This window comes from Hippocampus zosterae, chromosome 2, assembly GCF_025434085.1.
Source record: "Hippocampus zosterae strain Florida chromosome 2, ASM2543408v3, whole genome shotgun sequence".
Taxonomy (NCBI): domain Eukaryota; kingdom Metazoa; phylum Chordata; class Actinopteri; order Syngnathiformes; family Syngnathidae; genus Hippocampus; species Hippocampus zosterae.
The window spans coordinates 26,424,585-26,496,673 of NC_067452.1; positions in this window are offsets into that span (position 1 = coordinate 26,424,585).

Genomic DNA, 72,089 nt, shown 5'->3' on the forward strand with positions numbered 1-72,089 from the left:
CGCTGCTGCTCCCCACCCACTCCTCTTAATGACTTCCTGATAAAAGCAAGTTTATTTTCCTGTATTTTTATGCATTCTGTTCAATTCCAATTTCTCATCATGTGAGATGAATTTGTGTGTATGAACATGTGCCTGTCGTGATCTTTAAGGACGACGAGCATCGCCTCCTGGTTTTGCATACATTTTCAAAATTAGGAGACGTGACCGTTAGGCTCCGTGCAAAGTTCTGACTTTAAAAAAAAAAAGGTTCAATATCTTAACACTTCGATCTTCTTTTCAAATCTACCTTGTGTCACTCACAAAGTTCATCAAAGAATTAAACATATGTATCCGATGTGTAACATACACTCCTGTTCGCAGCAGTTCAATGTGGTGGTGTTGGTTTTTTAAACCTTTTTGGGGTATTTCAATAAAATCTCATTGAGTCTCATCTGCAGTGGAAATTAGGAATTTCACACCCTGTGCGGCCTCAAGCAGCCATGTGTCATCTATCGATGGATGTATTTAGGTGTGTGTGTGTGTGTGTGTGTCCGCGCGTGTGTGTGTGCGTATGTGTGCACGTGTGTGTGTGCGTTTATTGTGGGAGGGCTTTGGGCTTGTGTGTTTGCAAGCATAAAGCTTCATCCAATGCCACAGGCGTGACCCAAATATGGCTGAAAGACAACATGTGACCTGCTTAGTGCCTCCCCCCACCACCACCGCCCACCCCCGGCACCACTGCTCCAGGGTGTGTTGGTGGTCAAGCATGTGTGTGCGTGTGTGTGTGTGTACACGTGTATGTGTGTGCAGCTGGCCAAAATATAGACAATATAGACACCAACAGATGCCCATAATATTGTCTGCAATCATCACACTACCCGCTTGACCAATCGATGAAGTATATTAATTTAAGAAAGCAAACTGTTTGGTAGACAATGTTTTTTTAAGGAATATCTTTTACTTATGGAGAACACAAATCAAGGTGTGCTGATGTACGCTAACCAGAAAGGATGAAGAGAGAAATGGTCACATTTACCAATATTTCTACATGTTGACAAAAACAGCAAAAATAAGTAGTGAGTTCCCAACCATTTAGGCTGTACATGTGTGCAAAAATATCCATGCATCCATTCATTTTCTGAACCACTTTGTCCTCACAAGGGTCGCGGGGGGGGAGGTGTGTGCTAGAGCCTATCCCAGCTGTCTTCGAGCAGTAGGCGAGGGACATCCAGAACCAGTTTCCAGCCAATCGCAGGGCACACAGAGACAAACAACCATCCACGCCCACACTCACACTTTGGGACAATTTTAGAGTGTTCAATCAGCCTTCCACGTATGTTTTTGTAATATGAGAGGAAACCGGAGTACCCGGAGAAAACTCACGCAGGCCCGGGGGGAGAACATGCAAACTCGAACCCGGAATCGAGCCCCTTGACCTCTGCACTGTGAGGTTGACGCGCAAACCACTGGACCAGCGGGCCACTGTTAAAAAATATATACATTAATAATAGAATAAGAACAATATATATTTTCTAAATTATAATAAGAATAGTTTTTGGTCAACTTTTCTTCCTGTTGTTATTGTTATTTTGCTCTCTTTTTACCATCAAGTGACATCTTGAACATTTTGGTAGATGCTCAGCTTTGCAATAAACCTACCCAAAGGAAGTCTAAAATTGTTAGGTTGGGAAAAGATTTTCAAGCTTTCAGCTCACCGCAATAAGTTGAGCAACTTTACATCACTTCATGGCAGTCATACTGCCCCACTTTAGCAAATTAGCCGTAGATCATTCTCAGTTGTTGTCTTATGTAATTTGCATGGCTTTCAAATTGATGTGTCTGAAATAACTGCATTCGTTACAATACAATGATAAATCCCACATTGAATATAATCAACCCTGGTCAGCAGACCTTATTTGGGCCTCAAGATGCCGTGAATCAGCATGGACACAAAAACATAATGTAACAGACCAATTCATTCAACAAAGAGGAGAATTGAAAAACAAAACAAAAAACACGATGGAGATCAATTTTGGTTCATTCCTTTGGGCATTTGGCTGTTTAATTCAGGGAGTGGACCACATTTATTTGAGGAAAAACTAATGTCGGTATGATATCAATCAGTCATTCTGCTAACCTTAAAAAAATAATAATAATAATCAGGCACTGTGCCCCACCTAATCCAAACTGCATTACTTGGTGGAAAAAAAGCCCTATTTGAGGAAATGACAGTTCATTTTCTGTTTACTTTGGCTTTAAATAAGACTTAAACAGTAATGATTTAATGTACAAGAATATGGGTTATTTTGAAAAAAAAAAATTGCCATAAAATATTTGATCCTCCTCCATGCTAAAGCTTCAATTCATCCGCACTCATGAAACTGTCACCGCTCTCCTCAAACAAGCATCCATGCAAATGTGACTGTTGGCTATGAAAAAGCTGTCTGTACTCATTTGTAGCGTCCGGCCTGGGGACACGTGGGAGATGCCTTCCCGCACCCGCCTCTCATTTGCCAACTCAAGGCTCTTGGCCACGCGAGGGCCCAGGTAGTGCCGGAAGGTTCCTCATCCCGTCGGCAGGCTGCAAACGTTGCTTTGGATGGGGCATCGTATCCCCCAAACCTCGATTTGCCAAGCAAGCAGACAGCAAAGGCAGGTCAACTCTGGCTGTTATTTGTCAGGCAAGTATTTGTATTGTTTATGCTCTACCACAGGTTGTCACCGACATTTATTAACCAAACGCATTTGTATGCATTCTGAATGGACCTGCAACAGTCCGCAGACATTGACGTAAACAAGGTTGATGCTTGCCGCCACGCAGTCGTCAGGCAGTTCAAAGCAGCTCCGCATTACAGGCGGAACAAGCCCGTGGCCCAACCACAGATGAATATACATTAACTGGAGCAAACACCCCCTCCCGATCCCCCTCTTTTTGACATGCCAGAATTCATTTGCCAATAATGGGAATGACAGTAACTCACAATGGACACCGGAGCGGCCTCACAAAACAACTTCTTCATATGATCACTTGTACTGATTTTCTGAATGATAATGATTCATCAAACAATGTTGTATGGCCACAAAAGGCCTCCTGTCATTAATAAAAGAATAGAGTCAAAGCACCTTGGGGATCGTCCTCCCATCTTCCCTCCGCCAGCGTCCAGACCGCCTTATCATTAAAGCGGCTGCTACATCTCAATGAAGTCTCATTGTTGCACTTCAACATGTGACTAAGACTCACTTTTCATATTAGGCCCTATTAGCATCACTGAGAGTTGTAAGATTCGGGTGACCTTTATGTCCCAGACAACTGCATCTTAGAAGTTTGCCGCCCTTTGAAGAGAAGGTCTTTCCTCTTTTAGTGGCTTTCATGCAGGACAGCGACAAAGTCTGTGTCTCCCCTTCCTGACGTTTGTCCTCAGAGGGTCAGTGTGTCGCCAGAACGCAGCCTTTGGCCAGCCATCCATCCATCCATCCATCCTGGTTCTGGGCCGTGGATATTTTAAATTGTTACGGTAATTTTCAGACTGCACTTTACACCAGATTAAAAGCCACAACAGCTACACATTTTCATTTCAATGGTTGGTTTGGATTTCAATGAACCCCGTCACGTTAAAAACCGAAGGGTTCAAAGGGTGGGAAAATAGTTGCATCTTATGGTTCGGAAATTCCGGTATTTCGATTTTACATGAAGCTGCTGACTATTTTACAGTGAAGCTCAGTCTTTGGTCTCTCATCCCCTATAATAATAATAATAATACATTTTATTTGTGGGCGCCTTTCTAGAAACTCAAGGACACCTTACAACAAGCAGTTAAAATCACAAGTACAATGTTAAAAACAACATCAAATAAGAAAAAATAAATACAACAAAAATAAATAAATAAATAAATAAAATAATGGCTTTATGGTCTGAGTGAATAGGCTTGTCGAAACAGATGTGTTTTGAGGCTGGATTTGAGATGTGTTAGTGAGTCTGAATTACGAAGGTCAGCTGGGAGTGAGTTCCAAAGCTGGGGAGCAGAGCGACTGAAGGCTCTATTTCCCATGGTGACGAGGCGAGCAGGGGGGACAGAGAGGAGGACAGAGGAGGAGGAACGAAGAGAGCGGACAGGCGTAGGAATATGGATGAGGTCAGATAGGTATGGAGGGGCTAGGTTATGAATGGATTTGAATGTGAGGAGCAGGATTTTATATTGAATGCGGTGTAAAATGGGGAGCCAGTGGAGATGTTGGAGGACAGGTGTAATATGGTTTATGTATGGTGTGAGTGTAATAATGCGGGCGGCTGAATTTTGGACCAGTTGAAGCTTATGGAGGGTTTTTTGGGGGAGACCAAACAGAAGGGAATTACAGTAATCGAGTCATGAGGTGACGAGGGTGTGTACAAGTATAGCAGTGGACTGAGGAGTGAGAGAAGAGCGAAGCCGGTGGATGTTTCGAAGATGATAATATGCAGAACGAGTGATGTGGTTGATATGTGTAAACCTAAAGTAACACAGACAACATATTTTTTCTCAATTCCTAATTTATTAAGAAGGAAAATATGCCCTTTTGAAGAAAATTGCAAAGTACAAGGGTAGCATTCACTGCACAAGGTGTGTTCCCACTAATTCTACATCCTGAATTGTTTATTATCATCACAGCCGTCACTCTATTTTGTATGTGTGTTTAAGGTTATGAATCACAACTCATAACTTCCATGCAGTATCGCCTGTCTATGACAAACTAATGTCGAAAGGCATGCGCCTTCCTCAGTAACATGTCCAACAAAATAAAACACTGATGTTTCCAGATGTCATCAAATCCCCACATTGCACGGTATGCATCAACCAGACTCATGCTTTGTTCAAAACATTGTGTTTGTCATCTAACATTATCAACACTTTCCTCTTTAGCAGACCCAAGAAACATTCTATTTCATAATAGTTTTTGGACCGTAGCGACATCTCATTCTCCAGGTTCCACTGAAATAAAGATTTTCACTGCAGATTTGTCATACTTGTAAATGAAGTTTAGGCTGACCCAATGGAACTCCTCTTCGACAGACATCAAGCAGAAGCAGAAATGAATCTACGTTATTTATTTTTTTATTTGTTTTGGGGTATAAATGCTCATGGTTGAATGCATTGCAGGAAGAAATTAAGAAGCAGAAAACGATGGGCGGGGGTGACAGTGCTGGGGAGGTTTCTAGGTCGGATCAATACACAGCACATCGATTTCCCTACTGCATCATTTACCCCCCTACGCACACACACACGCACACACACACACACACACACACACACACACACACACACACACACACACACACATACATACTGTACATCCCGGTTTATGATACTCTTTGTTAAGATACTCCATTGTGTGGAAACGGTACCCTCCTCATGACGTAGTCCTTCCTCGCATCTTCTGTCACATACTAGGCGTGGTGCATTTGAGGTGATGCAGAAGCTGGTAATCACAAACTGCAAAGCCTAAATTCTCACTATGAAACAACACATTGTGGCCATTATTAGTGGCTGGAAATTACAAAATCAAAGCATCATCACTGAGACAAATGCTCCGAAAGACTCTGACAGAAAATAGCTTTGTTTTGCTGTCGTAAAGTCCTGAGATTTTTTTTCCTCTGTGTTTTCATCCTCAAGTGTGTTTAATCCATTTGAACTTTAGCTGGCCGTTTTTTTCCTGTGTGTTCATTTCATCCCACAGGAATATGAAACGAGTGGTTGGTGAGGCGAGTGGCATTCCCGAGCATGCGGGCAGTGCTTCTCATCTGAAACCCGTCATTAAAAATATTCAGTAGGCGTTACTTTGTTGCTACCCTTTTTTCCTCTGTCTCCGACACCTTGAAATGGTTAAGGATGCTATGGTCAAAAGGTGAAACGAGTGTGTTTACTGTAGATGCGCTACCAGAAGCAATTCTTAATGATTAACATGAGAGTCATCGATTGGCTTTGAACAATGATCAAAACAAAATGGCTGATGTAGCAGGGGGAAATGCAACAGCAGTAGAAATTGCTTGACAGACTGAAAAAAAAGGCAAATGATTATACCCGAAAAGGCGAAATGGCATTTGATTACGTTGGAACCCACAGAGGTTCCGTGTTATACCCATGAGACTTGATTTTTACAGCTTGGGAACATATGAGGACAGTTTTGGCCCCAATACATTAGGCTCTAAACACAGTACGAAAAGTTCATACCATCAAAGAAATAGACCCCTCGAGATGGTGCAGTCGGGGGATGGATAGATAGATAGATAGATAGATAGATAGATAGATAGATAGATAGATAGATAGATAGATAGATAGATAGATAGATAGATAGATAGATAGATAGATAGATAGATAGATAGATAGAACAAATTATTCTTTTCACCATGTTGATTAGAAAATATTAATTCAAATACGCAGCTTGCCAGACATTTAGGCAGTGCTTCTCAATGCCGTAAAATCCATTTTGGTTGTTTTGTCGGTTACAAGCTGGCTTATTTACTCACTGCTTTATTTTTTAATGAGCTGAGTATTCACTCGGGTCTGCCTCCAATGAAACTTTAAAACGTGTACAGTTGCAAAGAGAGGAAAATATTTACATTGAGGTCGGCCACATTCTCCGAAGATGTTTCGATGTAGGTTAGAACTGCTGAGTCGATATGCAAATAGAATCTTGGGGTAATAGCCATCAACTTGATTGATTCAATTTGGTTCTTTTATCTTCCAAATGCCTAATTAAAAGATCACTCACACAAAAGACCAACTTTGTGTCTTGCAACGTGAAAGTGTATCCTACTTTTCTGAGATTCTTTGGTACAACGGCTGCCGTTTCAGTTGCCCACCATTTTCAGAACAGGTTTAACTGCCTAATCTCAGAAACAAAGCCAAACGATTGCCTGACCACACTGATTGACAACTACACTCCAGTACAGAGCCTGTTTACAGGACAAGTCATCGGTCATCATATTTTTCTTGTCATATATTACAATCTTATTCCCATCAAATAAGATGATTCATACCAGGGCATATAGCAGTCATTGGCTTCTTCCTGATTTGCACCGAAAGACCAAACAAAACATGTCGAAATGGTCATTGAAGTCTAAAATAAAATGTATCTTGAAAATCAGGCCGCGCCGCCTGTGCCTATGTCAAAATACTAACCTTGGTCACGTGATTATGGTAAATAGTCGGCTGTTTTTTGGATTCTGTCAAGGCTATCTACGGATAAAAAGATACAACATTAGGCAGTTTTGGTTTGCAGCTACGGCAGGCTTGAATCACACATGCACACTTGCAGAATTTGGCTTTCTGCACCCTCCCGATCCATTTGAGCCGTATCAGACCGCAGTAGAACGCAACACAATGCACATATCTCTTCGGGTGAGTAAACAAACCATCACACACCAGGCTGCAACACGAATGAACGTGACGGAATGGTTATCATACACCTTTGCTTGGTTTGAGAACCGCTACAAAAGGAGCAGTAAATGCACAGCAAACTTGGCGGAACGTGAAAAAACTTGAAAGCATCCTGAGATCCTAGGGAAATACATATGCTTCCAAGACCACCTCCAAGTTTTGTCATGCCCGATTACGTTTTGTTGCATTCGTCCCATTTTATCATGGCCAGCTTTCACATCTGCACCGTGGTTGTTTAAAAGTCTGGCCCTGCATCCACGGCAATCACTGCTTGTCACATTTGCCCATTGTTGTCTCACGTCAAAGCCATTTTGTCCACAATGGCATGAAACATGATTGTCGTGACTGACGGCTACATGGTGTAAACGTAGCATCGTTGTGTGGCTGGTACAGGTGGACAGGTGGTGATAGTGGGTGGCAAGGCAGGTGCAGCTGCCAATGTGTTAGTGCAGACGGATGCTTAGACTTTCAGACGTACGTGCCAGTGACCAGACACGAGAGCAAAAGAAGGGCTCGGCCGGGATAGGCGTGACGCAATGAGGCGGCACTGCCAAGGCCCCCCTAAACAAAACAAGCTTCCTGTCGTATGTGCGTCTGTCTCACGGCGTCAAGCCGTTTTGATCTCATCCACTTGGACACTTTGAGGGAATATTTTGCTCCCCGCCTTCCCACAGCAATCTGAATAATTTTCAACTGCATATTTTAACTCCATCTATCTTTGATGTCTTATTTGTGTGATTATATTTCCCTGGTTGTGAAAAAAAAAACAAGCAGTGTTCATGACTGTCATGCACTCATGGCACTTTGCACAGTTGGGACTGTTTTTAATTTGTTGTGCAAAGGATCAAAGCGAATCCCCGGTGCTTGCCTCCATTCATGTAAACACCAAAAAGCAAGGAAACTTTGGCAAAGGGCGTCCTGTTGATTCACAGCTTCTCCGGAGGACCATTGTCTTTAAAGGAGATGAAACTTTTATTTTTCGGGGTTGGTGAGCATAAGCGACTGTCTTAACCTGAGCAATTAAAGATGACACGAAGAGTCGAGACTGCAGAAAGCGGTGGTGCCACCTCCAATTATTGACTGGCCCCCCTCTTGGTAGCGAGGAAACCTTCATTATTCTTCTTGCTCTGCTAATTTGTATTTGCCTGGTATTCATCACGTGTTGGTATAACCTTTAATTCGTCTACTGTTTGCTCTTTTGTCTGCTGACGTCAGGTGTCACGCTTTCCTGCAAACTGTAAATTGGTCAAACTACTTCAGGCTCGGTCCGATCGCTTCATATTCTCTCATCAGTCAGACTTGGGAAATTAGTGTGAGAATCAAATTAAGATTTTTTTGAGACTTAAATGATCACTCAGCAAATGGAAATTCTAGAAAGTCAAGCTGGCCAGTTTTGGTGTGCATATTTGACCTTTATTCCATATATATATCAGCAGTCAGATTAATGCGGCAACGCGTCACAGCGGATGTTACGTTGCTCTATAAATAAACCGGAACCAAAACAACAATCGTGCTGCACAGGTCCACGCCCATGTCTGTTTTGCCAGCCACGTCAGCGTGAGACACGGAAAACGGATACTTAAAGAGTTTGTGAATGGAAAGTTGACTTTTCAAAAGTTGCCAGATAGTGCCAATGACAAGACCAAAGTTACAGTCGTAAACTGAGCTATCATCATAGCATGTCGAGTCTGAAATACCACCGCTGTTGTGAAAGCGCTATATAAATCAGCATGTATTGTATTGTACTTAATGGCCAAGCACAAAGCTGATGTGAGTACTCCGCCCCCTCGTCTAAGACAGACAGCTATGGATAATTTCAAAGTGAAGAAAATGAATAACACGACGAGGAACAAATTTGGTGAAGCCATCGCTAAATGTATGGCTACTGCATGCAAGCCTGTCCACATTGTCCAAATCTAGACTCAAGCTGAAATCATTCACATTGCATCGAACGACTCCACTACGGATTGCCAGCGAGACCCTCCATTACAAGCCATGCACAGAAATTGTACGTAGCGGAGAAGGCTAAAGTACATCAAGTGGGAGAAGACATTGTTTCGGGATGGAAATAAGAGACTAGGTTGATGAGCCTATATAAATATAATTATATATGTATATATATATATATATATATATATATATATATATATATATATATATATATATATATATATATATATATATATATATATATATAAAAATCCTCATCTCACCCCTCATGTGGTGTCCGTCCCTCATTCAGCTCGTGTCCTCAGGGAGCTTGAGGGTTATGCGCAGTATCCTTGCTGTTCCCAGCACTGCACATTTCTGGACTGAGATGTCCGATGTTGTTCCCGGGATCTGTTGCAACCACTCATCTAGTTTGGGGGTCTCTGCCCCGAGTGCTCCGACCACCACAGGCACGACTGTCACCTTTACCCTCCAGGCTCTCTCCAGCTCCTCTCTGAGCCCTTGGTATTTCTCGAGTTTCTCATGTTCCTTCTTCCTGATGTTTCCATCACTTGGGATCGCTACATCCACTACAACGGCTTTCCTCTGCCCTTTATCTATGATCACGATATCTGGTTGGTTCGCCATTACCATCTTGTCAGTCTGGATCTGGAAGTCCCACAGGATCTTCGCTCTGTCATTCTCCACCACCTTTGGAGGTGTTTCCCATTTTGACCTTGGGGTTTCCAGTCCATACTCCGCAAAGATGTTTCGGTAGACTATGCCAGCCACCTGGTTATGGCGTTCCATGTAGGCTTTCCCTGCCAGCATCTTACACCCTGCAGTTATTTGTTGGATCGTCTCAGGTGCCTCTTTGCACAACCTACACCTTGGGTCTTGTCTTGTGTAGTATATCTGGGCCTCAATTGCTGATGACATAGATGGACTGGCAGGAACAGAAGATGAGTTACAGCGACTAGTAGAACACCTGGACGAAGTAGCTGCCTCATATGGCATGGAAATATCTGCCGAAAAAACAAAGCTGATGACCAACAACAATCAAGGCATCAATCTTGATATCCAAGTCAGTGGGAAAAAACTAGAAACTGTGCAGTCATTCAAATACTTAGGCTCTATTATATCAGACGAGGGCTCGAGGCCAGAGATGTTGGCAAGAATTGCTCAAACATCAACAGCAATAGCAAAACTCCAAACCATCTGGAAAGATAAGAACATAGCTCTGCGCTCAAAGATCCACCTTCTACGCTCCCTTGTCATGTCAATCTTCCTATATGCATGTGAAACCTGGACACTAACAGCAGATCTCCAAAGAAAGATCCGTGCAATGGAGATGAGATGCTACAGGAAGATATTAAACATCCCTTACACCGATCATGTAACAAACGAGGAAGTTCAAAATAGGATACAACAAGCTATCGGGCACCATGACAACCTACTCACCATTGTAAAAAGACGGAAGTTACGGTGGTACGGCCATGTTACGAGATCATCAGGCCTTGCAAAGACGGTGCTACAAGGAACTGTACAAGGATCTCGCAAACGAGGAAGGCAGAAAAAGAGGTGGGAGGACAACATCAGAGAGTGGACCAACCTGGATTTCGCAAAGTCCCAGAGAGAGGCAGAAAACAGAGACGGTTGGAAAGAAACGGTGAAAGGGTCTTCACGGGCGCCCCAACGACCACAACCGAGGTCAAGGGATAGGTGAGGTGAGAGGTACATCCCGTGTAGGGGCTTGTCCTCCCATGATGGTCCCTCTTCCAGCGCCTCATCTTCTGTTCCCCATTGTCTGAGACATTCTCTGAGTACGTCATCCGTTGGAGCCTTCTCCTTGATGTATTCATGGAGCTTGGATGTTTCATCCTGGACAGTGGCTCTCACACTCACTAGTCCCCGGCCTCCTTCCTTTCGGCTTGCGTACAGTCTCATGGTGCTGGATTTGGGATGGAACCCTCCATGCATGGTTAGGAGCTTTCGGGTCTTAACGTCCGTGGTCTGAATCTCTTCCTTTGGCCACCTTATTATTCCTGCAGGGTATCTGATCACTCGCAGGGCATAGCTGTTTATTGCCCGGGTCTTATTCTTGCCATTGAGCTGGCTTCTTAGGACTTGCCTCACTCGCTGGAGGTATTTGGCCGTAGCCGCTTTCCTTGTTGCCAGTTCGAGGTTGCCATTGGCTTGTGGTGTACCAAGGTACTTGTAGCTGTCCTCAATGTCTGCTATTGTTCCTTCAGGGAGTGAGACCCCTTCAGTGCGAACTACCTTTCCTCTCTTAGTCACCATCCGACTACATTTCTCAAGCCCGAATGACATCCCGATGTCGCTGCTGTAGATCCTGGTTGTGTGGATCAGGGAATCTATGTCCCTTTCGCTCTTAGCATACAGCTTTATGTCATCCATGTAGAGGAGGTGACTGATTGTAGCTCCATTTCTGAGGCGGTATCCATAGCCTGTCTTGGTGATTACTTGGCTTAGCGGGTTCAGTCCTATGCAGAACAGCAGTGGGGAGAGTGCATCACCTTGGTATATGCCACATTTGATGGACACTTGGGTAAGTGGCTTGCCATTGGCTTCAAGTGTGGTTTTCCACATCCTCATCGAGTTCGCAACGAAGGCTCTTCGGGTCCTGTTTACCTTATACAACTCCAAGCATTCAGTGATCCATGTATGTGGCATCGAGTCATAGGCTTTCTTGTAATCAATCCAAGCTGTGCAAAGGTTGGTACGTCGGGACCTGAAGTCTTGTGCGACTGTTCTGTCAACCAGGAGCTGATGTTTGGCTCCTCTGGTATCTCTACCAATGCCCTTCTGCGCTTTGTTCATGTATTGATCCATGTGTCCACTTATCTTAGCCGCAATGATGCCTGACATGAGCTTCCATGTTGTGGAAAGACAGGTTATTGGCCAATAGTTGGATGGGGCTGCACCCTTCGAGGGATCCTTCATGATCAGGATCGTTCACCCTTCGGTTAGCCATCCTGGGTGAGTCCCATCCCTCAGCAGCTGGTTCATTTGCGCTGCTCGGTGCTCATGGAGTGCTGTGAGTTTCTTTAGCCAGTAGGTGTGGACCATGTCCGGGCCTGGTGCTGTCCAGTTCTTCATATCTGAGACTCTTCCCTGTATGTCTGCCACTGTTATGGTAACTGGGTTCTGTTCAGGGAGGTTGCTGTGCTCCTCTCTCAGGGTCACCAGCCATTGTGCACTGCTGTTATGTGCAACCTCCTTCTCCCATATGCCTTTCCAGTACCTTTCAGTTTCCAGTCTTGGTGGGTCAGCTCTGTTGTTAGGACCCTGCCACTGAGCGTACACTTTCGCAGGTTGTGTTGCGAACAGCCTGTTTATTCTTCTGGCCTCATTCTCTTTCATGTACCGCTTTAGGCGACTGGACAAGGCTTGGAGCCTTTGTTTGGCAGTTTCGAGTGCTTCAGGGATGGTCATCTGGATGTACCTCTCGGGTATCGGCCTTTTCATCGCATCTATCTGGGCCTCCGTCAATTGACTCACATCTTTCCGGGCCGCCTTGATCTTAGCCTCCAACCGTCTTTTCCATGGTGGGTAACGTATCTCATGGCTTCCATGGTTGCTCTTATACCCCCAGAGTCTCCAGGATCACTGATGCTGAAGCGTATATCAGCTCATTGGTTTCTGTGATCGTTACGGTAGGGATCACCCTCAGTGCTGCATTCACACTTTCTATGAGACTTCACATAGCTGTTGTAATCGGTTTCTAGGTTGCCCAGCTTTTATTCTCTCCATGATCTTAGCTTTCAGGTCAGTTGCTGCCTTGCTCAGCATTTCATTCATTGCGGCTGGCCACCCGATCTCTTGTATGACCTCCTCCTCTGATCTGGCAGCCTGGGGCCCTTCACCATGGAACCTGCGTTGTAACTCATCAATCTGAAGTTGTGACAGCAGTTGCCGTTTGTGGATGTTGGAACACTGAGCTACTAGTTGTTTCGTGGTCAACCGTGACTGTGGGTTTCGAAGTAACCATTTAGCCCACATTCTCTGCATGTAACCCCTCTGACTAGGGTTGCTTGAGTAGTAGCATTCCAACAGAGCCATGTTATCGCATCTCGCCCATCTCCGCTTTGTTCCAGTAGCCCATTTTTCATCAAGGTGCTCTGGTTCCCCAGCACCTGACGCAGACCTTGTTTGGCTCGGCGACGTCTGTGCCGGCATGTCATTTGTTTTATTGTCTCTCATCATTGTATGAGGTAGGCATTAGCGTGAAGGATCTTGCCCAAGGACCCACACTGGATGGTGTTATGTGCTCATTTTTTACCCCAAGCGGGATTCGAGCCACCGTCTCCCGTATGCCAAACCGATGCCTTACCAACTGAGCTATCCAGCCGCGCGCTCTCTCTCTCTCTCTCTCTCTCTCTCTCTCTCTCTCTCTCTCTCTCTCTCTCTCTCTATATATATATATATATATATATATGTATATATATATATATATATATATATATATATATATATATATACTGTATATACATACACACACACACACATACACTCACACGCATACGTTTACAAACCTACAGAAAGCAGGACATCCATACATCTTCTTAACAGTGTACTTTCATTAGGGTGGTGGATGAACTGGAGCCTATCCCAGCTGACATATAGATTAACAATCATTTACACCCACATTTGCATTTAAGGACAATATTGAGTCTTCTATGAATTCACGTTTTGAACTGTGGGAGAAAGCCGGAGTATCCAGAGAAAATCCACGTAAGCACAAGGAGAACATGCAAACGCCCAACTACAGAGCTGTGAGGCAGATGTGCTAACCACTTGTCTGCCTTACCACCAAAAAGCAGGCCAGTGTGGAGGATCTTGAAAACATAGTGGTATTGCTCAATTTTGCACACACACACACACACGCACGCACACACACACACACACACACACACACACACACACACACACACACACACACACACACTCACACACACACACACACACACACACACACACACACTAACACTACATGAATGAACAAATGAGGCCTCTGTTTACAGTCAGTGCTTTTTTATTGATCTTTAATAATCCACATTCAAGTAACACATAACCTCAATTCATAACCTCTAGATCAGATCAATATGTGTTTGCAGTTCTGCTGGGTAACATGTGAATTTGAACGTAAGATGCAGGCTGTTGCTCCTTAAAGTGAAAAGAGATGTGACAATTTTCTAGAGTCAAGTTTTGCTTTGAAGCAAAGTTTTTGTCAGAACTCAATATTCCCCGTGTGTGATTACGGCCACACAATGCCTGTCTGAACGTGCGCGCCAGCCACTTGCTAATCATACGGCGCACACATGGCAACAAACTTTAGAAGGATAATGATGCAATCCCCATGTCAACTGGCCCCTCAAGTGCAAAGACGGGAAGAAAATACAGTGGCTGCAAAGGAGAGGTGTGTCTCTCCGTATGAAAATCCAATGCAAATAAGCTTTGTCCCCCGTGGTACTTGAACTGTTTTCTCTTTGATAACCCAATTATTGTCTCAAGAACTGCGTCAATTGCTCCAGCGATCTCTTCTTGAACACATCACTCCTCTAACCTCAAGCACTTTCCATTTGATTCTGCCATTTTTTGACAGTTCAAAGTAATCAGAGGAGGCCTCGGCCGAGGATGAGGATTGATTTTGTGCTCCCGCTTATCATGCTAATTCCCTGAAAATCAGCCGTTTTCATCCCCCTTGCCTGATTACCACTCTTGGAAAAAGGCCCCTGAACTACGCCATGCTCCCCAGTGCTCTGTGTCATACAACCCCCACAATTTTCTGTTTTTGTCGCCGTGCCTCCACCATCGCCGCTCCAACTTCTCATTGTCTTTTCTCCCAAATCATCCCATTATGTGATTGGCGAAGACATCAGCTGACTGCAAAATTCTCCATTAAATACCTTCATTTTACATTTGATGAACTGAAGTTTTAATTGATACACCAGTGTGTGAGTATACCAGTGTTTTAACAAATTGTTGGCACGCTTTCGTGAAAGAAGGAAAATCCCACAATGGTCACTGAAATAACTTCGAATGATGAGCCACAAAGCTCCCGGGAAACTCTCTTTTGGACAGACAAGACAAAACTGCCACTCTTTGACAGTTCACATTCACTCTATGTTTACTGATACAAAAAATGAATTATGCAAAGAAAGGCGCACTGTACCTACTGTGAAATATGCTTTTGGGGTGCTGCTAATTTATAGGTTTGAAACATAAAATGAAATCTCATGACTGTTAGGGCATTCCTAAGCCAAATGGGCTCAGCCACAGGTCCTGGGTCCAGAATAATGACCAAAAACACACAACTACACGTACGCCAATTGAGAGCAAAACATCAAACAATTCTGAAGAGCCCTGATCTAGATCCAGTTGAATCTATATATATATTGCGCGTCGTCCCGCACGCGGTCTGTCCTTCCGTCTGTCCCTTTTCAAAACGTACCTACTTCACCGCGCCGCTGCGCGCCGCCACTGCGCCGCTCAGGCAGTGGCTCACTACGATTGCGCGGGCATCTTAGCGAAAAAATGTTGTCTACCCACAAGCATTGCAATGAAATTGTTAGTTATTTAGTAGCGCTAAACATCTCTTTATTTTTTTCAAGATGAACAAAAAGTTGAACCAAGCAACAACACTTTTGTGGGCCGAAGGCCCACCTTACCAGCCTTCCGCAGGAACTAGCTGATGAGCCGCCCGTAGGGCGGCGAACCAGCTAGTACTGTATATGGGGAAGGAGAAACATGCAGTTTGCTTCAAAACTGAGGAAAGCTGCACTCGTTTGCTTTTGAAGAATGAGCCAAAACACCTGTTGTTAGCAAAAAGACCAAGTATCCTCTGAGATGCTTTACTTGCTGAACATTTACAATATTCATTGTTTTACCATTGATTTATAGCTAACAGAAATACGTCTGCTTGAACCAAGGTAAAATAAAGAAATACATTTTAAAAAACCATGTCCTCAACTGGAAAGTTGTCAAATATACCTTGACAGGTTTTGACAACAAAAACAAAACATTCGTTTCCATTCACTAAATGAAAAAGGAGAAAACAATTACCGGTAACTAAATTTGCAGCTGCCCCTACTTCATACTGCAAGTAGGTTTTACAAAGAATTCAAGAAGCGTAAGATGGTATTTCCCTTTTTATGAAAAAGCAGGTTACAGTGATACAGAATAATCCATGTGTGCCCGTGTGAGTGTGTAGGTGTGTGTGTTTGCAATTGTGCATGCATGCATGCATGCATTCGTGTGCACAGTAATCAGCGAGGATCATATTGATGGGGGTATACTTACACAGTATATACATTGGGGAAATCGTAATGACATTTCTCGTTAAAAGTTGAGTCGTCTTCAGAGTGCTGGAATTTGACCGCAGACATCACCAGTCCCAAGAAGAGCATGACACATAGCATCCTCCAAAGCAGTGCCCCCCCCCCCCCCACACACACACACTCTGCCTTTTGAGTCACGATGGAAATGTTCCTCTTCAACACAATGGCATTAATTATTTCTTTGGTGCGGGTGCGTTTGTTATGGAAATGTGCGTCCGTGTAATGGGTGCGGGATGAAAACACCTTCACGATGGCATACCCCACGTCTGAGCCTTCTTGCGCACGTCGACAGCAGCCGCCGCACCTTTCATGGCAAGCGCTTTCAATTTTTGCTCTTTGTTTTCATCTTCTGGAATATAAATAATTGCTGTAGGAACTAAAAACCTTATATACAATTAAATAATTAAAAATGCAGATTTAGGTGGGAATAATGGATCTCAGGAGAGAAGAAGGGGGAGTTGTGTGAATGGTTCTCTGGTTAATTAAAGTTTACAGACGGCTGTGACGGGACGAGGCCGACTGTTTGGTGAAAATGTTTGCCGAGCGTGTTTCAATCCCTTTGTAAACACTGAACCATCTTAATCAGCTCATTAATCAAGCAAATTGCAATCATAAGGTCCAATTTGTTTGTGATGGATATGTAAGTGCATAAACAGTTGGTTTTTAATTGAAACAGTCTTGCACCGCATGGTGAGGATCCTGAAACTTCTGCTTCAACGTTTGATTCGATGTTATGCCAAAGGCGTTTCGACGTAAAAATATTGTTTCTTCCAGTTCCACGTAGCAGCGCTTGTATCAAGGACGTAACCATCTTGGAGGACATCGCATTATCTTGATGAGGAGGTTCCTTGCACTGACAGTGGAAATTTTGCCGCTCTGAATATACTGCACTCAAGGATCACATTTTGACCTCGTACATTCACTACCCCAGCCATGCAGCATTCCTTTCCATTGCATTTGTTTCACATCATTCCTGACTTCATTCGGTCTGTTGTTAGGGGGGCAGTATGATGTCCCAATTTGCGGTGCTGACCAGATGAAGCAATTTGCTGATGGTATTCTGCCAGAAGCTCTGCAACTTCTATGGCAACCCTAAGTTGGCTATTTTTGCTTGGTTTGTCTCATGGCACGGACAGGTAAATGCTGGACTCCCCATGCTGCTTATTCGCCAGAGCGAGAGGTGAGGCCCATGTCGGCCATCTTGCGTTGCCACTTGCTAAGCGAACCCAATTTGAATACATTCATTTTTCTGGGGGGTTTACACTTCATTTTGTGTCTTCACAGCAAAAATGCCACAGTATGTGGCCTACTGTTGTGCTGAGAAGTCTGGGGGAAGTGCTTCATGCACATTTCATTGGTAAGGATTGGAATTTAAATTTTTCTCTTATAAGGTATTGCTCGAGTGCTACACAAAGATCTTTCCGCATCATATTGTTATAACCATGAACAATGAAATAAAAGCAAAGCCCATCGGAAAAAGGATCCTGCAAAATGTAAAAACCTGCCATCTGTAAGTCACGATACTGAGATAAAACCAGTGAGTTCTTTGAGAGGCTCTCTTTCCTCCATACGAGGATCCGAGCATAAAATACGCACCGATAGAATTTTTTTCAGCTAAGAGGGGGAAAAAAAGCCCTAAAAAACTCACATAATAGTGGCAATGCAGGTCCATGCCTTGTGGCTAAATCTATCCAGCAGCTGTTGGATTGTTTCACATCAACAAGATATGAAACTAAGAGAAGTCACAATCCAATTGTGTTTTTATGGACAAAAGACCGTATAAATCTTCTGCATCTTGAACCCTGACACATCTAATCTCCTAGTTAAATCCTGTCAGTGACTTAACAAGAATTCTCACTTAAAACAAAATTACACTGTCAGAAAGCTGAGGCCCAATGACCCCGAACAAATTAAATCACTGTTACGTAACGCTTGCCGCCAACTGACGTTATTTCTGTCACTGATATTTGAACCAACAAAACACTATCAATTGGACTTGGAGGGTGTCTGGTTTTCTACAGCCTTATTTGCTTCATGTAAAAAAAAAAATCCTTGGTCAATGTCATTTTTAGAATTTAAAAGCCCCAAAATGACAAAAGTAAGCTTCCCTGAAACAACTTCTTGCAGAGTGCAAGACCAATGGTTCCTTCCATCACTGTACCACCTTGCTGCCCTCTCCTCATATACACCACGTTTTGGGCATTCCGACAAGTGAAGTGCACCTTACCATCTTGTTACAGTGATGTACAATCTTTACCAGATGACGACAAGATCCTGGAGAGTAGCACTCAAGTGATTGGCTGCTAAAATGCACAGGGGCATGCTATTTCTCATTCTGCACTTGCTGAACATAATTTCTAACCTGATTTCAGGCTCACCTCGAGTGCCGACACTTGTTGCAGTGCTGTGAATGCTAAACCATGGCTGACACACAAAAAGAAAAGAAAATAACAGCACAAACCACAATTTCAAAGCTGCTGCCTTAATTTACTTCCGCTGAAGGAGGCGACAATAATGGCACAGCCACAGTTTCAGAAAGCTATTGAATGGATGAATCGGACCATTACAGGTACTTTGAAAATGCAGTGACCTCGGAAGTGTAAACATCACATTTCACACACTGAATGACGAAGGTTAATTTTGCATAATATTTGCTGCACAATGACAGGTTGCCGGCTCAGCGGCGGCCACTTGATTGACAGTCTCTCGGGTCCTACGCCATTTAACCACCACGACCTTCCACACATCACGGCCCTTGTGAAAAGGTCACCCTTGTTTTGCTAATGAGTCATCTGATCTCAGGAGTTGTGTTGACCAGGACCCGAAAGTGTTCCATTTTTTTAATACATGTGTTTGGGACTGTGCTACATGGCGCACTGTACGGACACATTGTCATTCTTGCGGCACATTGTACTCGGCAACTGTGCTTTGGGCCTTTTACAGCACTATGTCATAAAAGGAAACATGAATTGTGACCTTGAATACCTTACAAATAATGGGATAGCAGAACCTGCCTGCATCCTCCTGGAGGAGCAACTCCAGGAAATTGGCCTTATTCCCAACACACTGGGAGGCAAGTGGCAATTAGGACGCTGATTAAGGCAAGGCGCTCTCAAACACAAATTCATAAAAGAGGAGATCATATTGAAATGTCCTGACCTTGTGCTTATTATCCGCAGCTAATCACTGCTGGCCTCCTGATAGAGCTGCAACCTGGTCAAACTGTTTGATTAATTTTCTTTCGTTCTAGTTTGCACTGGTTGTGTGTAACTGGGGGATATTAAAGGACTCCTCTGAGGTTTTAACCTCATTTGTTTGGTGTATTTTATCCGTCTAATTTTTTTCCTGAATGAAATCACTTCTTTTTTTTCCCCTGGCATGATTGAAAAGACGAGAGAGGGAAGTCTTTAGGTTCACTTGCTGGGTCCTCATCTCAATGAAAACGGTTCACACTCCACACCTATGCTATGGAAACTGCACTAAGGCAGGCAGGAAGAGGTTACAGAAGCTTATAAAGGGAGCAGAAAAGATTTCGGGATGGCTCAACGATTCCCGCTGCCTCAGCGGAAGAGAATGACATTGTCAAGCATTGCTCTCATCCTGGTTTTACTTTGTTTCACCTGTTGCCCTCTGGCAAACACACAATTGGATTAAAGAACTGTTTATTTCCGAGAGCCATAAGTACTCTAAACTGTCTCATGCAATTAACTTCCATCACAGTCGCAAGCAAAGTACTTTTCTAATATTTTTACAATGTTGCTGTCATTTCTATTGTGTTTTTATCTACACATTTCAAGACAATTCAGAGTGCTTTGCAAGAAATTTTCAAAGCATTAGAGAAAGTGAAACAAACGATTAAATCATGACAAAAATCACAATAAAAGGAGTTTGATGGAGAACGTTGGAGAACATGAGAAGAAGCGGCATTGCGTCTTTGTCATCTTTGTATCCGCAGAGAAACTGTGGGACTACGTGAGGAAGTCTGGCGTGACAGAAAAGTATATTACAATAGTCCAGGACATGTTTGCACTTGAATAGCAGTGAGCTGTGCTGTCGGTTTGGCTGAGGAGTCGAAGGTAGAGGTGGGTATGCATTAGGGATCAGCTCTGAGCCCCATCCACTTGGCAGTAGTGATGGACAGGCTGTCAGACTAGGTTAGACTGGAAAACGCCATCGACCATGATGCTCCGCAAAGTAGAGGTATGAAGGTATGCTGAAATAAAAGAAGTGTAACAGCACTTAAAAAATGTTACTTGAGATAATGTTGAACCAGGAAAATATCATTCATGAAACTTGGTAGTGTTTACATTACCCCCAGAGGCAACACTTCATCGGATTTTTTAAATCATTTCTTGCAATGACTTTCTCTTTCAATAATACAATTGCTCTGTGACGCATCATTCAGCCTGGTTAACTATTGTTATTGATCCATAATCAGATCTGATCTACTCTAGTCATGAACAGCTGAGGGCCTGTTAAGCTCTATCATATTAAGCTGGCCATAACAGTCAAAGCTCGCCATAACCCAGTGGCGGCCTCCATGCGATTGCTTCATCCTAGGCTGATTAATACGCCAAATAGGAGGCGACACACATCACGAAAGATGCCAATGGTAATTAATTAGCATCTCATTTTGAGCATGGCACAACAGGACGCAGAGCTTGCTTCTCTATGCCATCTCCCCCAAGGCTTTTGTATTATCAGGGTCAAAATCCTAACTATGAGGGCCGCTTAATAAATTGAGAAGGGCACGTTGACAGTCAAATGTTCATGGCATGTCCCCGTCTCGCCGTTGGCTACAAGAAAACGGTTTCAGCATTGTCCAGCGCAGCACAAGAGATCATACGGGTGGGTGGGGGGTTAAGGGGGTGGATATGTGTGGGGGTGGGGGTGGGTAAGATTGCTTCTCACTGAGTGGAAATGTATCCAACATTTGGCCTCTGGCCGAAAGTTTTGCCGAGAAATGTGAAGTTTGAATGTAATTTACCCCACAAAAACATTTGCATTCATATTGCTTATTTTGTTTGGAGCATACATTATTTAAAAAAACAAACTGAAGCTAACTGGTTTGATAGCAAAACATCACCAAAGGACAACAGTTCTGTGGGTCATTGACCCTTTTGAACACAATGCATGGTGGTGGTGAGCGTAAATATAAATATATACAAAGTATTTTTTTTGCATAATGCAATTCATTAAGTACAATTGACAGTGATAAACAAATCCTGAAAGATACTTAGTAAGTCGAAGTAAAAACAGGCTGCATGCAATTGGATGTAGCCGTACGTACTGTAAACGCTCTCATACTTGTTGTTGTTGTTTGTTTGTTGTTTTATTGTTTATTGAACATAAAACATATACAGTAATAATTTGACAGAAAATAAGGTAGATAAAAAAGTAAAAAGAAAGAAATCAGTCTTCATTCAACACAGTTATTCAACACAGTTATTATGTTCAAGGGAGTAGGATGAAGTAAAAAACGTATCTAGTCCTACCCCTTTACATCACTTTGCGGTGTAAAGGTGAATAACAGGCTCATTTGCAGGTTTTGGTATATTTACATGAATTTATTCATTGACACAAACTTAATATTATGAAACATTTATTGATTGGCAGTCTAGCTGATGCTGCCTCTGGAGCCAGTCACAGCAGGGGGTCTTCATTCGACTCTTCCAGTGCATCAAACTGTTTCATAGCTGCCTGGCACCCACATTTCAAAAGCCTTATCAGATCATGTTAAACGTGACGGCCGACATCAAAACGTGACGGAGAGAGATGGAACATATTGCAATCTGTGGTGAACCAAAATGTTTGGTGCTCAGCAGCCCCCTCCGCCCGTCACCTGTGATGGTTACCGCGACAGACATTAAGAAAACTTAGCAAGACTTGAATAGGGAGGGAAAATCAAAATCTCACGGCCCACTGCGATTTAGGGCAAACGGGGTTGCCGTGGCCCCCTGGAAACATAGTCTAAACGTAGCCTAAAGTAAGTTAGTCATTAGCAAGAGGAGAGGGGCAGACCTTAAATTTAACTTAAAATTCATCTGTCATAATTACTTGTGTCACTAGGACATGTTTGAGCCCAGAAGAAGATGTGTATGACGCACACACACACACACACACACACACACACACACACACACACACACACACACACACACACACACACACACACACAGACACACAGACACACACACACACACAACACACAAGCCAGAAGAATAGGGCTACTGTATTGTTCACAAAAGGCCCCATTACAGACTCTGATCTCATTGAGGTACGGTTGCAACGATTCTCCTGTTTCCAGTCCTGAATACAACTTAAGAAAACATAAATGTGCGTGGGCAGTTTCAGCTCAGGTATGGGGACAAAAACAGCCAAATTGCCCTTGTCTGCATTTTCCATGACAGCAGAGATCTAATACTCGGTATTTTTTTTTCTTCTTTAGGCTTAACATGTTTTTGTACATCCCTCTTCGTTCATGTTTCAATTGCACTATTTGGAGCCATCATACAGATCGGGGAGGCACATCGTAGCATTGGAGCTAATATAAACTGACAAAACTTGAAGGTAACATGGCATGAGAACATAGAACTGATGTGTTTGATCATCAGGAGTGTTGATCGGAGCGAAATCTCCTTGAAACCACACTAATGCGGCTTATCAGGCGTACTGTTCACCTGCAGGCGATGAACTAGCCTAATGTTTGGCTTTGCCACGCCACAAGGACTCTGCTATGTGTTGTGAATTAGGCAGAACCACCTGGGCTGCAGCTTAAAGAGCGACAGGGGAGCAATAGGTGGATAGAAGCGACCTGCCTCTGCCAACCGCACGGCCAGATTGAGATACTGCACATTATTGGATCCAGCCTTGGCGAAGGGGGGAAGCGGCATGGCTGGCCCGCCCAGTGAAACCACAACAGAAGGCATGAAAACAAACTTCTCAGAATAGCAGTCCTCTCTGCAGTTTGGCTGCCTCTTCAAAGATTTGTGGGGAGATGTTTGATCTGGGTTCAACAATCTGCAGCGACTGTACACTCTAGCGGCATTACACGGTGGCAAGCAGAATCTGCCTCTGCTCAGAGGTGCAACGTATCGTCTCAAGCCGACGGCCAGGTAGCTTTTTATCGTTCGTTCTTGGCCATGCTCCATTGTTAACAGACGGAGAGACTGTCCGCAAACGTCTGCGACACATTTACTCTGCATTTCGATGGTATTTGGTGTCGCTCGCCAGAAGTTCACCAAGGGTTTCCCTCTGTTACCAGTTAAACTCTTTTTTCATCCAAATACCAATGTTCTTTTCAAGACCAGATTGACAGTGTGTGATTGCGCAACAAACGGTGCCATGTTGAAAAAGTGCTGATTGTTTTTCAGTCGAAGTTGAGCTGTTGCCTCAGAAGGCTTATGGTGGCCTTCATTTTATGGCTTGAAATGGCAAGGTATCAAAGAGTGTGAGAGGACAATGTGAGCAGACAATAAGGCCGGGAAAAAAAATGAGACAGAACGGTGATGCACACGATGACAACGTGACTGCCTAATAAGCGCCGGCAATTAGACCGGCCCAGCTATTGGCAGATTGTAATTAATGCGCTGCCAGTCCATAGAATCAGCCAAGCTAATTTGGTTGTGGTTGGGGCATGGGTGCAGATCAGATCCGAGGATAATTGCGGGTGACTTGGGTCGCTTGCAGTCCGTAGCTTGGGTCTCCTGAGGATGTTAAGCAATTGTAAATCCCCCCCTTCATCATCTAATCATGTGCCCTGCAGAGCTTGCTGGAGGTACACTCACTAGTACAACAAGCAACATTGGGGTGGGCGGCTGCTCGGGTGTGGGATTTGTCAGTTGCATTCACAGATGATCCTAATTTGGTGTTGTATGGCGCGTAATTTAGATCAAACACAGCTAAGGAAATTAGTCTGTGTTTTCATAATTAGGTATAGGGCTGGGGAAGATCTTGGACCACCACAACTAGGTGTGGTTCTGCGGACCTTCATCCGCTTGTGGCCGTATTCTTCTGTCTCTGTCTGCACTCAAAGTGGAGGAGTTGAGATGGAGAAGGGCGGCAATGATGGGCGGGTGTGGGTAGATGTGGGTTGCGCATGTGAAAATTTAAGGCAAAAGCAGCCTTCTGCCTGTGCGTAAAAACAAAAAGAGTTCACTTCTAACCAATTTGGATGGTCTTTTTCCATTGACGGACTCACCAAGTTGTTCGTGTTGCGTCCACACTCGGAACTGGCCCTCTGCCAACGTGCACACATGTGCGCGCACACGCGGATTACAACAATCAAACATTTAGTGGTTGCGAAGGTGTTTGCCGTCAGCTCTTACTAATTCTGATTTGGGATGCAATTACAATAGATAACAAAAGATGGGACTGAATGAGTAACTGAATCATGATCGTTATATATATATATATGTTTTAAACTCGCTTATCTTGGACCCATTTAGGAAATTGGACTTGGATTGCAGCAACTCTCACCTGACCTTTCATGGTGCACTGTGCTACACTGATTGGCAAACGTTTGGAAGTTTCTTTTGGTCATGGACTGTTCAAAGTCGCAAACAGTCGCAAAAATGTTCGCCAACAATTTTAATGGTCTCAACAGTCAAGGCATTTTGAACATGTTCAAAATTTGATGGCAACAAGAAAAACAAAACCAAAAAACAACATTCACTCGGTGGGCACACTTTTGCAAACCTTCTCCGCTCAGTAACATGCACGCTTTGATAAGTGCCCCATCAGCCTGTGCCATACTTGAACAGTTTCAAGATCCCGTGAGCAAGCATATTCACTTTGCATGAAATCAGTACTCGAGAAGTAGGCTTTGGTTTTAAAAACGCTGGTGATGTATCCCAAAATGCAGAGGAAAAATAACGGGCAACCAATGGTTTTCTGGAAAACCACTATATCCCATTGTATATTGCTGCAATAACAAAAAGGATTTTCTGTGTCTGAGGTATTTTTGCGACAAATTCTTGAGTTGTACAATGAAAATATCTTTAATGTGATCAACACATCCCATTCTGGAGAGAGAAAGTGTTTTAACAATATGATGTTATTCCTTTATCACTGTCCGTTTCCTCATGAACGTCACAGGTGAGCTGGAGCTCATCATTTAGCATTTGAATATTTATTACGGGGGTTCCTCAAGCTGACGTTGAACTGGTATCTTGTAATTATGCGACAGCAATGATTTGATACACTGCCCCTGTGTAGTATTCACAAACTATTTTTAATTTCAGTGATGAATGCTCTTCACAGTCTCGTCCACAACATAAAAAAAAATCATATTAACTTTAATCATTAGGGAGTAGGAAATAATTCAAAACAGTTGTGTCGGTAGCAAAGAAGTTGAAAAACATTTTCAATCAAAATCAAGATTTCTAAAATCATACTCAAGCTTATTCCTCTTGTTTGCTCAATTGCCGTGCTTTGATTTAATTACATAGAAGGGTTTGTTAACTAGTGGTGCAGGTTTTTCCCACCTAGAAGTATGTCTTACAACATGGTGAAAATGTCTGTCGTGGAGAGTCTTGGGTTTGGCCAAACTTTGTTTCTAATTAGCAAAGTTTTCATGCCAGAGATTTTCTTTAGGGGGGAGGGGGGGCTAAATGTTGACGGTAACGAGACAAGCTGAATGATGATGTGTCTTCACCGTGGCAAGATGGTGCACACGGCATCTCTGCGTGAAGCAGGTAGCCTTTTGAAATCTCATTTAAACATCCTCCTCAATACTTCGAGTGAATTGTTCATCTCATCTCTAATTTTCAACAGCAGTTTCAATAATATGACACCTTTTCTATTGAAATTCACTCGAGAATATGAAAGACGTTATTGGATAACTGAAGACATCTGCTGCTAAATTAGTGACGTTCTCGAGGACTCTCTTGTTTATTGAAAAAGTTCAAGTCCCCTCCATTGCCCAGAATGGACTTGTTTACTTAATTATGGTTTTTTTTTAATGAAACCCTTCAAGTTATGTGCTGAAAATGAGCTGTCATTAAAACAAAGGACTTCTAAAGCCTGCTGTGTGAGCGTTCTAATTAATTGGAACCTCTCAGAGCTGCTTCCTCACACTGTAAATTACACATGTGTAACTGTAAGTCGACTTTGCATGTTTTTTATTCATTCATTCATCTTCCTAACCGCTTGATCCTCACTAGGGTCACGGGGGTTTCTGGAGCCCATCCCAGCTGTCTCCGGGCAGTAGGCGGGGGACACCCTGAATCGGTTGCCAGCCAATCGCAGGGCACACAGAGACGAACAACCATTCACACTCACACTCACACCTAGGGACAATTTAGAGTGTTCAATCAGCCTGCCATGCATATTTTTGGAATGTGGGAGGAAACCGGAGCACCCGGAGAACATGCAAACTCCACACAGGGAGGCTGGAGCTGGAATCGAACCCGGTACCTCTGCACTGTGAAGCCGACGTGCTAACCACTGGGCTACCGGGCCGCCGCATGTTTTTTAATGGACATCAAAAAGTCATGTCACAGTGATGAGTTTGGATTCACAACAACCTTTGCAGGTGCAGCCAAATTCCTTTTTTGTTCTATGGTGCTAAAAGCGCTTTTTGTCATTTGTTTGCGGGCACAAGGGTTAGGGTTATCTTGTTCGGATAGGACAGAAAAAGAAATATCCTAGTGAAAAAAGGAGTATTGAAAGAATGTCTAAATGTCGCATAGCTTTGGGAGGAATTGAGGGTTAGGGCGCAGATTTAATATGATTCACATAATCTATTATGCTTCTGTCAATTTCAGAGTTTTTGTTGATTTAGTTTTAATTGTATTTAGTTTAGTTCTCCCTGTGTCCCATTTGTATCTCGTTAGGTTTTTGTGCCCACCTGAGTTTGTGTTGACCAATCAGCTCCCTCAGTCACTTGTGTCTTGTCCAGGTGTTTCTCGTGGTCTCATCAGCTGCTTGTATTTAAACTCTCTGGTTTCTTTCTGTCTTTGTTTTTTTGCGTTTGCTGTTCTTGTCCAAGTCAAGCCATGCTGTATATTTTTCTCCTTGCGCTTGTTTTCTTACTTTGTTTGGACTTTATTTTCTTTAGTGTTGATCATCCGAAAGTGCTTTATTTTTTTATTTCTAGAATCAAATACCTTAATACTTAATGTTGAATGAATTAATGTTGAAGTTTCCTTGCCTCTGTGCTTAAAACATTTAGTAAGCATTTGTTGAGTACTCTTTCAACCTGTTTTTGTATGTTTTTTTTTTTAATTCAAACAAGAATATATTAAAAATGGCAGCCGTGGACGTACCAATGTCACTGTGTGAATCTTTCTTAGCCAAAATCCACTGTGTCCACGACCCCCCTCATTCATCCTCCCTTGCAGAGAAACCTGAGGCTGGCACAGAATAGACGGGCTGCCAAACTCAGCACATGGCTCCTGATCTAGGGACAACAGAAGTGAGGTCCCTGCAGGGCCCTTCCGCTCTTACAAATCCCCACCACCCCCGAACATACACACATGCATACACCGCTCTCCTCGGGCAGAGGGGGAGTACACAGTAGCCACCCCGGGAGAAATGAGACAACGGGGACTATGATTCCTTACAGCAACACTCCTCTTTCCACCTCATCCTCCTCGCTGCTGCAGGCTGCGTCCTGCACATGTGATCCAGAGCAGGGTCTCATGCTGCATTAGCCATACACCTCTGTGTCCTTGTGCACGTCGCTCACAGCTATGTGCACTCATGTGACATCAAAAGTGGGACACAAGCATCACACACGCAGGCAGGAAGGATGGAAAGTAGTGCAAAATGTTCCTATCTTTTTTTTGTACCACAATCAGGGAACAACACCATCATCAGTAGTATCATTAGTTATTATGTTCTGAAGATGAGTCTAAGGGCCGCTGCACACCCACCCAATTGGCTGATTGCGAGTGAACTGTGCGCAGGCTCTTGTAACTACAGTACATAGCCCAATTCCACTAAAGTTAGGATGAGGCATAAAACATGGATGAAATGCGAACAAAATTATTTGCAAATCATTTTCAACTTAATACACTGGAAAGTCAAGGTATTCTGTAGGCCAAAGCTGATCTGAGATTAATTGGCAGAAAGTGAAAACGTGTGCTGTGGTCTGACTAGTCCACATTTCAAATGGTTTTATGTGCAAGGAGTTATTGGTTTGTTTATATGTGGTCTTCAGTTGAGTGGAAAGTGAGACGCTGAGAGTGGCATATTGTCAGAGGTCAAGAGACACATTCCTTGCGCCACTTGATGATCAGTGGAGTGTATGAGGCCAGCTTTGCTGACATCACCTTTGTGTGTCGTCCTTCCCAGTGAGTCACGTTTGTCTTCTTTTATCAGAAACTTTCCTTCCCAACTCTTCCATCAGCACACTTTGTAATGGCTTTGGAAATTGTTACCTGATGTTCATTTTCACTGCCTCCCTCTCCTGACACATCAGGAAGATCTGCTGCTATCAGGAGGCCACATCATTATGAATTATTGTTTGTGGTCCATGTAGAAAATTGTACTTTGTGGCTCAGTTTCCCCTGTGATAAATCAACCCGTCATTTCTCACATCTTGGCCCCTCAAAGCTGCTGAGCCAGGGACATGAGCTCCACCCCCACCAACAACCCATTTACTACACCGCTCCCCCTCTCCCATCACCACAGTGACAAAACGTCCTGCCGGTTGTTTGCTGTTGCTTTTCTCCCATTTGTCAGCTGCAGTTCTTTGCTCTTCTCTGATTAGTAGCACCAAACGGAGCTGCTACACAGAAAAGAAGAAAAAGCATTAGCTGCTATCTGATTGCTGCTTGCTTAGTTGAAGACTTCTGGGAGGTGTAGCAACTCTATCCAACTACATCTGTCCCTGCTAAAGTAATCCTGTGTGGCAGTAGCAGCAACAAGATAAGAACCTCCAACAAGTTGAGAAGTTGCTGACCATCGCTCACAGATAGAAGACCAGCATGCATCACAGGCGGGTATGCCACCCTGACCGAGCCTGATGGGGGTGAGAGGATGGATGCAAGACAAGAGGAGAACAAGCAGGAGGGAACATGGAATCATCTTTGGCGACAGTAATTAATTGTAACAAAAAGCCGCTTCCTATTCACCTGCTTCAAATAGACGGCCGCAGGTTATTGCGAGGCATTACCTTGATATGCGCGCTCGCCCGGCGAGTCACTTAGCTCTAGCGTCAAGTGCATACTGATCACTGGGCCGCCCTCCAACTTGCTCAGACTGATGAATATTAATAACTTGGCAGATTGGTGCGCTGATCTGAGCTGTCTGGTTACTGCTTCCCAGCGTGGAGCCGCACCTTGCTGTAGGTGACTGTCTGCTTTGATTAGTGGCAGATTAAGGGCTCTTTTTTCTGTGCTGTGGCTCTCTATTCTCACATAGCCTGTGTTACAAATGTTATGCATATAGACTTAATGTAAAACAAACATTGCTGAATATAACATTGACACTCTGTGGGAGAACATGTCTATTTTGTCACTTGTTTAGTATTTAACCTTTATACAGGTAAGGACACTCAGAACAGATTCTTACTTTCAATGTCTTTACCTTTAGTTTATTTAATATGCTTCAACCAAACTGTCAGTGTAGCATTGACATCAATTGTACATTTCTGTATATACTGCCGGTGGCAAAAAATAAATAAATAAAAGACAGTAGGCAAAAAAATAATGGCCCCTAGGCTGTGATTTGAACATCACTGCTGTGGACCATTCTTCATAATCAACAGCAACTCTGGGATTAAATTCCTGCAACCTCAAATTAGATAGAGGTAGAGAGTCTAAGGACTCCTAAATTCAACGATGAACGCATTTTTAAAGGCTTCCTTTGGATTCACTTCAACCCAAATGAGCATCATTGCTGGGTTCAAGAGAGCCATGACAACATGGTTCCTTTTCTGAGAGGCTTCAACTCAGTAATTACAACAAAGGTCTCTGTTACTCATGTACCATCAAGCCCACCTCAGGTGACAACCAATCAGGTGTCAGATTACTTGCTGGACTAAGGCTGAGCTAACATGGCGACCAGCCTCTACCTCATCTGTCTTGGTCTTTGTGGGGCTATGGGGGGGTTGCTTGGTTGACTGACCCTTGACCCCCGCAGAACGGCACAGCATCCATCACATCACGTTAGGTAATGTGGTTAACTGTCTACTTCCTGAGAGAATCAGCACTGCTTAAGGGGAATTGTAAGTCAATTTATCTTCAGGTGGATGGGCCAAAGGGGATGATCCTTCATCTTGTTGCCTCTGAAAGGTGATGAAGTCGTTATGTGGTGGATGCAGGTGGAAAACGAACACAGTCCATCATTGAGCACTTGCTGTCTGATTATCTGAGTTGTTTCCTGCTGACGGTGTGGGCTGCCGCTGCCAACGTGAGAGAAAGCACATTTTTTCCTAAAATAATATGGTCAAATGGCAACATGGATGAATGAAGTGTTGAATCATTCGAGCAGCATAGTGACCGACGGGTTAGCACACCCGCCTCAACAGGTCTGAGGTTGCTAGTTTGAATCAGGGCTCGTGCCTTCCTTTGCGGTGTTTTCCTTGTGGTTGTGTTTTCCTTGCATCTTCTTCCCACAATCCAGACACATGCATGTTGGTTTTATTAAAGACTCTAAATTGCCCTTAGGTGTGAATGACAGTGTGAGTTCTTGTTTGTCTATACGTGCCTGGTGATTGGCTGGCGAGCAGGCCACGGTGTACGAGGCCTCTTTCCCAGTCGGCCCATACAGACTGTCGTTTACCCGCAGCACTAATGAAGATAAGCAGTGTCGAAACTGGATGCCTGTTAACAGTCAGATGGGACTGAGTCATCTATACTTCCTGTTCATGGAGGACGTGATAGTTCCCAGGCTAAAAATGTGCAACACAGACCTGATTTTGTGCAGTTTCAATGGCTTAGAATCTGGCTTTGGTGATAATTCCACTTCTGTCCCGCATCAAGCAGCTATATTGATGTAGCTACATTTACTCACATTATAGAACAGAAGTGAGAGGGCACTCTTCACCTGAAGAGTGATTGTTTGTGTGGAGGACTGCACAAGCAATTGGATAGCCATGAGCGCATGGAGATAAACTGAAGAAGAATAAACGTGTTCAATGTGTATCTCCAGCCACACACGGGTCGTGCCGACACACCTAATGGCCATTCACAGAGTTGGGCAGATGGAAGGCAGGCACCAGGAACAAAGAGTGCCTTTCCGTTTACCAACTCTGCCCATGTGTGGGATTCAACATGGCACCGGAGACCATCTTTGTGATCAGCCCACACTTCATTGCAATACCAGGATGATGCCAGCAAGTGCACGCCACGACAAAACATTATCTGCGCACTGAGTTCCCCAACCACGGCAGATGTGAACAACCGCCTTTTACGTCCCGATGGCTCGGCCGCATGGCTAACACAGGGGAGGAAGTTTTGAGGGGGAGTGCGCGGCTCAGGTGGTGCCACACCTCACATTGAGAGTAAACAGCTGATTTACACCACTTCCCAAAACCCAAATTATGTGTCGCAAGCAGATGTTTGAGTGGCTCTTAGGGGTCCTTATTGTCCATGAGGAGGGGGGCTTTCATTATTATACGTGTTTATGGGCTGGTGTTTTTAAAATGTGTTTTTTTTAGCGTTGCTAATAGCCCCAGGCTGGACCAAGTGGACTGTCAGAAACACATAAGGGGGGAGAACCAGCACCGTGGACCAAGCCTAATGGAGGAAAAACAACCTGGAGCTCTGAAATACAAGGTTGAGAGCAAAAACAAGGGCTGGCACTCAGCCCTTGCGCAATGCAATATATCAACAAGAGATGCTTTAATCTACTGTTTTGAATATTAAGCCTGCAACTACAACCTGACCAGATTTTAGGACCACAGGGGAAGTAATTGTTGCACACTTTTTGACAAACTGAGTTAAGCGCACCCTAAGGAGGGCTTTAAGAAAACAAATGCCAATCTTTGTCACAGGTGGATATGGATAGTATAGTGGCTGCCTGCAAGTTGATTGGAGCAACTGAAAATAGCTCGACAGGATGCATAAAGGTGCTTGTATGAACCCAGACAGAACGGCGAAATATGGCACTGTCCAATTCTGAATGTCCCCTAAATAACCCCACTGCAAACATACATGCCCCCAACACACACATGCACAAATGTGTGTGTGTATGTGTGAGGAAACAGATGTTTGTTTGAGCACGGCTGCCTGGCAGAGGGAGGCCAGCACCAGATGCCGAAACTGGTGCCAAGGTTCAAGATTGTACAGACGTTAAATGTTCCAAGTGCAAAAATTGCCCTCAGTTTGCCATAGGTACATCCACGATGCCCCTCCTCCACTGCCCCTGGCCACTTAACCCTATCCTTCTGCTCAACCACCGTACTTTGCACCTTTTTTTTTCATTCATCAATTTGTTGAATTATTTACTCATTCCCTACTTGCTTGACTACTTAATGACCTTGCCGCAGGCTTGATGCTAGTGTGTTTATATCACATAATTGCGATTTATGTCTTGATACTAATTGGTGCCATGGCAACAACCTTTTCTATTGCTGTTATCACCTGAACCCCCAAACAGGCAGGGGACTACACCGAGGCGAGGAGATGCTGTCGCTCAGTCAGAAATCTGTGTCGGCCCAGTTTAGCCCCTCCACCATTTGATTTGATATTCTAAAATATATTTGTTACCTTCTCAGTCCCCAAATGTATCAGTCAAGATGTTAAAAATCAGTATGTGTAGACCCCGCTTGACCAAAACAGAAGTGTGACCAACCTCATCGGAAAACAACATCCTCACGGCCATCATTTTCACACGATGGAAGTAACGTGAACACTTGCCCACACTCAGCATGTGACTTATTATATCCTCCTCCCATCGGTCTTGTATTCAAGGTCAATGGAAGCTTCATCTGTGTAAATCTTTGTTATTAATACACAGTCAATAAATCCACTGAGTAATAACGTGCACCTTCATTAAGAGGCGTGAGGTGGAGGAGGTATCCGTGCGCTTGTCTGACAATGAAGATCCTTCCACTTCCTGACACGGGAGACAGTTTCTGCCTCTCCTGACGGCTCCCCGTGTTTGCTACTTGCTATGGTAGGGCCTGTATTATTAACATCATCACCATCACCCACGGGAAATGGCAGTGATCAAATTGCACTCTAATTAAAATGAACCTGTGCTGTTTAATATGTACAGAATGGTGCTGATTGCGCAAACCATCTCCTCCCTTTGCCAGTGAAAAGAATGTGGGCCCCCGCCGACATGGGTGGAATGTGCATTCCTTCGAAGCATCCGCACCATGTAACCGGTGGTGTCCGACTGCGATGTTTATGAATATTGAAGACGCACAGCAGAATTTCTTGCGTTGGTTGCGTTTAATCGTCTCAATCACAAAGCCTGACAATAATGTTCTCCTCGTGAATGATATTGATACAGCACACCCAGACATAAATTATAAAGCACAACGACGTATTAAAATGCTTAAACTTACAACAAACAAAAATTTCTCCAGCTCTACAGATGCTTACCTCCCCATGGACATCTAGGAAAAAGGGGAGAGTCAAAGGCAAGAGTTCAATTTAAAGAGGCAGTGCCACATTAACGAGTGAAGTAGTGGAACACCTACAAATATTTATTCCATCCTTTGATAATGGACTATATGGTTAAAGAACATGTCAGAATCAGAATCGCCTGTGTTGTCATTGTATAACATACAATGAAATTTCACTCCTTAGTGCAGTTCGAAAATAAATACATAAATAAAATAAATACAAAATTGATTGGTTGATGTCGCAGAACATTCAAGTTGTCACGCAGCCATGTTTCGAAGGCCCTTTCTTCATACTTACCTTCATGACGATCTCGACACATTGACTCATAAGTTAACAAAATTACATGTCAGATCACCTCATCTGTGTCAAACATGATAAAGCAGGAGGCCGATGGATGTCATCGGAAACTCACATCAGAATTTGAATGAGATGATTCGAATTCGGTCAATGATGAATTTGCCTGAAAGCAGACTCAGGCTTGTCCAATGTCTACGAGTTGTGAAGGCAGATTGAGCGTTGCTAGTATGTTTATGTTCACTGGTCTCCAGAGCTAAAACTTTTACCCGGGATGCGATCGATTTGAATTGTTTATAGATAACCAATGTTTCATCCTCACGAGTGTCCCCCAGCTTGGTCATTATGTGTGCGTTTTCATGTCCACAAAGGTCATGCTTTTCTGTGGTCGAGAGTCGAACTCATTTGGAGGGCAATATGTGCCGGTGAGCATTTGTCAAATGTGTTGGAGGCTCTCTCTTCTTCATTTTGGTTTCACACGGGCTCCTGTCGACTGCTTTTTTACTTCCAAGCCCGGCGTCGCTCGAGGGAGCAGGTAGCATGCACACCACTGCACAAACACTGTGCCCCCGCCTCAATTTTATTTGACATTTTATTTGGCTGTGACAAATGAGCAGCAGTTGCATTACAACATAATTTGTCTCTTTTTTATTACCGAGACAAAGGAGGCCATTCATTAATTATTCTGCCGTTGCCGTTCACCGCTAACAGGAAAGGTCCCTCTTTGGACAGATGGCGAGGACAATATTATTTGTATCAATCAGTCCAAAATATTCAATGAGGATTACCATTCCTTGGACCTTAATTTATTTCTCTGCACCTCGCCCCATTCAAAGCCTCACTGGGGCACTTAGACTGAAGGATTGAAAGCTGAATTTCAGGACAGGCAGAACAGGAGAAAACAGTTGCCTAAGGAGGCCCAAGGCTGAATTTACTCTGCAGTTCCAAGGGCCCCGTTCTGATTTTATGCCTTTATCTGATCTCTTTAAATGTATCCATTAAGTGACATATCCTACGTATGCGATAGGGCTGTGTTTATATTGAAATTGCAAGTATAACCCGACAAACGTCAAAACCAGGCAATGCTGTCGTAAAAGTAATCAGTAACAAATACAAAATAGAAATATGCAATGTTACATTAAGTTCCCTTTGGCAGATATTTGATTTGTATCCATATTTGGAAGAGGACTGATGTTGATCTGAGGATAGTATCTGCAGATTCCAAGCGTTCTTTACCTGCACTGCCAGGATGAATATCCCAAGAGCAAATATTTGGAAGTGTTTGTCTCCCCACTACCACGCAGTGCAAATCCAACCTAAGTTGCCTGTGTTGTATGTCTGTCTATGATTATGATCTCTTCGAAGACTTGTTTGTTTTTTCATTCTAAGTTATGCTGTTATATAACCTACTAAAAAAGGACAGATTTCATTCGATGCACACTCCGGTTTCATTTCTCTTTCGCAAACTTGGTTTCCCTGATATAGGTGTTGTTGTCAAGTGTTGTTGTGCATTAGTTATTTGAGGTCAAATGTCAGTGTAATGCACTTTCATCATCAGTGCTCACGCCAAATCCCCTTTTGAATGACAGTTGAGCAAGGGAATAAAGTTTTAATTGTAGGATCGTTCCCAAGAGAAGCATTTGTTGATGTTATGTATGCACCTGTCTCGCCTCGGATGCACTTTGTAGCAGTTTGTCGGTTCGCAAATGTGTAGCTGCTCAACAAGCTCCTTGGTTGTCATCAGCTCTGCCTCTGACTCCGCCTCTAACAACTCATCATTATCTCTCTTCGCCCGCATACAAACCAGTCCCAGAGCGGCACTAGCTTGCCCAGGCATCATAATTTAAGCACCAACATTGAAAGAGAATATATTGTAATGAATAGCATTTACAGAGGAATTAGTTTTATGCAAACGAGTCGAGATGAAAGCAGGTACCTTTATAAATTATGAATCATGTTCTCTCAACTCCCCAGATCTGATGAAGGGAGTGCACCTCCCTCTTCATTAAAAGAGGAGGAAGATGCTTCATCAGGTAGCAGCCAAGGGAGCTAAACTACTTGCTGCCACTTCTTCTTCGAAGCACAAAGTACTGAGAGGTGTAAAGCATGGCAACAGACTGGGAAAACCGTGAGGACGAAACACATGAGGGAAAAAAAAAATCACAATTTCTCCTCCAAATGTTTGCCCACCGACTAAAACAATCTCCCCGGACCCTTGATGGCCCCTGGCTGAGCACAAGAATGCCCAGGCACTATGGAAACACTCATAAAAAGTCAATTCATCAAGACGAGCATAATTTGCTCAGAACAGAAAGCGCCACAAAAGGGGGCGAGCTTGTCAGCAAGACAGGTGGCGGGAGATCTCGCTCTGATACTGAGCGATATGAATAATAGATTCCGCTAAATGTACGCCAGGACCCAGGCTGTAAACACAGCTGCCTCCTTTCTCTTCCAACAGAACAGCTTGGCTGGATGAGAAGCCCGAGCTCTCTGCCTCCACCTGAGGACCAAGAGGGGGAGGCTGTGGGAAGGAGGGGGTAGGTGGTGGTGGCAAGTAGGGGTGGGGGTGATTAACTAATCAAATGCACAGGCTAAACAGGAGACAGACAAAGGAGGGAGGTGCAAACCAGCTATAGACATAAATATGCCGAATATATAATATGGATTCTTGTTTTTGCAGCAGGTAAAAGGGAAAGCTGAGGCAGGTTAGTATTTGGGGATGTTGGGGGAGGAGGTTCTGTTGGTTCAAAACTCTTCTGCTGTTTGGGGGATTGCAATTAAGTATTTTTCCCTCCGTCTCTGTTGTTGTTGTTGCTACTCAGTCAAACGCTCTAAATAATGCAGACGCCACCAATGGCATTTGTTTTGGACGCCATGGTGTGAGCCGCAGCTCACATCGTAGCGCGGCACACAAGAGGGCGGTTACTCATGAATTATCACATGAGTCTCGCCGGTTACTCACGACGGGCCGCACTGCTGATGTAATCTTCCTCGCCAAAACCGCCGCCCACTCTGACACGTCAGCGGCACGGGCGATGGGTCCCCAGATGAAATTTGTCCTGCCGAAGGTAATTAATTCTTCAATTAAAATGTTGTTAAATATTTTTAATGAGTAATTGTCACCAGGGACTTGGTAGTGGAATAAAAAAAAAAAACGATGTTCAGCCAGACAGAGCCAATACACAAATCTGGAACTTCTGTCGATGTCTTCTCTGACCCACTTCTTTTTTTTTCTTTTTTTTTTTATGATTTGAGAAAAATCCAATGTGAAGGTTGCTGTGCCACAAAAGATGTCCCCCTCCTCTCAGGTGACTCCTCCCTAATTAGGACACAAGACGGCACGCAGGATTCTGTAACATCACAGAGCCCGATCCACTTGACCTTATTTTTTGCTCGAATAAATCTTTCTCAATAGAGTTGATAACACGCTCGATTATTCATGGAAGCCATAGTAACTGTAAAGACTAATCCCGTAGTTAACTTGAACAATCATCAGTGCCAGAACTCTTGAGCAGAAAAAAAACGATAAAATTATACTGGCACTTTAAGAGTGTGCATTTTGTCCAACGGACTGACATTTATCAGCAAATGTTGTCGATAGTCAATGAGGATTACTGCCTTAATGTTTACGACTGGCGGAGATCGTGTTTCTCTTTTCACACATCCACATATAAAATAAAACAACAATTTCTACTGTTGTTACCAGACTAGTATTCTAGATCGAGATCTATATGACAGCAGAAGTCCAAAATCCATTTAAGTCATTGTTAGCTCTGCATCCCACGACGTTTTTGCGCATCTGTGCTTTTGCTACTAAAACACAATGGCTAATCATGACACTAGTTCAGGGAGCCTCAGTTCATTACAGCTCTGCACTCTTGTTGTCTCAATTAGAGTCTGTTGAACACACTGTTTGCTTAATTGCCCAAAAACCACCCCCCAGGACCTCCCTCAACGGTGTCCCATTAAGAAGGGCCATCAGAACAATGATACCTCACTGGTGTACGTTAAGTGAGCGATGATGGATGAGAATGGGCCTCTGTGTCAAAGAGCTCTATTACTGGAGATTGATGCAGCAGGCACGCCAACCGCCAAAGCCATCCCGAATGTCCTACTTGTACCTCCATCTCAAAGGGGAGATCAGAGGGAGAAAGGTAAGCTTATCTAATCAAGCTCATTGGTATAATTAGCGCTCGATTCCTGGCGATGGATCCCTGAAGCTCAAGCAAACTGTGTGACAAGTCGCCATAAAAGCAAGAAGCAGTTTTCGCGACGGTATGAGCTTGTTCACAAAGAAACTTTTTCACTTCACCTTTGAGTATTGTTGGATTTCTGTCATTTTTATGGATGCTAAAATGGCCACAACAGAGCCAAACGGGACAATTTGCTATCAACACGATATTATTATGTTGAAAATTTGAAAATCAGACAAACACTTGAAATAACAAACACAAAATGATAAAAAGAAGTCGCAAGGTGGACACAGGTGGCGAGTAAACAACCCATAGGGTAAAACGAAACGTTTTTTAAAAATGTGGCCTTTGACCTTTGCCATGTTCTGCTACCAACCATGGCCAGTAAAAGAAGCTGTCAGCGGGTGTTAAAAAATACTTTTAAATGTAAATTTTTGAGCATTTCTAAATAAAGACACCGCTTGCTTTCTCCGCACTGCGCTGCATGCTGCCGCCACTGCAGCCATTGAGGTGTGGCACAAAGACACACAAACCCTCAAACGTCGTATTCTTAATTATATAGAGAAGCCATTATATTCCCCAGATGGTCTGGTATATTTAAAGAAAGCAGGGTCCTTCCAACACTTTGCCTCTTAGGAATCTCATACTTAACAGGAGTTCTGCTCTTAAGGGAGCCTCCTCTGGGCACGTGTGAGCCAATCAGCAGACGCGACGCCATGCTGATGAAGCTCTGAACTCATTACGTACGTTTGAGTTCTCCAGGCATGTGTCTCTGCAGAGAAGATTTTCACAGGTAAAATGTGTTATTTCTTTTTCAATTTAAAAGGTCTTGAAATTATTTATGGAACTGTGATATCAGTCTGTGTGTTACCTTTTGAATATTTCAAAATGTTTGCTGCCAGAAAACTTTGGCATGGTGCTGATTTGATGTGAAACCATGACAAAAACCTTTGTGTTTGGTCTTGCACTGACACATAATCTCCAAAAGATCATTAAAAACCACCATTAAAAATAATCAGGTCAAGCCATTTATGTCGCCCTCAACCTCAGCAAAGTCTCAAAGTCACATGACCACAGTTAACGATAAACATTAACATCTGATGAATAAATAACTAATAATAATAATAATAATAATATCCATCCATCCATCCATTTTCTGAACCGCTTGATCCTCACTAGGGTCGCGGGGGGTGCTGGAGCCTATCCCAGCCGTCTCCGGGCAGTAGGCGGGGGACACCCTGAATCGGTTGCCAGCCAATCACAGGGCACACAGAGACGAACAACCATCCAACGCTCACACTCACACCTAGGGACAATTTAGAGTGTTCAATCACCCTGCCACGCATGTTTTTGGAATGTGGGAGGAAACCGGAGCACCCGGAGAAAACCCATGCAGGCCCGGGGAGAACATGCAAACTCCACACAGGGTGGCCCGAACTGGATACGAACCCGGTACCTCTGCACTGTGAAGCCGACGTGCTAACCACTGGACTACCGGGCTGCCATAATAATAATAATAATAATAATAATAATAATAATAATAATAATAATAATAATAATAATGGGCGGCCCGGTAGTCCAGTGGTTAGCACGTCGGCTTCACAGTGCAGAGTTACCGGGTTCGATTCCAGCTCCGGCCTCCCTGTGTGGAGTTTGCATGTTCTCCCTGGGCTTGCGTGGGTTTTCTCCGGGTGCTCCGGTTTCCTCCCACATTCCTAAAACATGCATGGCAGGCTGATTGGATGCTCTAAATTGTCCCAAGGTGTGAGTGTGGGTGTGGATGGTTGTTCGTCTTTCTGTGTGCCCTGCGATTGGCTGGCAACTGATTCAGGGTGTCCCCCGCCTACTGCCCGAAGACTGCTAGGATAGGCTCCAGCACCCCCCGCGACCCAAGTGAGGATCAAGCGGTTCGGAAAATGGATGGATGGATAATAATAATAATAATAAACATCTGACGAAAAACGAGGAACCTTGTGATGGAGCCGCAAGATGGGTTCTTCCCCCTTCCAGTATGACCAGGCTGAAATGGATGCAGAGTAGGCCACATTTAATACAATATGGTTCTGTACAATGTTGGTGAAAATAACATAATGTACAATATAATAAAATGAAAAATTGCAGAGGGCGGCCCGGTAGTCCAGTGGTTAGCACGTCGGCTTCACAGTGTTCGATTCCAGCTCCGGCCTCCCTGTGCGGAGTTTGCATGTTCTCCCCGGGCCTGCGTGAGTTCTCTACGGGTGCTCCGGTTTCCTCCCACATTCCAACAACATGCATGGCAGGCTGATTGGACGCTCTAAATTGTCCCTAGGTGTGAGTGTGTCACGATTCGGTTTAGGGACCAACAGGTGGCACTGTAGGGCTCCCCTGGCAGTTGCACACCTGTTGGTCATAGGTAATCAGGCCTATAAAAGGACTCCTGCCCGAACACTCAGTGTCGGGTCATTGTTGTTTTTGCTTCTGTCATGTTTGTTTGAGTCATGTTTTGGTTGCTGCTATGTTTTATCTTCAGTCATGATTTTGTTTGCTACTTTGGACTTTGTTTGCTTAGGATTTAGTTTTCTGTGTTTTATTAATACACATCTTCAAATACACCCTCCTCTCTCCTGCCTGCTTTTTGGGGTCCCCAACCGCCATGCAACGTGACTTCTTCTCCAGACTAGAGTCCCATCCCACCACATGATCACTGCAAATACAAATTGAAAATCACATTTTAGTTTACAGTGGGCGGCCCGGTAGCCCAGTGGTTAGCACGTCGGCTTCACAGTGCAGAGGTACCGGGTTCGATTCCAGCTCCGGCCTCCCTGTGTGGAGTTTGCATGTTCTCCCCGGGCCTGCGTGGGTTTTCTCCGGGTGCTCCGGTTTCCTCCCACATTCCAAAAACATGCGTGGCAGGCTGATTGGATGCTCTAAATTGTCCCTAGGTGTGAGTGCGAATGGTTGTTTGTCTCTGTGTGCCCTGCGATTGGCTGGCAACTGCTGCAGGGTGTCCTCCGCCTACTGCCCGAAGACGGCTGGGATAGGCTCCAGCACCCCCCGCGACCCTAGTGAGGTTCAAGCGGTTCAGAAAATGGATGGATGGATGAAAAATTGGAGAGGTGAGCTCTCCTCAAAATCAGCACGGTTAGTCAATGAAGAAATCTTTATAGCAATGCTTCCGATTGGGTGGTCCACCTCAGATCCAGTCCAGATCAGTCGCTGCAGATTTTGTCCAGATCAGTCGCTGCAAAATCCGTACAGTAACACCCTATTGGGTTATTGTCATCTCGCCCTCTCTCCAAACCAGGAAGGAGGGGGGTTTTAAAGAGAAGAAGTGACAGTTAAAATGGTATGTACTTCAACTAAACCTCAAAGTATACAAGAGGTCTCAAGTTGGATTTAAAATCTTTCTCCTGAAGTGGCGGCTCTGATTTCTGAGGGTGGAAATGATCATTTCTGCATCACGAGCAGATAGAATGGGACGGATCTTTACAGCTCACTTTGCCACATTGAAATAATGGATCCAAAAGAAGCCTAAAATCATAATGCCAAACATTCTCAACGTCTCTGCCTTGGTCGAATGACAGAATGGTTTTTGGACTATTTGCTACCACGTATACAGCTACAGGGTTAGTGAAATAGCATATACTGTGACATAGGTCTGGAAGTAGCATGGTTAGAAAGTTATATCTCAGAGTACGTCGACTGAAGTAAAAATAAACATTTTACACAGTACTTCCTAAGCGGGAACCGCTCTCTCACCTCAGACTGTAACCAGCCGCGCCGTGAGGCTTTGTGCCGCATTAGCGGCCTCTTCCAGTGACAGGTAATAATGCACACGGCTTAATTGCAAATGAATGCACACACCCCGTTTCCATTTGGCATAAATAATTTGGCCACTTGGGTATGTGCCTCCGAAATTACTTATTCTTTTTGTGTCTCAAATTACCTATTCTTTCTGATGTTGGGTTTACTTGATTAGCGAGCTGTGCGGCACTAGCCACTGGCTTGCTTCAGGTTTCCATGCAACAGTCGCGTTTGCGTTTGTTTGCTCATGTGAGGTTACACAGAAACGAATCCCATCTCACCTTCCTCGTGAAATATGAATATTCAGCTACACACACACACACAAAACAAAACAAACATCCTCTCACCTTCATGAAATACAGTTGTTTTTTTCTTGCACTCACAAACTGTCAAGAAAATCACTTCACTGGACCACCATTATAGTAGGACATACTCGTTTTTTAAGAGTACAAAGTTATATAGTCACATAGTTACAGAATAACTGTACATATGTAATACAGAAAGACAAATTTTCCCCCAGTCAATACACGAAAAAACCCCACAAATCACGCAAATGAAATAAATAAATGCATGCATTTAAGAACTCGATAACTGGAATGCCTGCCTCGACTTAACTGCTTTGTTTTTTGAGTCCACTGAAGAGACCACTCATAAAAGGAAGTGCTTTCCACAGTTTGGGGGCAATGGACTGTTAGGCAATAGCGGTAGTATTGGCGGCATTTGATGGTGAAATGGGTGATAATCTTGGTGATCTTGGTGTCACAAGTTGTAGTAGCCAACAAATAACACAGAAACAGTTTACCCATTGGGCTCAGTTTTCATGATGGATGATCACTGCTTAATTCAAACAGCCTTATTCATGGCATTGACGCACATTTGTGGTACATAAATGACAAGCTGTTTTTTCAGTCCTTCATCCTGTTCTTCAATTACCGGTATGTGTTATTTTGTCTTGGTTATCGGCATTTCTTCCCTGTCTGAATGACCATATTTTCTGTGTGGTACTTGATGGCGGATCCTGCATTTTATCTATATAATCTAAAGTGTTTGTAGTTTTCATGTGACACTGTATATGTGAGTACGAATATGGTTTTCTTGAGCACAAAATTAGATAAATGTCATTATGCTTAACACTCTTCTAAATGGCATGGGACTCTTTGTTTTTTTTTTTTTTATACCTCGGCGGAGAGTCAAGGAGGTGATTGGCTACGGAACCAAAAAAACTGAAGCAATGAGAGGGGGCTAAAAAGCATCACCAAACTCAAAGCTAATGAATGAACATGAATGCATCTCTGCAGCATGGTTTGCTGTCCCCAATTCCTTGCTGTCCGGTGAACCAATCAGATGGCTATTTCAACAATTCGAAAAACTTTATTTCAGGTTCATTAAGAAGGCAAAAAATATTTTCAGGAATTAAAACATAATTAGACCTGGTCAAGTTTAATGGCTGAGTCTGAAACAAGTCCAAGTCAAATGCCAAATAGTCCGGGTTAAGTCTGAGACATAAAAAAAAAAAAAAAAGTGTGGAGTCCAAACTCAAATTGTTGTTTGTTCATGCTTTGCATGAAAAAAAAAAGTATTAACAAGCCATGCCCCTCCGGAGATGCAAGATTCAAAGTCTCTGAACTGCAGAAGACTGTCACTGCTTCAACTCCCCAAAGGAGAAGAGACGATGGCCATAAACCCACTTTAACTTCCCGCCAAGTGGACCCACACGTCGTTCGCAGGTTGCAATGGGCCTAATTAAAAAGTCCTTTCTTATGATGACCGCTTGCCCCACGTATTTTGGAAAACAACTGCAGGGCTTGCTCCGCCAGCAGCCATATATAGACACGATACGCTAGTCGTTAGCCTCGTCAGATGGTCCCGGTCCGACATGAGAGCGAAAAAAGTGGGGCAGCAGCCGAGCCTCCCCAGTGGACGCTGGACTGCAGCATGCACACACACAGGCGCAGATGGCCGGCGCTCTTTCCAGGGTTCAGGAAGCAAAGCCACAAAGTGATACAATTTATTTATTGGACATATTAGCATTAATTTTAGCTCGCTGGTTAAACATTTGACATTCAAAAGCTTAACCCTTTTATTCCCTTCATTTTCCATGCACACATAGCATGTTCCGGACCAAAAATATCCTCTTCACATTTGTCGGTATCTAATTAAGAACTGCAGAGCACTAAAGTGGCCTGTCTGACGTGACTGAATGCTCTCGGATTCTTCCATGACCCTTTAAAAACCTACAGGCAAATATTTCTCTTGGAACACAGACACCTCTATGGATTGTTTTAAGTCTCAACTGTTAGCAACATCCAATAATACAGTTGTTACACAGATTATGGCATATACAGTTTCCGTTTCAAGAATACTATCATTTTCCTCAATTTAACACACATTGGAAGATCTAAAAACCTATTTTAGTAGATAAAAGTTACATTTCAGTCATTGCTATCAACTGTCAAAACAGATCGGAGGTTAACGGCGCACAGCCTGTAATGTGCAGCCATAACATTTCAGTAATTTTCCAGAGCATATGAAAGTCATATAAACATATATGGTATGTGTGATAAAAACATGCGAAGCCTGTCATTAAAATGACGAAAGCTATATTTGAAATAAAAAGCAGGCTCTGTGCTGCAACATGTCGGCATCAATCATTCATCAGCCAATGTGGGCGATGAAACAGAGCTAAATAATTGATGAGAACATATTGCCTTCCATGAACCTTTTTTAACCTAATTTCAGAGATGATTTCTGGCCGTGTGACGCGCGTACTTTTCTTCCTGCCCCATCACACGTGATCTCAGCTGCAGGTTCGACACCCGAAACAGAAAAACGTGATGGCGAAGACATGTCAGAGCAGGCTCTCCCCCGGCCCCCGGCCACGTGGTGCAAAGGCAGCATCTGCCAATGGGTTTGAGGGGCAAAATCAGGAGCTCCCATGACACCGTCCCGATGCCAAAAATTGGTAGCTTCGGTGCCAGCGGGTCAGGGCTAAACGGGTCGGCACTATCCAGCACATGGAAAAATGTCAATCAACATTTCAGCTATAGTACTTCCTTTTAGACCAGTGGTGTCCAAACTACAGTCCTAGGTCCATAAAAAAAATTGACCAGGCCTACAAGATATTCATGAAATATGCACAAGCAAAAGAAAGTATTTGCAACAAAAGTTCACCTATCTTCATAATGTTGATTCCATTTGAGAAGCAAAAAAAAAAGGTGCCTCCTTTCCTTTCTGCTACAATTCATGAACATATCAGATTCATGATCCTCAGGGAATGTGCTATGAGATTTTGTATCTTTTTCAGCTTATTACAAAATGTGCTTGTTTCAAGTCATTAATGTGGAGATTTGCTTTGTGTCTGGATGGGTTATGAGTTGACCCCAAAATGTCCTAAATTATACCGAATTGCCTTTAACAGAAACAAATCAAAAAGTTAACAATATATATTTGCTTGATGGATCCGTTTTAGCATACTTAATAAATTTCGGGGAAAAGTGTGGACATCCCTGTTTTACATGTTTTAGTTGTTGATGGCTCGCAGTCAAATAGTGTCTAATGTGAGCACAGAACAAAGTGAAGTTTCCTCTGGGTTGACCTCGACACAAAGTCGTGGTCAATTTTCAGCAATAAAAACTCTTCTTGAAGCCAGTAGACAGAAAATCCATTTAAGGGCAGAGTGCGACACCACGGTCACACTCATCCAAATTCCAGAGCAGTGCCTCCTCCCAGCTGGTTATCTACAGTGGGCCACAGAAACCAGAAAAGGGAGGAGGGGTCCATTTGACCACAGGGGAGGCCTGTCAATGGCCCAGATAGTTCTGGTAATTTCTCTGCGTTGACTCTGCTGTGCTTTTCCATATTCAGCAGGAACTGGAATATGGATGACAGTTGGGGGTGACAGAGGGGTTCTTTGTTCTTGTGTGACGGTTCACTGGGCCAGAGGTTCTCCTAGGGAGACGTGCCTTGAAATGGAGCGAGGCGTTAGGTATATTTGAAATGATGCGTAAACAGGATTAGCATTATCAGGCACACTTGAGAGGGACTGCGCCGACAAACATAGTGTTCACTTTTGAAGACACAGGATGCGCACGAGCAATGGCAAACGAAACACGGATACGTCAACAAAGAGGGCGGCCATATCACGGTACTTAGACTGCTGTGTTAATCACTGTTTCTCTTCTAGGAAGTTTGGCAAAGGGACAGAACACGGCCTCATGGAGGTTGGTGATGAGGAGGAATGCACTTCATGGCACCAAACCTGACACCCTTTTGCCTTTTGCTCTGAAAGAGAGAGAGAGAGAGAGAGAGAGAGAGAAAGAGAGAGAGAGAGAGAGAGAGGGAGCTTCCTCCCCCCTGTGGCGCGCCGAAGAATGACCGTGATTTTCTTAAACTTGTTTGATATTGATTATTTTCAAAATGCCAGCCCTCTTCACCATCCGCACGCCCTCACATTACAGGCGGTAGCGGCGGATGGTGCTAATTTAAAAAAGCTCATCTCCTTCACATACAGTTCAGGAAGTTGATTTATAGACACCGCTCTCAGACTTAATTGCAGCGCACGACTCAGTCAGGCGAGGGGGGCGGGGCTGAATTGACAAGCGGCACAGACAAACAAACAAACAAAAATATTCATACTTCCTGTATTTATTTATCAATGTTTTAGATTGCACTTGGCCTCCTAAATTCAATAAGAAACACTGTCATTTTATTCCTGAGCTGCCAACAGATCTGTCTTCGACGAAATGGAAACGTATATGTGCTATAACCCCCTCGCATGCCTCCGCCCTCCTCCGGCTTGCCGCATCCTCGAGATTCACCGCTCTGCAGAATGATGGCCATTATCTTGGCAAACATTCATCTTGATTATTTGGACATAAATGCTTTGATAATAATCTGCAGAAGATGCTCATTCAACTTTGTAAAATAAAAAATAAAAAAAATAAAAAAACACGATACGTCAAACCTCCAGCAGCAGTGCAATCTGACTTGGTGACACCAGCTGACTCCCACGCTCATATGTAAACACACACACACACACAGAGTAAAAAGTACTTATTGATACTATGGTTTGCTTACATTGTGACTGCACAGCCAATAATGCACATGAGGCTGTATTGTTTTCAGTTGGTTAAGAGAAACAATCAGGCTGGTAACTGTCCATACATCCATTTTCTACCGCTTATCCGGGGTCAGATCGCACACATCGTACACACACAAACACACATTTGATGTCTGATATCGACCTAGCCAGCTACTGCTAAGCCTAACCAATACAGTATTCTACACTGAGTTGTGTTTTATAAGAATACTTTATTTGCGATTTCATATCCACGTTTGGCTAAAAAGCAAAGGGAGGATATCCACACCCTTTCCCCTCTTGTCGAGTGTCTTTCTTTGGGGTAATCCGCTTGTTCCTTGAAAAACATGCCATGTTTTTGAGGTTCATTGAAAAAGAAATATACAGTAAACTACTTTGTATATGAGCCTCAGAACCCGATCACGTTTGCAGTTTTCCTGTTGCAATGGATCAGTAAATATATGGCAAAATGTCTGCAACTTTTTTTTCTTTTTTCTGTCCCTTTCAGCCACATCAAACAGCCTGTGGCGTTAAAAATAGGATATAGGATTACACAACAGAGGGAAGGATGACAGAACAATTATCTCAACACATTATCGATGACTGTTGAAGATCCCATGATGGCAGCAACAATGCCAATAATAGTTCATTTCCAACACCATTCTCCCCGGTCTAGGATCTGTGACCGTCAAAGTTCATGAAAGTTTCAGTCGCCATTGTTTTGTGTGGTTTCTCAGTCAAACCATGTAAACAGATCAGTGGTGTACTCTAGCTGGAAGGTAAAAGCTCCCTTTGTTCTGGCACGAGGTCATCAAAATAATTTCTAAATGTGACATTGTATCAGAGGCGTGTCAACACAAGCAGTCAGATGTTCGGCAAGATTAAAAACATTAACAGCAACAACAACACCAACAAACAATTACCTCAACCAGCCCTGCAGTCACAAGACATTTGAAGGTCACAAGTGGAGGTTGATGGTTTTGGAACCGAGCAGCCACGTTATCATTATACGTTTTCATTTTTATTAATTTATTTTTATTTTTTATCATTGCGGGAGGTACTAGCAAGTACATCTGTCGCATTTAAATTTGAATTGCATCACAGGTTTTTCTTTATTGTCTTAGAAATGTGACTGCTAGAGTATAATGCTTTGCTTTTTATTCCATTTTAAATGATTTTTTATCTATTTCTGACATGTCAGATATCAGCTGTTTTGTCCTTCCAGCTCCGACTGAGATTTGCCACACAGGTGTTCCACCACTAAACACGCACATACACTGAGAGAGAACACACATGCCCACACACAAAAACGCATCCCATCTCACAAGGCCACTGAGGCTGGGCCCATCTTCCGCCACAGTGGTCGATGGTTCAAGCAGCTTGCAGACAAGCTTTGAACGATGTTGAGCCGGCACAAACATGCAACGAGTCTTGCTTTTGGCTGTCGTCCAAACTCCATCTTGCGTCTTCCGGGAGAACAAGAGGAGAAATGGAACAACTGGTTTTAATGAAACAATTACACGACGCTAATTATTATGTTAATGTTTTGCTGCTATCATCAGGCGCCGCTAACAGCCTTGTGCACCTAGAGGTTCAGAGCCAACTGAGTGTGTGTGTGTGTGCGTGCGTGTGTGTGTGTGTGTGTGTGTGTGTGTGTGTGTGTGTGTGTGTGTGTGTGTGTGTGTGTGTGTGTGTGTGTGTGCTCCCAGTAAGGTGGCACGATGGACGCCTGTGCGGCAGGAGTGCGTATTGTGGAAATGTGAAAAGACCCACAAAGCGCTGACTGTTGTCACAGAATGTCAGGTACATTAATTCCCATAATGCTCAGCACAAATAAATTAGCAGCGGGTTGCCAGTGATTCAAAGCCACCAGCCTCCGTGTGCGTATGTGTGTGCGCTGAAGCCTGGAGGCAAAAACAGACACAAATCTGTATTAAAAAACAGAAGGTTTTCAGGTGTGAATGTGCACCATCTTTCCCCCATCCCTAACAGCAGCGCCCATACATTGAACCATGAATATTCACCTGGAGGTTCTATAAGGAGAGGAGGATGGCGATGATAGGGGCTTTTTTTTTCCTCAGTTGGTTGAATGTCTTCAGGGAATCAACGTGCTCAGCTGGCACTCTGAGTTTGTGTGTTGGTGCATGTTTGTGGGTTTTCGTCTATGAGGGAGTATGTCTGTAGATTCTCAGCCATCCAGGTCATGGTAGTTGTCAGGTTGAAGATTGAAGCCAGGTAATTGGACCCATCTTGTTTGTTAACCTTTCGTGTCCACCTTTAATCCAAAAGACATCCTCAATTAAAGATATTTGAAGGCTTTTTCAGTCCAATTTGTTTTAAATATGGAGTCTCCCCATGTACTGAATTGCACGCTATGTACCCTGCGGCTGTGTGGTGACATGTTCCGCGATTGTGTCACCCCTTTTAAAGTGACTCTCTAATTTAGTTTTGATTTGGTTTAAGGTTCACTTATTTTATTCGTCTGCTAGTTTGATGGAGGAGTCGTGATGTGTTGTGATGAATTTTGTTTTCCCAACTTTCCCCAGAAAAACAGTTGGACTTAAACCATTTAGAGTTGGGATAGGCAGCCAGCCAAAGGCTGAGAACCACATTTTTTCCTTTTTTTTTACTGTTGCTGCAAAGAGCCATATATCATACACATGGCGCACATAAATTTCCTCTTCCCCTTGGCAGCACCTCTACAAAATGTATCCTTCATTGTTACAAAAGAAAGCCCAGTCTGGCTCGTTTTAAGAAGGGAGAGACACAATTTATTTTTCATTTTTCAGTCAAAACAGTAAGTGCACTGTCTTCATCAAGGCATTGTCCTCATGCCGTTACCTGTCAATAAGTGCGCCAAAATAGCTGTCAATCCCTCAGCGCCTATCTGAAACACTTTCTGACATTGCAACGGCACCACTCCAGCGTGGAATATTTTTCTCGTCGAGGTGATTTGCCTTATGGCAGACGTCCCAACCACACAGTGGCGCCCAGCAACGCACCATTCCGTGGTCCCCGCCCCTCACCACATACACAATGAATGGGGTTGACAACGACGTACTGCTAAATTGAGAGTGAAAAGGGCTTTAAGAGCCACATCAAAGCAGGAAAAGAGTCGCATGTGGCTTGGGAGCTGCGGGTTGGCCAGCCTTAATTTAGAGCTTTCGTGCCTTTGTTTTTGTTAGTTTCCCAACCAGTCACCTCGTATTAGATTTTTTTTTAGAGGGGACCATGTAACAGTTCTAAGGCAAACAGTCTGAAGTCACATTTGGCTCGGTCTCAGCCATGAGGTCTCAGCCGCCAGGTCCCAACCAGCTCTCGGTGGGACTACCTGACTGAATGACGGCTCAATGGCAATGGGAACAAAATGCCAGGCTCGCGGCAAAAAGAGGTGATTCATAAACAGTGGTCACAGGGTTTCGGCTCGTACTCTTTGATTGAAACCTGTTCAGTGGGACTTGCTAATTTCATTACATGGTTTCGGTGCACACTGAGCCACTCCCAAAGAACCACTTTGAACTCTTGAGGCCCAAACAATGACATGGGCCAGTTTGGGGGTTGACGGGAGTATGATGGGTCTGCAGAGGGTCAAAAAACAAAGCAGGCCATGGGTTTTCATAATGCTGTCAAATATTTGGATGTGTCCCACAGACGACAGCGCAGCTCCTCCTGGGCCTTCTTGCCTTTCAACAGGGGAACAATTCACTTCGGCATCAAGTTGGCGGGCACCCTGCCTTTGGGCAAAACCTTTTATGAGGAGCCATTGCATGCTGTCACAGCTGTTCTTCCCGGGTTCTTCCCATGAACACTGGGGATAAAAAGCCTATGAATGAGGAAGCTCTTAAGTCGTCACAGGTTCTTCTGTTCTCTTTCCTCCCAAACTTGACTCCGTTTGAACTTTGTTTCCAGGAGTGTGATGATTTACTAGGCGTGTAGTGGGGCTAAAAAGTACAAAACAAAACCAGCCTAAAAAAAAACCCTCATAGTTTACAGTACTGATGATGGATTGAAAGGCAAAAAGGAATCGTGGTCAGCACATCTGCCTTGCAGTTCAGAAATTTGGGGTTTGAACTCTTGGCTTGCGGCTCTGGCCTTCCTGTAGGAAGTTTGGCTGTTCTGCACATGCTTGCCTGGGTCTTCTTCAGCTTGCGCTGACTTTCCAAAAACATTCGCTTTAGGTTACTTAGAGACTCCAAATTGCTCATCAGTGTTAATTTGAGTGTGAATGGTTGTTTGTCCTGTACTGCAATGTACTGTATCCTACAATTGGCTGGTGACCAGTTAGGGAACAGGTGTCAAACTCAAGGCCCGGGGGCCAGATCTGGCCCGCCATATCACTGTATGTGGCCCGCAAAGCATGTCAAGTTCCATGATGTTTGCTAAAGTCTGAACCAAAATATCAAATTGTCATATGAAATCCACAATAACGGTCATTATTTTTTACTTCTGATTTTAAAACTAGTTATTCATCAATCTGTTGTGAAAACAAAGCAGGCCATGGGTTTTCATAATGCTGTCAAATATTGTAGAGGGGATTGAACATTGATATGGTTTCCCAAAATTCATAACGGCCCTCCAAGGCAAACCGTAACTACAATGTGGCCCACGACAAAAATGAGTTTGACACCCCTGAGTTAGGGTGTCCCCCTCCCAGAAATGCAGTGTAAGCTTGGATTTTGCTCTGGCTCACGTGACCTGGTATTGATAGAGAAAATTGATCAATATTGTATTCTGTGTAATTTTTGCAGCACACTGAACTATTCGCTGTGTTGCGGGTTTTCCAAACACACACAGCTGATAGCATGCACATCTTCACCACAGCATTAGGCCTGAGAGGAGATGAAAGAATCTGTTGCCATCTCGGTAGACACAATGGACAACCAGTGGCTCAATTAGTCGGCATCTTAGACTGACTGTTTGACAGCGTGAGCTAATTGTTAATCCTGCAATAAACGCTGGTTGCAGAAATGTATCATGTAACAAAAGGGCACTTGGTGAAGCCCCCCCCTGCCATTGCGGATGTGTACCGGTAACAAATATTTAATCTTCATTTGCGGCACCTTAGCAGCAGTGAGTACTCATGTCAGCCGCTCTCCCGGATGTGAACGAGTGTGTGCGTGAGATCTGGCTAATGTAAATGCATCCCCGCTCGAGCAAGTTCCAGGGGTCAAGTGACATTCATCACAAGACACAGCCATTTTCTCCTCTACATACGCGGCAGCTGCTGAGGAGGACTGAGAAAAGGAGGTATTCTTTGTGGCAGTGAATACAATCCAGGCTTCATAAGGGAGGTGGCGGGGGTGGAAGAGGAACACAAGGTGCCACTGTGTCGGCATTCAAATGTGAGGCCGACTGCCGATGTCATTCACCTCCGCAACCCCACCTCGAGTCATAAGACTAGCAGCATTCCTGGGAATGGGAAGTGACACAAAGAGCCATAGTGTTCCACAGCTTTGTCACACTGACTCATTAGACTGCGACACATAAGTGATATTTTCTTTCTCTCGGTGTGTCCTACCAATGATTAATATCTGCTCTCAATCTCTGTGGAGAATGGCCACTTTCACAAACAAGCACATCTCTTGTTCACAGAAAAGAGGAATTCAAAGCTCCCAGGCTTATAAAGGCCAAATTGGATAATTTGAGGAAAATGGACAAAGGTCATGTCTCATCTTCATCCATTTTTTTTTAGGCCTTAAAGATGTTCACGTAAGGCAGTTGGTGGAAAGAATGAAGTGTGGCCTCAAAAAGCCTGATTGCATCTTCATCTTGTCATTGTTTGCCACAGCAGCGCCCTTTTTAAGATGTATGTTTCTCTTTCCAGCGCAGTTGTTGCATCACGAAACAACTCCGAAGATGGAGTCCAGCTGACTACAACAGGTTAGCAAAGATCAGCTGAGGATGGTCACTAAGTCGTGTTTGAAACCAGGAGATTGCTTCTTTGTGGATATTTGACTTTGCCTGGAGGCACGTGCCATTTCTGAACGGCAGCAGACACTGGGGCCTTTTGTCTTCCCAATGATGGAAACTATCAGAAATTTCCCCCATCACATGATTCAATGAGGCCTGTGTGTCAGTCTCGGCGGTGTTCTGTTCCGCTCTATTCATGGCGAACACCGAGGGGAAACCCAGCGATGCTGGCGGCCGTGGGCCTGTACTAACTCATGCCGCACGACAACAAACATCCAACGATTCATTTAACTCATCATTACACGGCTTTTACTTCGACACAGCACCGATTCAGTCTTGTCTGACTTTGAAAAGTTGGTCACGGTGATCCACTTTGTCCTTTTGCGACTGTACCTCAGCAGACATTTCGTCCTGACAAATCTTGTTACACTCATAGCGGCCTGTTAGAGTCCTTTTCGCAAAACTCAAAAAGGCCCAAACTATGAGGACACGAGTGTGGCGAGATTGGGGGACAAAACAATGCAATGTTGTTATCAAAAGTCAACTAAAACTGTGAAAAAGCGTCAACTACAAGGACTACATGAAAGATTGTTGGAAATCAGCTTGACACTTGAAACGTGGGTCAAATTAACAGATCAGGTTCTTTTGTGGTCCTCTTTAAATGTCTCAGCTCATCTTGTGACTGGGAAAAGGCCAAACCTTGTTTATAAGCAGTACTAAAATGTGTCCTGTACCAGATCACAATTGCCGTTAGCGCTGGATGAGTTTGATCCTTTGCATCAAATCATCACATCTGGATTTGGTTATCTCAAATATGTATCACAAATAAAATCAATGCGACATGAAAACGAAATGTCTGAGTTTGCAAAAAGTTTAATCTATCAGAAAGTATTGTTTGGTTTTTAGGTTCTGTCTCCATCAGAGTTCACGTCAGGCCAAACAACAAACAAGTCCTGGTGTCACTTTAAACGGCAAATTAAGATTTGAAAGGAAAAAAAAGTTCCTCTCTGTTTTGGTGTTCTGTCCCCTGCATCTCTTCATGTAAATTCACACAACTAGTGTTTACAGCAAGGAGGCACTGTCAGAGCGGATAAAGGAAGGTTACCTGGTGGCTGCTTTCCACCAGCAGATTTATCCACACTGATGTTTTGATGTCACCACAGCATCCTCCGGGCGCGCCGCTCTTGTTACCGACTGCACCCCAATCAAATCTTTGAAGTAGTCATGTATGCATAAGCACCGTCTACCTTAATGCTAATAATTAGCGATTGAAGACGCAGCTCACTGGGATCGCTTCCTCGGGGCTAAACTTGCTTTTCCTGCTTTGATCATCACATTAATTAAAGCTGGCTCCCTTGACAGGGCGTGGCTGAAAAGCAGGTAGGTGTCATGAGCAGCTCGGTGCAGACACCAGCACCTGGTGTGTGAGTACCACGTCTATCAGGGGCCATGCCTTGAGAGTCAGACGACGGCGGTGTTAATTCAAACCGATGTCCCATAAGGGGAGAGGAACGACTCAATCCCAAGATACCCCAATTCTCTGCTCTGGAGGCGGGCAAGGCTTCAGCTTTGCAGCATCTTTGGCCAGAGGAGGAAAGAAGTCATGTTGTCAGACCTCAGTGTCAGCTCGCGTCATCACTAGCGCCTCGGGCAAAAATTAGAAATGTGTTTCAAGAGATGTGTCAAAAGTGTTCTCGGTCCACATCACAGCAGTGGAAGCGTGCAAGGAGAACCCAAACCAAAGTCAAATGCCACAGGGAGTCAGGGGAGAAGCTCACCTATCATTTATTTACATCAAAATGGCTGCAAACGATGAATAATTGCACAACCATGCGTTCACATGTCAGCCTGCCGTGTAATTATTCATGTACCACTTGTTCAGGAGGTCAACATTAGATTGTCATCACCTCGTCCAAAACATGTTGCTGTGCCAAAGGTAACCTTGGGCTTGGATCAAGTCAGAGTAGAAGTGGCAACATTTACACCCCATCCATTCATCTATTTCCTTCTGTTTAGGTTTACGGGTGTACTGGATGCTATCCCAGCTGACGAGGAGAAACAAGCTACCCTGGTCTCGGAGGGATGTGGGATAACCAGGACTTGCTGTTGTCGCTATTCGCATACAGTATACGATCGAAGAACCATTCATATACACACATAGGTGCAATTTAAAGTCTGAAATTAAAAGAAAATCCACACATATCGGCAAAACATAAAAACTGCACTCAGACATGGTCAGACATAAGATTCAAACCTCGGAATTGCGACTGTGAGGATGCGATGTGCGTGTCACATGCTTCACAATGCCTCTCACCGAATTAAAGTTAACTCTTAAAAATGACACTGGAATTATTCCAGCTTGGAGCGTCCAGCAGATGTTGCACAGCCTCTTTGAACCCTTGTGGGCCTCTGAATCGTCCCCATGGAATTTGATTAGGAAAATAAGGCAAATGATGTTCATTTAACATGAAACTTAGATTGTGTTTGTTGGAGGAACTCAAATAGAAAAATGTGGCTCTGCTCTAGTTGATGAGTGTTTCCTCCACATCCTGATCCAGCGCCTCACAGCACACAACATTCAGTAGCAATTAGTGTCTTCAATATGTTGAAATGAGCCCACATACCTGTTTAATCAAACCCTCTCCGGGCATTAAGTCAGTACTCAAAGGCGGCGCTTGAAACACAAAAATGCGTAGTCTCAGTAGCCACTTTTGATCTACATCATTAACGTTTTGGAATCAGAAGTTGACACACGGCCCGGTTTTGTTGCCGCACTCCTGGATCCCTTTCTGTGTGGTGGAAGTTGAAGATGTTTGGAAAATTGCTCCGATTATAGTCTTCATGTGCCATTTGATAGCCAGTCCAAGAACAAGGCACCGCCGCCAAACCTACTACATCAACGGGAGCTGGCGGAACGGGCAGTCCTTTCATGGACCACATGGTCTCTTTACCGAGTGGACACATTTTATTATCATGGTAATGGACTTTTTTAATTTCACTGTGAGCAGCCTTGCCCCACTTGCTTTGCAGAGCCCAAGCTCAGTAAGCAATTTTATAAGTACATAAAGATTGTTTATTAAAGCGGGTGATAAGGTTGAGTCCAGTCAGGTTTTGTCTTCATCCATCAGAAAATGATTCTATACGTTTTTCAGGAAAAGCAGCCTGTATTTGTATTTCCTGTTATACATTCAATGCATTCTCCTTTTCAGCCTCTGATTGTAGAGCCGCTGAACTCCGTCTGGTGCTGGCGGCTTGAGGGGGCACTAGCTCCTCCTCACTCCTCGCATAACCAAAAATTCCTGTCCTAAATAGTACGCTTACTCACATGATATTGCTGCTTTGGCATGATCATTAACTGACATTGTACATTTCCATATCATGTCTTCCTTTTAGCCTGGAGGCACAAACGTCTGTGCCCATGGGCGGCATTTATGAAAAATCACAAGAAATCTTATTTCCTCCCGAGATGAAAACAACAAAGGCATTCCTTATGGCAGGCCGCGCTTCCTGTCATCTGCAGGCCACAAGTCTGCTCAGCTAATAATAGCAGCCTTTTTATGCTCGTCAGGTGACCTGCTTGCGTGTCTGTGAGGACTTGAAAGAGAAAATGATGACCATAAATGTGATTCCTGACCACTTATCATGAGTTATATAGTTGCTGCTTTTGCTGTTTGGAACTTTTTAGGCAGGCTTCGATTCTATCACAAACAAGTTGACTATGAAGTTCTGTTTTTTGTGTTTTTATCTTAAAACAGCCAGGATATACAGTACAGGATATGTTTTGGATCCTAAAAAAAAAAAATGTTATCTTAATCTGAACCGGCAGTGTCAAAAAAAAAAAACGTCAAAAAGTTTTATTGAGGGACACATCATAGTTGTGGTTTGCATCAAAAGGTCGTTATGTCAATGAAATTCATAGAAATGTATCATCATAGAAATGTTTCACTAGGATTTCAATACAGATAGTCTATTGCCACTTCATTTTATTTTATCATGTTTGTGAGGGCTTTCCACCACCTTCCAAAAACATGCATGTTAGGGACACTGAAGATGCAAATTTGTTCATAGGTATGAATTTCAGTGTAAATACTTGTTTGTGCCCCGTGATTGGCTGGTGACCAGTTCAAGGTGTACCCCAACCCGAGTGTGAAGTTAGCCAAGATCTCCAGCTCCAGCATACCTGGAATCAGAGTGAGCAAATGGATTCCCCCGCCACCCAAAACTAGAATTAGAAATCCGAAGTCATAGGAAATAATGACAAACGCGCAGACATTACACAAGTCATAGGAAATAATGACAAACTAACATAAACCAGAAACTTTGGGTCTTCACTTTTAAAGTTGGGATCGAAACACAAAACACATTTGTGAAAACGCACGATCTGCACATTCATGTATAGGTTCAGTGTAGGCATGCGTAAAAGCCAAAGAATCAAAACAAGAGCCTTAATATCACGACAAACCACAGTGCTGCTTTATTGTTTGCTTTCTCAAGGTCATGTAGTTTGTCTAACTTTGCCTGTACCGTCATCCTATGTATTGATTGATATTAACTGAATTGCCATTAATCCCTTACACCCCCCCATTAACCCCCCCACACACATTTATTTTATTTATTTTTTTTTATAAAAAAAAAACAACTCAGAATCACATCGTTTGGTGCACGTTCTGCTCTGTGTCAAAATGAGCCGAGTGCAGATTGCTCTTGTTTCTTTTATTTTAAAAGTGGAAACTGCTCAGTATCTGTCTGTCTATCTATCTATCTATCTATCTATCGATCTATCTATCTATCTATCTATCTATCTATCTATCTATCTATCTATCTATCTATCTATCTATCTATCTATCTATCTATCTATCTATCTATCTATCTATCTATCTATCTATCTATCTATCTATCTATCTATCTATCTATCTATCTATCTATCTATCTATCTATCTATCTATCTATCTATCTATCTATCTATCTATCTATCTATCTATCTATCTATCTATCTATCTATCTCTATTTATATATCTATATATAAAAACAATACACCATTCATTGACGTGCAAATCTTTACCTACACTGATTGTGGGTTGAATTTAGAGTGTTAAATAAATTAAAGGTGAAACAATGTCCTGTCATTTTTCTCTCTGCAGTCCTTGAAAGAAAAACATTGGTAGGCCCTGAAGATCATTTTGACTCCATAGGCGTCTGGGCATGAAACTTTTCAAAAAGAAGCAAAGTTTCCAGTTAAACTTGGACATTCTTTAACCCATAGTCTTCTTGGCTCGTCCCGTGATGAAAAATAGTTCATTGGGTACAGTGGCAATATTTCCGTGTGATGGCAAACACACTGAGCCTTCCTGTGTAAACACACAACGCACTCGTCACCCATCAGCGAGCAGTCCATCGTGCGCTAATATCTCGGGGCATCAGCAGCTACTCCTGCAGCAGAACTAACAAGTTAAGCCCAAACATTGGGTTTGTGTGGCGCTGGCGGCATGGGGAGGGGGGGCTTTGGGATGAGTGGGAGTCATGCATACATCAAATAGAGACTGATGGTCAATATTGGAGTATGGAGAATAGAACATCTTTTTTTTTTTTTTTTTAAAGGGAGAGGCTTATGCTCCAAACTCACAGTGCCAACCTCGACGGTTCCCGGGGCCGGGATCACTATTTCTTATTTGCTGTATTAGAGCTAAAGAAGGCACCAATGTAAATTTCCCAGAGCAGGTGTTGGTGCAATGTCTTTGCGCACACACATCTGCAAATGACACCCTCTGACGCTCCAGTTTGTGATAAAACCATCAGAGACATGGAAGCAGTGCAAGATGGGGAGGATCCTCAGTCACGGCTCAGGTTGAGGGAGTAAATCCTTCCCATCATCTGTCAGAATCAGAATCAGAATCATCTTTATTGGCCAAATAAGTGGAACACACAAAGAATTTGACTCCGTTAGTATAGCCTACACTAGTATTGCAATAACAAGCAACTATGGTCAACAAAGACATGCCATATAAGTATCAACAGACTTCTCCGTAAAGTGAGGGTGCAGTTTCCTGAGGTCCACATCTCTACAGTCTTGAGCGTCTTCAGTCAGAGGAACAACTGCTCCACTTCTTGACAGTACGCAGACTCGTCGCTGTCTTTAATGAATGACTGTGGTGTCGGCTGCAAACTTTATGAGTTGGAGGGGTTAAGTAGTGCTCCATTAAAATCACCCAAAATGATAAGGGGTGACTCCGGATGCTTTAGCTCAAGTTTGTTGACTAGGTCAGCCAGCGTTTGTAGCACTGTGTTCGCATTAGCTTGCGGAGGGATGTAAACTCCCGCAAGTATGAAGGAGGAGAATTCACACGGCGACTAGTATGGCTTCCAGTTTAGAAACAACAACTCCAAGTCCGGGCTGAAGTGTGTGTTGAACTTCGTGACATCAGTGCACCATTCCTCATAGATATCGGAGCATAGTCCACCACCTTCTGATTTCCCTGATAGCTGCTTGTCTGTGGTGTCGGGGTGGCACTTACTGAGCCAGGTTTCAGTGAAGCAATGCGCAGCAGAACATACAAAGGTTTTGTTGGTCCTTGTGAGAAGAAGAAGTTCATCCATCTTGTTTGGCAGAGAGCGAAGATTAGCAAGATGGATCAATCAGAGCGGGGTTCAAAATACACGCTTGACGAGCACGCCAGCTCGCTTCCGGCGGATTTTCCATGCTCCGTACACTGCAGCTGCCCCGCCAGCTATTTTCTCCAAAAAATCTTGTGGGTTTCTGTGTGTAGGTGAAAAAAAAAGTCTCAGCCTCAACTCCCTAATGCTTAGCAAGTCTTCTTTCGAGTTAGTAAGCGGCATAGGGTCGCCAAAAAAACCCTAAAATGGCAATACTTGCGATACTAGGGTGAGCATAACCAAGGTAGTTACTCGAGCCGGCGCATATCTTAAGCATGACCTCTGTGTGGTGCTGTTTCAAGGGTGTCCAAACTATGGGTCCCAGGGCCGTTTGCGTCATATACCAAAATGAACGACGGCCATGGCCAATTACCCTGCGTTGTACGACAGTGCTTACACATTACACTGGGCGGCTAAAAGAAGGAAAAGAAGAGCAGTATGTACAGTATGGTGGTTTCACAGCATATTGTAGACGGTAAGAAAAGTATCTATTCATAATGACCATGGAAATAAATCCGTTACAGCAGCAAATCACATGAATTGTGATTGTATTCTCGACTTTCTTTGCATTCCACTCTCTACAGTACAGATCGCTCTTGTTTTGATTTTGAATGTGGAACTGTGATTCTGCTGCTGCTCAATACGGGGTGGATCTGTTCTACTGGAATACAAAGTCTCGAAAAATCTTTGACGTTTTGCTTCGTCGTGCTGTTACAATACTGGACTGTGTATTTGTCCTTAGCGAATCTTGGATCACCGATGGTGCAGTGGGACAGTACATTCATGTGACGTTGAACAGGTAGCACTGGTTCAGTTCCCACTCAGTGGTGGCGTGGTTGTGAGAGCGCAAATGGTTCTCTGTTTCTGCTGTATATGTGTCCTGCGGCTGACCAGTCCAGGGTGGTTTTTGCTCACAGCCAGCTGCTGTATGCTTCAGCTGACTGGTGTCGTTGAACAGGATAAACTGTCCAGAAAATGGATGGATGGATGGATGGATGGATTCCTTAACCTTCCCCAGTGGATTTGTTTTAGCGTCTTAAGTAAATGAAAAGTGGTTCTTACATCAATCGATTTTTCTGTACGTGGCCCTTTGGAACAGTAATTTTGGACATCCCTGATCCATCAACTCGGTCATCTGTAAAATATTAGCAATTGTGCTCATCATCTGAGGGAGCGGTCATACACATCACTCCCACGCGCAGACATTACACATATCCTGTTACAATGTCAGATGACAGGAAATAGTCCACCCGGGGTGAAGCTATGGAGTATTTTTGGCGTAAGGTGTGATTTGAACTGCCTCCTCTCAGTTTACCTTCTGGGAATCTTTGCCATGTCGGACATGTGAATCCTGAGGTTATCTATCGGCTTCCATGCGCGTATGGTACACAAAGAGCAAATCTCACTTTGCGATGTCAAAGGTATGAGCTCATTTCTCCAGCTTGTTATTGAAGTCATAAATCGATTATGAAGCATATTCACCAAAAGCTATCTGGAAAATGTGTTCAATGTTTCGATAGTCTCAGATGAACCTCCCCACCAGGTAAGGTGATGTTGCATGACCCCCATCAAAGCTGCGTTGCTACTTTTGACACGTTGTCTGACTTTTTGTGATCTCCATGATTCCCTCCATTGTTGTTCCCGTTTGCGCAGCATCAGTGGAACCCACCGCCACCACCGCCGCCTCTGCTGTCACGCCAAATGGTGTTTTACAGCATCTGTTCATTATAGATGGCCAACATGATGGATATGGTCATAATATTAATGTAAGACTGACACAGCAGAGACATGAATCATGGCCGCCTTTATTTCCAAGCCGGCCCGACACTAAAAAGTGATCTATAAATGTCAGCATTATAAAGCACATTTGACAGTGCATTGGCTCTGTTATCAGCCAGCACTTATTTAGCAGTGCGTCTTGCTCTCGTGGCAGCTGGCGACACAGCCATGAGCGCTCTTCTTCAGGTACGTGGCGTGTGGCTATGGAGTTTCAGTGAACACTTGGAAATGGAACCCGTTCAATCATCTTGAATGTTCATTTCCCACATCACGCTTGATGTACAGCTTTGCGCTCTGCGCCTTCAAAAGCCGCTTTAGTTACACAATCACAAGGAGATTTGGAAACTCAGATTGAATCGCTGATCATTCTCCTTCATGAACTGCTAAATTTGGAAGACTTAACTGGATGGAAACAATCCTCAAGAAAACAGGCATTGCGTGTTTAGATTATTATGATGTCATTTCAATTATTACTTTTGCCTTTGATAAAAATGTACACTACACACAAATTCAAAATGTAATTTATGACAGACCAACAGCTATTTTCAGTAAGTTTCAGTTTCTTCCATTTCTTCACTTCTTTCTTTCACTGTCTTTCTTTCCTTCTTTGGTTTCCTTTCTTTCTTAAGTTCCCGGTTCAAGATTCAAACTCATAATGTAGAACAGTGTGGCAATCTGCACAACACGTGTATCGTCCTGTCCCTGGTTCTGTTCACTTATTTATTTATTTTTATATTTATGCGTTTTCTATTGATTTATTTGTCATTTCCGTTTTTCGATGTCTTCTCTTTCTTTCTTTATTCTTTTTTCATTCTTTTTTTCTTTCTTTCTTTCGTTTGTCACTCCTTGCTTTGTTTATTTCTCTTCTTCCCTTTCATTTTGCTGCTTACCTTTCACAATATGAAAGCCGTCTGGAATGTAGTTGTCCATACCTACCAGTAATAGACCTGGTGTGGCATCACATAATCAAGTGATATGAAAAGCATTGGCTGGACGTGAAAATGCAATTTCAGTAAAACCTTTGCTTTTGGTTTGGTTTTAAGGGAATGGGTTTGAGTACCTTCAAACAGAAGAAGAGAACACATTTTGACTGGACTGGAAATCCCTGTTTTCAGTAAATCCAACATCAGAAGAATAAGTGCAGTCATTTGTCTTTATCAGAGCAGATCGATACTGACTTGGCCTTCTGAGGATGATAGTTAGTCACCTATGTGTGGCACTTTTTTAACACGCGAGAGCAAAAGAGAGCGGCAGACAGAGAGAGAGAGTTTTCATTTCTTGCTAAAAAAGCAAGCAGCCACCAAACGCCCACAAATTTCATCTTTACTTTCTTCTTCATTGTAGGATGAATCAAAATGAAGTGCCTAATTTCTTTGTTGTGCATATATACTGTATATACGGCAAGCAGTAATTGCATTCTGAGGAGTTGCACAGTGGGGCACAACTGTACTGCATCATACTGTGAGAGCTGTTCCAGATTTTCTTTTTTTTTTTAATATGGCGTAATTGTGCATGTAAATTGAGGTGACAAAAATATCAGCCACAGCGCACTGTGATGCAGTATAGTTCTAAAACACTTCAAAAGACAACACAGTACTTAACATATTGCACATTTAATATTCATGTAATTTAAAACGGAACATGCATATCGATAAAACCATGTAGCACTTGCAGTCTCTGTTTTACTGTGCAAAACGTGTAAAAAATACATGCTACAGACAGGATATGGGTATGGGAGGGGGGGAGACATGAGTCATAGATATACAGTATGTACAAGTTATTATGTATTAGGCTGTATATTTTACAATTTGGGGGAAAATTAAATTTGCACATATATTAGAGTGTTATGTACTGTATGGATGTCCAATTGCACATATTTCTGAATAATTTATGTTAAGTAATACCCACGGGGCAAGATTGAAATAACTTTGACTTCCCACTGTTTTTCGGACTGGTATTGCACAATGTTTGAGTCTGGAAAATCAATAATGTCCATTTTTCATTTCTTTGTTTTTGTACCGTATGTTCAAAATAAAATTCAATACAATCAAAAGCAAAACTATATTCCTCATGTACACATAATGGTGTGCTTGATGTGTCGATATTTGCAAGGAAAAAGTCTTGCACCTACCTCTTCTTGATCTTGAATGCTTAGTTTTATTCATAAAGTTATGGAGCAAAAATATTTTTTGAATTTCATGATTTCATATTTTCCTCTTGCAACTTGATAACATGATTAAAATTTGTTGGGTTTTTTTGAGTGAGTGAGTGAGTGTGAGTGTATAAAAGAGAGAGAGAAAGAAATGTCCTCCAGCCGTGCTAAAACAATCATCTACTACATTTGAAAGTGATGACGAGCGTTGGTTGGTATGTATTGTCTAGAATTACACGTCACATACTCTCCACCACAAGCTCCCTCCTTCCTCCTTCAGTCGTCCTCCTCTTGATAGGGAGTGTTGCCATTCTGTTTCCAGCTCGCCTGTTTGGAAGACTACTGCTGCTCCCTGCAGTTTGAACACAGTCTCTCAATGCCGCGCTCAGTTTTCAATTCTGACACAAACAAACACAATTTATTTTTTTATTTGATCTAACAGTTTTTTTGTTGTTTGTTTGTTTGTGTTTTAATCTGTCAACAAATATGCCATGTGACTATTCAGGAAAAATAGGAATACTGGAATCCAGCATTCAGACAGTAGGTCATAATCCACTGTAGATCTGCTTTTCTAAAATCTGAAAAAAGAATAATTAGTGTGTGCAGCCACGATCTGTGTTTCTCTTATTTGCGATTTCTAGATTTGAATACAAACAGTGATGCAAACAAACATGGCTACAGAGTACTGATAACGCAGCGTGGAAATAAATTAATTATATTGCTTGAAAAAACACAGAGTAAAGTATAAATAAAATTTCATAAAATAAAATCCCCCGCCTACTGCCCGGAGACAGCTGGGATAGGCTCCAGCACCCCCCGCGACCCTAATGAGGATCAAGCGGCTCGGAAGATGAATGAATGAATGAATGAATAAAATAAAATTACTCTTTAGAGTGGGACAATGTTTTAGGATGTTTCCATCTATACCTTTATGCCATAGTTGCACCCCTTGTTAACAACGGACCAGGTATTTGTGGCAAACTGAATTGATGTGATGAAGCAGAAATGCTTTTCAGAAAGCATTTACACGACCTGTTCCCCTACCCCCCGGCCCCATACGCATTGTTACAGGCTAATTTTTAAAGGATCATCACCCTCGCTGAAAAAAATAAATAAATAAATAAATACATAAATGAATGGAAGGTGAGCCTTGCCCAAATACGTGCCTTATAAAAGCAACATCTCAATCATAAAATAAAATGAACTGTGTACATTAAATATGTCAAATTATTTGAATGTTACACATTCATATTTGTTAACTATCTACGTATTTCGGTCTTCATTGTCTCTCCTCTACTTTTAAAAATGCCATTGGTTTCAAAAATTTCTAAATGCAAGGGAATATTTTTATTTATTAGTAGTACTGTAATTGACTGGCGGCCAGTGCAGAGTGGACCCCGCCTCTCACCCAATGTCAGCTGGGATAGGCTCCAATTCTCCCCGACACGAATCAGTACAAGCAGCATAGAAGATGGAAGGAAGGATTTGTTAGCATAATGTAAAACTGGGGAAAAACATTAAATGTATGCTATGTTTCAGGAGAAAATATTTCGAAGAAAATATGAGTATGAATGATTTCATCATAAGGCTGCAACATTAAAAAAGAATGTGGGATGATGAAAGATTTTTGTTATCTTTTGCATTGAATTATTCCTAACTAGAGGAAGAAATGTGAATATGTTAACATGGGTCTTTTGACCTATGACCTTTCAACATACAAGCTGTGTTGTTATATTATGCAGTGTTCAGCATACATTATTTTACGTTCGTTGTTTACGTTACGTTTGCTGTTTCATAATCAATTAGACCTTAATTGCATGCATCTTATTCCATACTTTCTTACCGAACTGGAATTAGGACTTTTGTTTTATTTCTGTATTTTAAAAAAGACTTGTATGGATTGTATAGTTCATATTTTTGCATTGTTAGTAATTTGGTATGCCTGATTTGCCTCGTACTGTTTTCATTTTGGAGTCTGCTGATACTGTGGATTTCCCTGGTGGATGAAAAAAGTATCAATCTCATTATGTCGAAGCGCAATAATCATATGAAATACGCTAATCACATCCTTTTAAAATATTGCCTTTTCAATACGTATTTCACTGCCTTTATTAGCACTAGAGTCTCCTGAATAGTCAAGTGGTGTTGTATAAGCCAGGTGACTTTTTTTTTTTCGATTTCCAACCCGCAGGGCCCCATCGACGCACCGTGTGGTCGAGCGAGCACAACTTTGTGCGATGAAAGTGAGCCACAGATGAATGTACGTTGAATTCTACTTCCTCTTGCAGATGATTCGCGTTGCTGCAGGGGAGATGAGATGCTTTGACTTATCTTTGGCAGCCTGAAGTGAAGCTGCACTCTCTAATCTGATTGGGCGCGTTCCCCCGAATCGAGGGCAATGGCAAAACAAAAGATCCCCAATCAGATAGCAGGGCTCCCGCTGAAGTGGCTGGCACGCCATGAATGCTTTGCCCTGTCATGTGCGCGAGTATCTTGCAGCGAGATTCCCCGTGTCGCTTTTATGTGTTAATCGCCGGCGCTCAGTACGGCCATTGTGTCTTCGTCATCGCCGGGGGAGCCAAAGTGCAAAAAAAAAAAGGGGGAGAGTTGAATGTGAGGAGGCGAAGAGTGCCGGCATAGTTTCACACAAGCCCCCGCTCCCACGTCCGCAACCCCTCCTGGAGGGCCAAGAGTGCAATGTGGCGCTGTGCTGCCTCAGACGCTTCCGATTCCTGTTAGTGGAGAAGTGTTTCGGAAGATTTCAGTGAGCACCTGTGTGACTTATGTTATAGACTGCTGTTGTTCAAACTGCAGTCTGGAAGCTATTTGTGGCCAGCTGTTTTGTTTTTTTAGTGTAGTTAGTTTTTTTGTTTGTTTTTTTATTCACAGTTGACACTGCCTGTATAGTTTTCCTGCACGTTACACTGTATTGTAATCAGTTGACATTGGGTGGCATAGCAGGAGAAAAGAAAGAAAAGAAGAAATGTCTTCTCATTTCTGACTTTTGTGACTTCCGTTAGTCACACATCATTCAATAAGATACAACTCAGAATCGTGATTGTTTCACAGCAAACATGGTGCATCAGCATGTAGTTGTTCTGCTTTACGGAAATGGAATAAGCTGCCAACAGAATTGAAGTTAGACCCAAATGTAAATGCTTTTAGATTCAGGTTAAAGTTGTGCCCCACCCCCTCACCCGTACCTATTATTAAGGGTTTTTAGAGCATTTCTAGAGTAAATTTTTCCCAAATCGTGTTCTTGCGCTGGACATTATTTTAGTGATTTAAGTAAAATACTTTTTTTTCTCTTCACTTTGCTTTTAAAAGGCTTATATTAATAAATCTGCCTTGCCTTGTCTTGCCTAAATTCAAGATTAAACAGGGAAAAAACAAAGAAAATTACAACAACTTGATTTTTTCTAATTGATTCATGTAATGTTAAATCTTTTATTGTGCAAAAAGACAACTTCATTTTATTTTGTCATGAGATGGATCTTCTTCCCACCATACAATTGTGAAATAGATAGGTAGATAATTCATCCCGTGGAGAAAATTTGTCTCACTGACCATCTTAACATGTATAGTCAACACTCATTTATAATACAGAAACAACCAACAAATTAAAAACAAATAAAAGAGCCGCATTGATAAAGAATTAGAATAAAATCTGATCGAAAAAGAAGATTTAAACCCCATCAAAGAAATTAAAAGAAAGAAAACAGAAGATTAAGACGTTGCTTGTTGGTATGTGGTAAGTAATTAATGTAGTCTAATTATGCAATGGTAATATTTGTACAATTTATGCAAAATATATCAGTTGTTGACAGTGATAGGCTAAGTAATGAAACAAAGATAAATTATACTGTCCAACCAATTTGTACATTATACCGTATAAAATGTTGATATGCACAATTTGTATCCATAATATTACAGACACTAAGTACAAATTAAAGAGTATAAACAGGGCTAGTCCAATGAACAGTGCATAGCATACTTTGTCTCTGCATCTTCAAGTAGACTTTGTTTCAGAACGTGTACAGCAGGTTTCATTATCAACGCTTCATTAACTTTTATTTTTCCAGAACATGTGCCCTAGACCTTCCGTGTCAGCAGGGTGGTGGAGACCTGGCAGAGGGACGGTGGCGTCCAGGCGTAAACAGCGGTGAGGAGTGAACATGTTGTCGCCCGTGTCTAACATCTGACCTGGCCGAAACCCGTAGCGAGTCGCACAGCTGAACAGGAGGCCGTCTGGGAGAGGGGGATGGCAGGCATGGCGGGCTTGGCCACTCGCCGCGTCCCGTTGGCCAGACAGCTGAACTATTGCAGTGGGAGAGATGAGGGGGATGGGTGTGGGGGAGCAGTTTGTGTGTGTCATACATGACACAATCATCAGGGCTACAGTTGACTGTTACGTACAGTAGCACTCTCTTTTGTATCCTTGGCCTAGAGAGCAGTTGGCAAAGAGCCTGAGTGAGGTGGAAACATGATTTACGAGATTACATCTGAAGAATATGGCCTAAATCAGTGATAGCATAGCCATGATATAGAGACCATTTAAAAATGTTTTGTTAAATATAGTTTTACCCCTCCTACCCAATTCAATTTTTACTTTGTACCTGTTATCATTCTCTCACTGTGAAGAAATGGGAAACAATCATATAATATCATTTTGAGGAAAGAAAAGGCCCTCTCACTCAAACACTTCTCCAACTAAGACCTGCATGCTTGCTTCATTTTTTTATCTGTCACTCACTTAACCATTCAACTGATGCATGAAAGATATTTTAACAATGTGGCAAACGTAATGCCAACTTGCAATGCAAAACACCAAACATGGATGAGTATTAGTATTGATTTCACTGTAATTATAAACTGTCACACAAAACGGGCACTTTAATCGACAGCGCAGCAATACATACAAACAACACTCATAGGCATATAGTCGGAACGATATTCAGTTGGATACCTACTCTGCCACCTCTTCTAGCTGTTTTTTGTGATGCTGCAAATTTTTCAGTCGAGCTCAGTGCTGCTCAGCATGTTGTGGAATAACATGGCACAGACACACTTCAAAAGATGAACCACGACATAGCCACGGCTCACCATGCATACAATATACACTCCTTGTACGTACACCCTTTGTTGTGTTTAGCATCCACCAAAGTAACATGAAACTCTTTATACTGTAAAACGCACGGCTAAAAACAAAAAGGAGAAGTGAGAGGTTAAAAATGAGAGTCCATCAGGACAGTCACTCAAAAGGTCTAAATTTGATGCTCGTTGCAGATTTGTTCTGTTTGTGTGTCAGCAGCGAGTTGCCCCGCCCGCACTGGTCCGGCTCCAGCCAATCGGGCACTGATATGCAGGGGCAGGAGTAGGAAAGGGCTGCCTGGACAGATGGCAGCCTGACCTGGAATATAAGCCCTTTGTCAATGTTCAGGATCCTGCCGATAACAGGTAGACTATTGTAACATAGCCTGTTGTTCCCAGGTGTCATATATGCTCCAATTCAAAGAATTAAAGTCAAATGACATAAGCACTCAAAAAAAGCCACCTTGAGAATGACAACATCTGATGAAATAATCACATTAATTCATTGTTGTAGTTTGTGTAAAAGTCCAGACACAAGTTCCAGACACTCGGACTGTCTCACGGTACGTTAGGCAATCTTTGCTTTTCTTTTTCTCGATACCAAAAATAGTGACCATGAATACGAAGTGATGTTTGCTGTGCAGGATTTGGTGTGCCGATTTCCCAACATGTCTCTTTGTTGTATTCCAGCCATGTAATCCCGCAGAGCAGCCTGGCCGACCGTACGCGCCGTTCAGATGTGTCCTGACGCTCTGAGCCCAGTTGTAATCCCGCATTAAACCAGCGTGAGACCTAATTGAAATAATCCCCACCGACCTGTGCCGGCTCCAGACAGTGCCAGTTTGCGTGATGGGTCCAGTTTAACCCACCGTGTGACTCTGACCTTTCCCTCACTGCTCGCTGGGACCATCTGAACCCATCCCAGCAAGGACATCTGGTCCGATAGCGGGGAGGTCATTTGTTTCGCCTGGCTGGTCCCAGAGTCCTGCGAAAGCCTGCCGGTGTTGCTGGAAATTCAGCTTGGAAGTGTCCACCATAGATGTTTTTATATATTGCTGCAAACATGTCAAATAGAAGAACGTCTTGGTGTTCTACGGCTGAGGAGACGAAAACAGTTCTTGTCAAAAATAAAAAAATAAAAAAGATGGGGGGGGGCCATTCCAGCCCATTTACGGATGTAAATAATAGCCACTCTTGTCTATTTCTCTGCATAAACCAATTGAATTCCCCTCAAACACACCACGTTGGGCTCATAAACTTTCAAGCGAAAATGAGTCAAATGTGTTATTTGGGCTTTTAAACACATTCAGCATGTTTATACAGCCTCACCTGAGTTATTGTGTCTCTGCATCTGCAAGTCAAACAGAGCTGCTTAAACCAGCTAACTGTATAAATGGGCGTGTGTGTGCGCGCGCACGTTCCTTCTAAACCGTTCCACGATAGCATCGAGCTCCAGCGTTGCTGCTCAGTGGTGGCCAGCACGTGAGAGGTAATGGGGCGGCCATTGTGTTGAAGCAGAATAAAAGAAAAAAAAAGACATCACACGTGGGCGTCGTCGTGTTGTTCTTCTTCTCGCCATTGTTACATGCAATTATTGATCTTATTCAAACACTTTTTCAAGGTGTCTTAATTACTTGCAAAGAAGCGTCGCCTTGGCGGGCATACAACTCAAATAAGTTGATTTGCATTTCTGTGTTGTGAGTGTTTTGGCAGCGCGGCGCGAGTCCAGATTGTAACCCCCATTTCTGCCTCCAAGAAACTGCCTTGGAGGAGCGTCCACGGAGGGATTTGGGATTTAGTGGGAAGGTAAGTGTGACTACAAGCTTTGGCTCGCCATCTGCTCCCCAGCAGAGTGGAGGCCAACCTGTGCAGCCTGCAGCAAAGACCTGGGCGCCACGCTCGCCAACCTGGCGCCTGTGGCCGCAATGTCCAACAGTCTGCTGATTAGTTGTAAGAAGCACTCCATATGTAGCAAAGTTTGCTCTCCACCCCCCCCCCCCCCCTCCTCTCGCCGAAGCCAGTCTGCCGCTCTTCCTCTCTCACCTCCTCGCCGCATTAAATAAATATGGACGTATGGAAGTTTATCTGGAGCCTCGGGGCATCTGGCAGGATGGCGACCTGCCTGCAGCTTCTTCTCACCTCTGACTGGGTTCCCAGCCAGTCACGGAAGGCAAGATGAAGAAAGAACTCTGGCTCTCCTCCTCTTCCTCCCTCCGTGTGCCTGGCAGCATGGCGAGGCAGATGACGAGGGCTTGTGGCCGCCTGATCACCCCTGGGTGGCTCGCGTCTCATTCATTTCGTGGCAGCAGGAGGAGGAGGAGGCCTGTATTCCTGAGGAGCAAGCGGAGTGTCGGAGGAGGGAAAACAAGAAACATAAAGCTTGTTATTAAAGCTAGCAGCGGCGTTTATTAATTATTCATGTTGAATGTGCAGCACTCAGGTGAGCGCTGACAGAACGACTCATTTCACAGCTTAATGACGGCCGGGCGGCTTGTGCATGCGATTAAAGCGTAGAATAAATCACTAATGGAGGCACCGGCTTAAATCCGTCTTCCTTTGTGTTTACTTGCCTGTGTTTTATTGCGCTGCCTTGCTCGGAGGCAAACACCTCGCCGTAACCGCACCGCGAATGCCAAATGATAAACAAAGAGTTGATCAGAGGATTCATCCCAATTATTTTCTTCAAGCAGAATCACGTCATCACTCCGCCGTGATCCGGTTAGCCCGGTTCTGCGCTACGCGTCTATTCGTCTGCTCACATAAAAACACTTTGCCATAATAAGAATTGATGCACTTGCAGGAATTTGGAGAAGACCATAAACATGAAGTCAGCTCGGCAGGAAGCCTGAAGCCACACTGCGTTTATTTAATGCACGCGCATAAATGTCTGTTCTCCCTTCGCCATCGCTCTCAGGCTGACAGCGCACGAGGAGCTTGTTTTTTCGCGCAC